General features: G+C 33.1%; 4 protein-coding genes across 4 annotated transcripts in view; 3 read left to right on the forward strand and 1 right to left on the reverse strand.

Annotated features, from left to right (window-relative positions):
• Positions 1-6,751, reverse strand: part of LOC127721336 (uncharacterized) — an 8,957-nt gene extending 2,206 nt beyond the window's left edge. Inside the window, exons 1-2 of the mRNA XM_052228090.1 lie at positions 6,358-6,751; positions 1,135-1,249 (exon numbers count right to left, since the gene is read on the reverse strand). Coding sequence (XP_052084050.1) covers positions 1,135-1,249; positions 6,358-6,654 — 412 coding nt within the window. The 5' untranslated portion in view covers positions 6,655-6,751. The remainder of the gene's footprint in view (positions 1-1,134; positions 1,250-6,357) is intronic.
• Positions 6,752-12,615: 5,864 nt separating this feature from the next.
• LOC127721342 (integumentary mucin C.1-like) lies at positions 12,616-15,597 on the forward strand. Its single transcript, XM_052228097.1, has 2 exons — positions 12,616-12,723; positions 15,095-15,597. Exons 1-2 carry the CDS (start codon positions 12,660-12,662, stop codon positions 15,331-15,333), a joined length of 303 nt encoding a protein of 100 aa, XP_052084057.1. The 5' UTR covers positions 12,616-12,659; the 3' UTR covers positions 15,334-15,597.
• A 2,281-nt stretch (positions 15,598-17,878) lies between these two features.
• On the forward strand, positions 17,879-26,066 carry LOC127722272 (otolin-1-like). Its single transcript, XM_052229165.1, has 4 exons — positions 17,879-17,891; positions 22,548-22,790; positions 24,491-24,535; positions 25,954-26,066. Exons 1-4 carry the CDS (start codon positions 17,879-17,881, stop codon positions 26,064-26,066), a joined length of 414 nt encoding a protein of 137 aa, XP_052085125.1.
• An 11,300-nt stretch (positions 26,067-37,366) lies between these two features.
• On the forward strand, positions 37,367-51,322 carry LOC127721334 (collectin-12-like). Its single transcript, XM_052228087.1, has 5 exons — positions 37,367-37,735; positions 39,242-39,286; positions 47,793-47,887; positions 49,006-49,084; positions 49,548-51,322. The coding sequence occupies exons 1-5, from the start codon at positions 37,372-37,374 to the stop codon at positions 49,772-49,774; spliced, it is 810 nt and encodes a 269-aa protein (XP_052084047.1). The 5' UTR covers positions 37,367-37,371; the 3' UTR covers positions 49,775-51,322.
• Positions 51,323-72,089: the final 20,767 nt, after the last annotated feature.

The following is a 72,089-nucleotide window of genomic DNA, read 5'->3' on the forward strand; positions in this document are numbered from 1 at the left end:
TGGTCTGTTTGTTTATAAATGAAACATTATCTTTCTTACACTTACACATTTGGTCCGTTTGTTTATGCATAACACATTTGTTATCTTACACTTACACATTTGGTTTGTTTGTTTATACATGACACATTTGTTACCTTACACTTACACACATTTGGTTTGTTTGTTTATACATGACACATTTGTTATCTTACACTTACACATTTGGTTTGTTTGTTTATACATGACACAATTGTTATCTTACACTTACACATTTGGTTTGTTTGTTTATACGTAACACATTTGTTATCTTACACTTACACATTTGGTCCGTTTGCTTATACATAACACATTTGTTATCTTACATTCACACATTTGATCTGTTTGTTTATATTACATAACACATTTGTTATCGTACACTTACACATTTGGTCTGTGTGTTTATACATGACACATTTGTTATCTTACACTTACACATTTGGTTTGTTTGTTAATACGTAGCACATTTGTTATCTTACACTTACACATTTGGTCCGTTTGCTTATACATAACACATTTGTTATCTTACATTCACACATTTGATCTGTTTGTTTATATTACATAACACATTTGTTATCTTACACTTACACATTTGGTCTGTCTTTTTATACACAACACATTTGTAATCTTACACTTACACATTAGGTCTGTTTGTTTATACATAAATCATTTGTTACCTAATACTTGAGCATTTGGTTTGTTTGTTTATAATGATGATGATGATGATGATGATGATGAATGGTTGCTAAACGTCCATCGGCAAATTAATATGCATATTCAGAACGAGAACGATTCAACATGTTAATGTAATATAAATATTTACCCTACTTTGTACTAGGCAAGCTGGGTTGGATTTTTAACGTGCTAGTTCACAATTTTATAGTCCGCTGGAAGACATGTCACCTTACCCGGACACATTATTCTGACTCCGATCCGACCAGTCGTTGCTCTTACTGCTTAATGCCTCGTGCTTAGCAGCAAATACAAATTTTAAAGTCTTTGGTTTGACCCGGCCGGGGTTCGAACCCACGACCTCCAGCACTGTTTGTTTATACATAAAACACGTGTTATCTTATTACTGACGCATTTGGTCTGTTTGTTTAAACATCTTATACTTACGCTGTCTGTTTTCATTAAACTGCACAAATAATGGGATGCAAGAGTAAGTCGGTGACTGCGGCATACACACTTCAGTAGACTTACAGCCATGACCTTTACATGGACCAGCTAGTTCCTAAAATTATCAGAACAAACACAATTTTAATATATTACATGGGGGTCTGAATGGTGTGTTCAGAAGAGAATAATGGGCAAAAATTACAGGAAAATTGCCTAAAAATATAAAGGATAGAGAAACATAGGCCAAAATCAACAGAATAGAAAATAATGGTCAAAATAAATAAAGAAGAGAAAAACACAGGGCAGAACCAACAGAATAAAAAATAATGGGCAAAATGATTAAAGAAAGAAAAACATAGGCCAAAATCAACAGAATAGAAAATAATGAGAAAAATAAATAAAAAATAGAAAAAACATAGGCCAAAATAAACAGAATAGAAAATAATGGGCACAATAAATAAAGAATAGAAAAACAGAGGCCAAAATCAACAGAATAGAAAAAATGGGCAAAATAAATAAAAAATAGAAAAACATAGGCCAAAATCAACAGAAGAGAAAATAATGGGCAAAATAAATAAAAAATAGAGAAAAATTGGCCAAAATCAACAGAATAAAAAATAATGGGCAAAATAAATAAAGAATAGAGAAAAATTGGCCAAAATCAACAGAATAGAAAATAATGGGCAAAATAAATAAAGAATAGAAAAGCATAGGCCAAAATCAACAGAATAGAAAATAATGGGCAAAATAAATAAAGAATAGAGAAAAATTGGCCAAAATCAACAGAATAAAAAATAATGGGCAAAATAAATAAAGAAGAGAAAAAAAATGGCCAAAATCAACAGAATAGAAAATAATGGGCAAAATGAATAAAGAATAGAGAAAAATTGCCTAAAATAATTTAAATACAGAAATGAACGACCCCCAATCCAGACCCTATTACATTGTATTTCTGATTCTTTAAATATTGTCAGCGCTGATGATTACTACTGCTAAATATTTTTCGGAGTGACTGCAAACATTATTAAATCTTCAAATGCTTGACATAAGACTTTCTTGGTTTAAAATTAAAAATATTTGAAAAGAAAAGTGGCTTTGAGGTCCACATTTAACCCATAATTTAGTACAAACTTAAAAGTTAAAATACATGTTCATATGTTTACGACGAGGGTGGTTTTTAAGGTTCATCATAACAAATGGACAAATATGGCCGTATTTTCACCTAAAAAACTACTCTGTGTACAGACTTACCTGTGCAGTTTGGAAAGTTTTAAGGCCTGGCATCCACTAGATATATTTGAAAAGAAAAGTGGCTTTGAGGTCCACATTTAACCCATAATTTAGTACAAACTTAAAAGTTAAAATACATGTTCATATGTTTACGACGAGGGTGGTTTTTAAGGTTCATCATAACAAATGGACAAATATGGCCGTATTTTCACCTAAAAAACTACTCTGTGTACAGACTTACCTGTGCAGTTTGGAAAGTTTTAAGGCCTGGCATCCACTAGATATATTTGAAAAGAAAAGTGGCTTTGAGGTCCACATTTAACCCATAATTTAGTACAAACTTAAAAGTTAAAATACATGTTCATATGTTTACGACGAGGGTGGTTTTTAAGGTTCATCATAACAAATGGACAAATATGGCCGTATTTTCACCTAAAAAACTACTCTGTGTACAGACTTACCTGTGCAGTTTGGAAAGTTTTAAGGCCTGGCATCCACTAGATAAATAAAAGTTAAATGTATTTTGCGTTTCACAAAGATAAAATCTTTTTAAGATTTTGATTGGCATTTTTTTTTCCGTTCCTGCAGAAGGTGTAAAAACAACTTTGAGATGCTCCCTCTCGGGTAAGAACTGTTTTGTATTGTATTGATTGTCCTTGATTGGCATGGACAATAGACAGACAATATCTATAGGTGTGAAATGGACCTCTGTGTTACAAGGCAGTGCGTATACCGACTGAGCTAAAGAAGTACTTCTTTAGATCATCCGCTTACGGCTGACTAAGTATCTACTAATGAATGGAAGCAATCCCGTCACACTTCCCCCACCTCACGAGTCATCATACCATTATGACTCTCACAACACATATCCTAGCTAGAATTCCTCTCTAACCACCGTGGGTTTTTTAGTTGGGCGCCAAATGTAACCGTAGAGCATGATTCTAATGAGAAAATCACATTGTCTCCACCGGGACTCGAACCCGGGACCGGGTTCGAGTCCCGGTGGAGTCAAGTAATTTTGTAATGAAATTCATGTTCTCCGGTTACATTATGCGCCCAACTTAATCCCCACATTGGCCACCATAAAATGTAACAGGAGGGTCGGGTGGCTATGCATCACCGTTCCATCGTGTCGATTAAACATCGGACATAGGTTCGTTCCTCTGGGACTGAGCTGTGGCAAATGAGACCAAATACTGATGTTCAGATTCTTTATTAAATATTCCACATAAATTTACATGTGAACAATGAAACCCAAAACATAAATTTAGTTAATTAAAGTAATTAGTAAATCAGTGCGGAAATGTTTCGTCTCCTCTAAGTAAATTCACAATTTAAGAGTGTGGAGCTAATACAGCTAATTGAGCCCCGGAAGTGACATTTCTATAATAAGTCTATTCTTTTTACAAGTTCAGTTATAAGGTATAATTCCTCCATAAGAATGGCAAAGTTTTCTATAATATATATAGTAAGCTGGAAAAAAAGTCTTTAAATCATCATAATATAATTTCATTTATATTTTCACTTTGGTATTCCGTTCTTGCACAGTGATATAGTTCATTTTGAGTCATCCCATATTCTAGCAAAGGGAGATTATTTCACAGCATCTCCGTTAAAGGTGAGTTAAAGGGTGTAACTGATTGGACAGTATCAAAAGCAATTCAGGTGTTTGTTAATTTTTACACCTTCTGCAGGAACGAAAAAAAAAAAATGCCCATCAAAATCCAAAAAAGTTTTATCTTTCTTAAATGCAAAATACATTCAACTTTTATATATCTATAGTGGATGTCAGGCCTTAAAACTTTCCAAACTGCACAGGTAAGTCTGTACACAGAGTAGTTTTTAAGGGGAAAATACGGCCATATTTGTCCATTTTTTATGATGAACCTTAACGACCTTGACTACCCATGAGGGTCTTGCAAGGTCGGAAATCATATGTTTATGTTTTATAGGTAACAGCGCTAGCATTTAAATGAAATTGCATGCGCTGAGCGATCAAACAATGAAAATTCAATGTCTTAACGTGTTTTGTTACAACTTTTGACTATATTTTGAAATAGAAAAGTTTGAGCACACCAAAATGTTAATTTGAAACTTTTTACGGATTTATGAAAGCTCTGATGAAATGAGTGTATTTTTATTTTTCTGTAACCAACGTTTACTCAAATGTAATATAACTTGAAAATGCAGAATATTTACAGGTTTCGTCATCACAATCCCGCTCTCTTTTCCCCGAATGTGACCAACGGAATAAGACTTATCACTGGGTTTGTACTTACATGAACAACACGACGGGTATCACATGTGGAGCAGGATCTGCTTACCCTTCCGGAGCAACTGAGATCACTCCCGGTTTTTTGGTGGGGTTTGTGTTGTTCAGTCTTAAGTTTTCTATGTTGTGTTTTCTGTACTATCGTTTGTTTTTTGATCGTTTTCTTTTTTTCACATGGCGTACGTTGTCAGTTTATTTGGGACTTATGAGTGTGAACGACCCTTTTTTGGTATCTTTCACCTCTCTTTCGTGAAAGTAATATGCTTATGAGCTCTTATACATTATTCACTATAAATTGTTTTTGGTTCTATCGTTAAATAGAAAATCGCTTTGAACGCAGGAAATTTATAAAGTGCTATTTTCGTTTTTTTTATAGTCAAAGTTACACTGTATGAGCTTAGTGGTCTTAACATTTTTATGCACCTGTCCGATGTCAGGAGCCTGTTGATCAGTAGTTGTCGTTTGTTGGTGTGGTCCATAAGTGTTTCTCGTTTCTCGTTTTTTTATATAGATTAGACCGTTGGTTTTCCTGTTTGAATTGTGTTACACTAGTCATTTTTGGGGCCCTTTATAGCTTGCTACATTCGGTGTGAGCCAAGGTTCCGTGTTGAAGGCCGTACTTTGACCTATAATTGTTTACTTTTTATACATTGTGACTTGGATGTAGAGTTGTCTCATTGGCACCCATACCACATCTTCTTATTTATATTAACATAAAGGTTAGGTTATCATATTGACTTGAGATGATGATGTACAAACGATTCAACAACAACAAAACACTGACTGCTTAAAAAAATTGCTATGAAAGTATATCGAACTGTCTTGTTCCTTATTTTAGGGATATGAATAAAAAAGTGCACAAATCGTTTATTGCAGATAATCATCATGCAGTTTTAAAGATGTACTTAGGTCAGGTTTAGGAATTTTTGTCAGATGTTCGGACTCATTGGTTTTTTTCCCACGATACAGGGTCAAATGTTTTGCCCCATAACACCCATTTTTCTTTTCATATAAGACTTCAAAAGCTAAAAAAGATCATTTACCAAAATTTAAGCAGATTCTAGATTTATTTTCTTTCGATTTGAGACCCAAATAATACCAATGCAAATATATGGTAAAAGACCGAGTCAGACTTTTCCCGCCATTTAAAAAAAAATTAAATATCATGAAAAGGAGCTCCATAATCAATTTTAAATTCTATATTTTTTTTATTCCACCAAGTACATCCTTAATACATACCATAATATACATTACCTTAGCTGTATTTGGCAAAACTTTTAGGAATTTTTGGTCCTCAATGCTCTTCAACTTCGTGCTTTATTTGGCCTTTTTAATATTTTTTGATTCGAGCGTCACTGATGAGTCTTTTGTAGACGAAACGGGCGTCTGGCGTAAATATAAAATTTCAATCCTGGTATCTATGATGAGTTTATTTATATACATACCTCAGGGTCGGGGCCTCGGTGGCCGAGTGGTCTAAGTAGTTACTACTGTAATCACTGGCAAGTCAACACTGAGGTTGTGAGTTCGAACACCGCTCATGCGGGTGCACTCGACTCCAATCTTAATTGACTAGGATTGTCAGTTTTCCTATCGAAGATCGGTGGTTTTCTCCGGGCACTCCGGCGTCCTCCACCAATAAAAACTGGCCGCCATGAAATAGCCTAAAAGCGGTGCTTAAAAGTGGCGTTAAAACAACAAAAATCAAAATCAAATCATACCTCAGGGAATGTTGAAGCCGCAACGAAGCTATTTCCTGCACTTTCAATGAGTTCACCACCATTACTTTCGCCAGGTTCAGCATCATTTATCTGACACGTTTTGTTCGATATTATAAAGTTTATAGATTTGCATAATTGTACTCTAGAGCAAAATTGGGCACACAATGACCACATCGGCATCGATAGTTCAAACAGCATATGCCCTGTATATATTTTGTCTTTTTGTTTTTTAATAACGATTATTTCACATAAAGTCCAGGCAAAGAGAAAAACAAGTGAGATTATCAAGCGGTACATTTTTGAACTTTGAAAAAAAAATTATACTGTAGCTCTGTTACAGTTTCAGCACTGTTTCTGATTCTAACATTTGTGTGTATTTCAGATCCGTTCATAAGGGCTTGAATATATTTTCAGTTGTCACGGAGGATTTTGTTTAAATTGAAATACATTAATTTGACACCCTTTCAACACGTCAACACGTCGAATCATGTTACATGTTACCAATGTAGTCTAGAAATTGATATTCCGTGCGCACAACAGATGCTTTTTCAAATTGAAACACATTATTAGGACCATCTACGATTTAAATGCAAAACTACTGTAAAATTTATAAGTAATTTCAAAAAAATCTTTGTTTTCAAAATTAAAATCCTTAACATTACAATAACTAACTTTAAATCCTTCTTTGTAAATGAGCATTACTCACAGAAAAAGAAAATAAAATTCAATATTAAACATTCCTGGATTTTAAATTGACTATTTCCATTTAGAATATTAAGAGTTCCATACTGGCAACTGACTAATAATACCAGGAAATATTATACACTTATTTAACGGCTATGAGGACATTATAGCAATTTATTGTCCCCCGAGGCACCAACTATTTCCCAAGGCGAAGCGGAGGGAAATAGTTGCTGTCGAGGTGCAATGACAATAAAACTTGTTAATGTCCGAATAGCCAGTAAATAAGTGATTTATAATTAATCAGAAAGAAACTAGTATATATTTTGAGACAATATATAGTTATTCTCTTTGTACAGTTACTCTGACAACTGTTCCAAGTGAACTAGTTTGGGTTACCCATCAGTTTTTTTTTAATTTGAAGCGGACGACGTAAAAATTCCGCGAAGCTATATTTTGTATTGACGTCATAATAATTTGAATGCGCAAATAGCACAGTTGCAGTTTAAATAATCATTCGAGAGAAGAGACAATTCAAACGATACAGAAAGTACAGGAAATTTTTTTGAAACTATTAACGGGTTAATAATCTTTTTTTTAGACAATTTCGTAAAAATAGAAAATTTATTCGTATATAATTTCATAAAGAAAATACATACTGAGGTGTAATAAATCAAACTTACACCTGAAAATATGTCTATATAATATTAAAACACATGTCCAAAAAACATATGTAGACTTATCCACTCGGTAGTAGGAAGTATGTATCAAAAACGTGTTCTTTGGTGTCTTCGCGTATCTCGAAGAAGAAATAAACCACAAATACTCTAAAACATCATCTAGGGTGAAAAGTAAATCACCCAATGTACTCTGTGTGAGACATTAAATCACTGAAAACCAGCTATGTAATCACTCAATATATATATATAAAAAAAGAAGATGTGGTATGATTGCCAATGAGACAACCCTCCACAAGAGACAAAATGATACAGAAAATAAAAACTACCTTGTTTCACAGAATCACTATAAACTAGCTAGTAGGTTAATATGTAAATCACTCAATATACCTTGTTTCACAGTGAATCACTCAAAACTAGCTAGGTTAATATGTAATGATCACTCAATATACCTTGTTTCACAGTGAATCACTCAAAAACAGCTAGGTTAATACTAATGAGGTTATATAAGACTCATATAACCTCCTTGGTCAATACGTAAACTGGTAAATCATCGCCAGCAAAACCAGCTAGATTTATAACATGATTAAGTAAATCACCCAGGCACCTTGTGTAACAGTGAATCGCTCAAAACCAGCTAAGTACATTGTAAATCATCGCATACAATGCAGTGGTGGATCCAGGTGGATCCAGGGGGTGTACGGGGGTTGGAACCCCCCTTTTTTACGATCAATGCTTTTGAATGGGGACATATGGTTGGAAAATTATATACGAATAAATTTTCTATTTTTACGAAATTGTCTAAAAAAAGATTATTAACCCGTTAATAGTTTCAAAAAAATTTCCTGTACTTTCTGTATCGTTTGAATTGTCTCTTCTCTCTAATGATTATTTAACCTGCAACTGTGCTATTTGCGCATTCAAATTATTATGACGTCAATACAAAATATAGCTTCGCGGAATTTTTACGTCGTCCGCTTCAAATTAAAAAAAAAACTGATGGGTAACCCAAAATAGTTCATTTTGAACAGTTGTCAGAGTAACTGTACAAAGAGAATAACTATATATTGTCTCAAAATATATACTAGTTTCTTTCTGATTAATTATAAATCACTTATTTACTGGCTATTCGGACATTTACAAGTTTTATTGTCATTGCACCTCGACAGCAACTATTTCCCTCCGCTTCGCCTTGGGAAATAGTTGGTGCCTCGGGGGACAATAAATTGCTATAATGTCCTCATAGCCGTTAAATAAGTGTATAATATTTCCTGGTATTATTAGTCAGTTGCCAGTATGGAACTCTTAATATTCTAAATGGAAATAGTCAATTTAAAATCCAGGAATGTTTAATATTGAATTTTATTTTCTTTTTCTGTGAGTAATGCACATTTACAAAGAAGGATTTAAAGTTAGTTATTGCAATGTTAAGGATTTTAATTTTAAAAACAAAGATTCTTTTGAAATCACTTATAAATTTTACAGTAGTTTTGCATTTAAATCGTAGATGGTCCTAATAATGTGTTTCAATTTGAAAAAAGCATCTGTTGTGCGCACGGAATATCAATTTCTAGACTACATTGGTAACATGTAACATGATTCGACGTGTTGACGTGTTGAAAGGGTGTCAAATTAATGTATTTAAATTTAAACAAAATCGTCCGTGACAACTGAAAATATATTCAAGCCCTTATGAACGGATCTGAAATACACACAAATGTTAGAATCAGAAACAGTGCTGAAACTGTAACAGAGCTACAGTATAATTTTTTTTCAAAGTACAAAAATGTACCGCTTGATAATCTCACTAGTTTTTCTCTTTGCCTGGACTTTATGTGAAATAATCGTTATTAAAAAACAAAAAGACAAAATATATACAGGGCATATGCTGTTTGAACTATCGATGCCGATGTGGTCATTGTGTGCCCAATTTTGCTCTAGAGTACAATTATGCAAATCTATAAACTTTATAATATCGAACAAAACTTGTCAGATAAATGATGCTGAACCTGGCGAAAGTAATGGTGGTGAACTCATTGAAAGTGCAGGAAATAGCTTCGTTGCGGCTTCAACATTCCCTGAGGTATGATTTGATTTTGATTTTTGTTGTTTTAACGCCACTTTTAAGCACCGCTTTTAGGCTATTTCGTGGCGGCCAGTTTTTATTGGTGGAGGACGCCGGACTGGCCGGAGAAAACCACCGATCTTCGATAGGAAAACTGACAATCCTGGTCAATTAAGATTGGAGTCGAGTGCACCCGCATGAGCGGTGTTCGAACTCACAACCTCAGTGTTGACTTGCCAGTGATTACAGTAGTAACTACTTAGACCACTCGGCCACCGAGGCCCCGACCCTGAGGTATGTATATAAATAAACTCATCATAGATACCAGGATTGAAATTTTATATTTACGCCAGACGCGCGTTTCGTCTACAAAAGACTCATCAGTGACGCTCGAATCAAAAAATATTAAAAAGGCCAAATAAAGTACGAAGTTGAAGAGCATTGAGGACCAAAATTCCTTAAAGTTTTGCCAAATACAGCTAAGGTAATGTATATTATGGTATGTATTAAGGATGTACTTGGTGGAATAAAAAAAATATAGAATTTAAAATTGATACTATAAGTCAGAAGAGCATTAGTTTAGGAACAAAATAAGCTAAAAATATTGATATAGGTTATGGAGCTCCTTTTCATGATATTTAATTTTTTTTAAATGGCGGGAAAAGTCTGACTCGGTCTTTTACCATATATTTGCATTGGTATTATTTGGGTCTCAAATCGAAAGAAAAGAAATCTAGAATCTGCTTAAATTTTGGTAAATGATCTTTTTTAGCTATTGAAGTCTTATATGAAAAGAAAAATGGGTGTTATGAGGCAAAACAATTGACCCTGTATCGTGGGAAAAAAACCAATGAGTCCGAACATCTGACAAAAATTCCTAAACCTGACCTAAGTACATCTTTAAAACTGCATGATGATTTTTCTGCAATAAACGATTTGTGCACTTTTTGATTCATATCCCTAAAATAAGGAACAAGACAGTTCGATATACTTTCATAGCAATTTGTTTAAGCAGTCAGTGTTTTGTTGTTGTTGAATCGTTTGTACATCATCATCTCAAGTCAATATGATAACCTAACCTTTATGTTAATATAAATAAGAAGATGTGGTATGGGTGCCAATGAGACAACTCTACATCCAAGTCACAATGTATAGAAAGTAAACAATTATGGGTCAAAGTACGGCCTTCAACACGGAACCTTGGCTCACACCGAATGTAGCAAGCTATAAAGGGCCCCAAAAATGACTAGTGTAACACAATTCAAACAGGAAAAACCAACGGTCTAATCTATATAAAAAAACGAGAAACGAGAAACACTTATGGACCACACCAACAAACGACAACTACTGATCAACAGGCTCCTGACATCGGACAGGTGCATAAAAATGTTAAGACCAATGTGCTAAGCTCATACAGTGTAACTTTGACTATAAAAAAAAAAAAACGAAAATAGCACTTTATAAATTTCCTGCGTTCAAAGCGATTTTCTATTTAACGATAGAACCAAAAACAATTTATAGTCAATAATGTATAAGAGCTCATAAGCATATTATTTTCACGAAAGAGAGGTGAAAGATACCAAAAAGGGTCGTTCACACTCATAAGTCCCAAATAAACTGACAACGCCATGGGAAAAAAAAAAAACGATCAAAAAACAAACGATAGTACAGAAAACACAACATAAAAAAGTTAAGACTGAACAACACAAACCCCACCAAAAAATCGGGAGTGATCTCAGTTGCTCCGGAAGGGTAAGCAGATCCTGCTCCACATGTGATACCCGTCGTGTTGTTCATGTAAGTACAAACCCAGTGATAAGTCTTATTCCGTTGGTCACATTCGGGGAAAAGAGGGCGGGATTGTGATGACGAAACCTGTAAATATTCTGCATTTTCGAGTAATATTACATTTGAGTAAACGTTGGTTACAGAAAAATAAAAATACACTCATTTCATCAGAGCTTTCATAAATCCATAAAAAGTATCAAATTAACATTTTGTTGTGCTCATACTTTTCTATTTCAAAATATAGTCAAAAGTTGTAACAAAACACGTCAAGACATTCATTGTTTGATCGCTCAGCGCAATGCAATTTCATTTAAATGCTGTTACCTAATTCCTAAACATATGAGTTCCGACTGTGCAAGACCCTCTTGGGTAGTCAAGGTCGTTAAAAACCACCCTCGTCGTAAACATATGATCATGTATTTTAACTTTTAAGTTTGTACTAAATAATGGGTTAAATATGGACATCAAAGCCCCTTTTCTTTTCAAATATTTTTAATTCAAAACCAAGATATGTCTTATGTCAAGCATTTGAAGATTTAATAATGTTTGCAGTCAATCCGAAAATTATTTAGCAGTAGTAATCATTAGCGCTGACAATATTGAAAGAATCAGAAATGCAATGTAATAGGGTCTGGATTGGGGGTCGTTCATTTCTGTATTTTAAAAATATTTAAGGCAATTTTTCTCTATTCTTTATTTTTTTTTGCCCATTATTTTCTATTCTGTTGATTTTGGCCTATGTTTTTCTATTCTTTATTTATTTTGCCCATTATTTTCTATTCTGTTGATTTTGGCCTATGCTTTTCTATTCTTTATTTATTTTGCCCATTAATTTCTATTCTGTTGATTTTGGCCTGTGTTTTTCTCTTCTTTATTTATTTTGTCCATTATTTTCTATTCTGTTGATTTTGGCCTATGTTTCTCCATCCTTTATATTTTTAGCCAATTTTCCTGTAATTTTTGCCCATTATTCTCTTCTGAACACACCATTCAGACCCCCATGTAATATATTAAAATTGTGTTTGTTCTGATAATTTTAAGAACTAGCTGGTCCATGTAAAGGTCATGGCTGTAAGTCTACTGAAGTGTGTATGCCGCAGTCACCGACTTACTCTTGCATCCCATTATTTGTGCAGTTTAATGAAAACAGACAGCGTAAGTATAAGATGTATAAACAAACAGACCAAATGCGTCAGTAATAGGATAACACGTGTTTTATGTATAAACAAACAGTGCGGGAGGTCGCGGGTTCGAACCCGGCCGGGTCAAACCAAAGACTTTAAAATTTGTATTTGCTGCTAAGCACGAGGCATTTAGCAGTAAGAGCAAAGACTGGTCGGCTCGGAGTCAGAATAATGTGTCCGGGTAAGGTGACATGTCTTCCAGCGGACTGTAACATTGTGAACTAGCACGTTAAAAAGCCAACCCAGCTTGATTGGTACAAAGTAGGGTTAATATTCATATTATATTAACATGTTGAATCGTTCTCGTTCTGAATATGCATATTAATTTGCCGATGGACGTTTAGCAACCATTCATCATCATCATCATCATCATTATAAACAAACAAACCAAATGCGCAAGTATAAGGTAAAATGATTTATGTATAAACAAACAGACCTAATGTGTAAGTGTAAGATTACAAATGTGTTGTGTATAAAGAGACAGACCAAATGTGTAAGTGTAAGATAACAAATGTGTTATGTAATATAAACAAACAAATCAAATGTGTGAATGTAAGATAACAAATGTTTTATGTATAAACAAACAGACAAATGTGTAAGTGTAAGTTAACAAATGTCTTATGTATAAGCAAACGGACCAAATGTGTAAGTGTAAGATAACAAATGTGACATGTATAAACAAACAAACCAAATGTGTAAGTGTAAGAGCACAAATGTGTCATGTATAAACAAACAAACCAAATGTGTGTAAGTGTAAGGTAACAAATGTGTCATGTATAAACAAACGAACCAAATGTGAAAGTGTAAGATAAAAAATGTGTTATGTTTGAACAAACAGACTAAATGTGTAAGTGTAAGATAACAAATGTGTTATGTATAAACAAACAAACCAAATGTTTAAGTGTAAGATAAAAAATGTGTTATGGTATAAACAAACAAACCAAATGCAAAACCAATGATTTCCAAAGACGACTTCAAAGGAATTCATCATAATTAGGTCCATTCTCATCGTGGATTTTGTCTGTCTCTCCAGCTTATTGAGTTTTTTTTTTAATTTTTGAGATCGTGTTTACATTTTAAACAATACAGTTTTTACACGATGGTTAAATCTAAATAAGTAAAATGTATAACATTGCAATTGAGTACATTTAGAAATGCAATAAATGCTTAAAGTTTTCCATGATTACGGGATCTCCTCGTGTGAAAGTTAAAATTGGCCTCAGCGACAAGGATGAAGGAAAGTTTCATGAGGGTGTTGATGGGGGTTTACAAAATAGAGAATAATGGGCAAAAAATATAAAAAATAGAGAAAAATGGACCAAAAAATAAAAAATGGAGAATAGTGAGGTGCTAAAATATAAAGAATAGAAAATAACGGGCGAAAAGTATAAAGAATAGAGAAAAATGGCTTAAAAAATTAAAGAATACAGAAATGAGGGACACCCCCTCCCCCAACCCATCCAGACCCTCTTTCGTGTGATGTGAAAGTATTTGAGATATGCTGTAAATTCAGAAATTATTGCGTGCATTTATTATTGCGATTTTTGAAAAATTGACAAAAATGCGAGAATAATTATTGCGATTTCAGGAAAATCTGCATACAAATATACAAATATATGTATCTGATATCAGAATTTGAGTTTTTATTATTGCGATAATCACCAAGTCGCATCTTTTCGCATTAATAAAAACCTCGCACTAATTTCTGAATTTACAGTATATGAGAAATGTTAGTTTTAACTGCCGTTCTCATGGAAAAGATTACATAATAAAATACTACAAGCACGATTATAACATTATTATGAATTGCATAGTGTATCATATTTTAATACAAAAAACACTTTGGAAATATTTCAACTTTCGAATTCAGTTCTTATATTCCACAAAGTATTAGATTTGATCAGTTTGATGTTTTTTTCTTCAATAATTGAAAGCAAAGTTAACTAAAGATTGAATTCGTAAAGATTAATATTATACATAGTAACCATGGATGATTTTTTTGAAATTTGGACAATATTAGTCAACTTCTGACCGAAAATGTGCTTGGTTTCGAAAGGAGAAAGTTTTGAGTACACACTCCGAATAACGTTATCGTTTTGAAGGACGGATTCATTTTTATATACTCCAGAAATTTGACTGGATATCAGTTTATCCTGATGCGCAAATGTAAAATATGATAATAACCAGCGTTTTTCTGCAACTGAATACCTTTATAGATTATTCCCAAACAATTTCATCTAAAAGCAGCCAATATACAAAATAAGTACTTTCCACCTAGAAATGCAAAGATGGCGTTCAGCGAACAATGAAAAAAAGCGTTCCTTAACTATGTTCTTATTTAGGTAAAAAGACTACAACAAGTAAACCTGGACAAACTGATATACAAACTACAACAACTAAACCAGGACGAACTGATATGCAGATGTCAATAACTAATCCAGGACACACTGATATTCAGACGACAACAACTAAGCCAGGGCAAACTGATATACAGACTACAACAACTAAACCAGGACATACTGACAAACAAACTACAAGAACTGAGCCAGGACAAACTGATATGCAGACTACAACAACTTAGTCAGGACAAACTGACAAACAGACTACTGGAAGTTTGGTTGTACCTGTAAATAACTTATCTTTAATGGGATAGCACATCCTAATTTTTACGGAGATGTTGTTTAACGAGCCCGGAAATTTAGATACGATCCGGGTAAACTTATCGATCCTTTAAATACACTTATTCTAAAAGGTTGCCAATTAAACACTATACTTAGATCTTTTAATATTGTTTTTATTGGTATTAATATTGATTTTGTTATCAATAAATTAAAATCAACCTAAATATTATTTTTATATACATATGCACATTTATGGGTCTACAATCTGTCGATACCTGTATCTTGGCATTGCACAAGGTTGTGTTTTTCTCTGACTGTTGGTTGTTGGATGTGTACTGATTGATATTTTAGTCTTATTTGCATGATTTTTTTTATTAGTTGTTATTGGCTTTGAACTATCTGTCTGTGACTGCGAGTGCTCTCAGATCTGTATTTAGTGACTTTTTGTTGTTGGGATGTATAAGTTCCCTGCCACGTCCACTCTGTGTTTTTGTTAAATGTGTTTCTGCTTTGTATCGATCTGATTAGTTAAGTCCTTTTCAACTGATTTTTATAGTTTTTTCTTATGTTGTACTGTTACACCACTGTCCCAGGTTAAGAAGAGTGTTGGGGCCCCTTCAAACATGTTTAACCCCATCACATTCTGTATGTGGCTGTCCCAAGTCAGGAGCCTGTAATTCAGTGGTTGTCGTTTGTTGCTGTTTATCATATTTGTTTTTCGTTCATTATTTTGTACATAAATCAGGCCATTAGTTTTAGCGTTTGAATTGTTTTACCTTTGTCATTTCGGGGCCTTTTATAGCGGACTATGCGGTATGGGTTTTACTTCTTGTTGAAGGCCTTACGGTGACCTATAGTTGTTAATTTCTGTGTCATTTGGTCTCTTGTGGAATGTTGTCTTATTGGCAATCATACCACATCTTCTTATTTTTATATATACAACAACTGAACCACCACAAACTGATATAGAGACAACAATAGCATTTCCCTCACTCACTACGTCAGCATTAACTAATATACATAAGATTACAAGCAAATGGATGACAACATATTATATTTAACTTATTCTTATATATTCTGTTTCTCTCATCTATTTGTTGTCTGTTTTATGTTATTATAGATTTGACCTTTAAGATGTAGACGGAATGCATATGATTACTTATATTGATTTAGTACATAAAGAAATGATTATGACTTTTCGTCACCAATTTATTCCTTTAAACGTTCACATCGGGAATAAGTTCCTCTTGGAGTGGTCTTTTCCTTGGTAATCGATCCGTTTGTTCTAGTATAGACTATGGTTTTTAAAGTAACATTTATTGCCATCAAATCAATTTTATCAGTTTTATTCATGGCCATCTAGCATAAACGGCACATACTCTCTTTTTAAACCACTTACAATCCAGCTGTTTACATTGTCAAGGATTATATCGAGTACACTAGTGATCAATAGTTTGTGTTTTAAAAAAAGATGTATTCTATATTTTGGATATCAAAGGAAAAATCATTTATTTAAATTATTAAAATGTAATGCTTGTGTTAATTTCAATCGGAGGGAAGTTATTGATTCTTGTTACATCACAATGGTACCGACCAATGCAAACGGAGGTTTGATGTGTATTGCTTTCAGCATATATATCTGTATATGCAAACCAAACATACATATTTTAGACCTACATCGATTTCATTTGTATAATTACTAACTTGATTACTGAACAATAGAACATACATTTATTTATGAAATCGGGATTTCAAGAAATTCAAAGCATCGTCTGTTTATGTTTCTATGTTTTGACGCCTTTCTTGTTCGTGTGTTTTCCTATACAATGCTAATGTTATTACGTCACAGTTAGAGTCGATTGCTTAATGACGTTCTTTACACCGATTGATTTCGGTTAAAAGACTATTTTCATATAACCGACTTGTGACTCCGGAGTTTATATTTTTTCGACAGGTGACAAACTCTGTGGTAGGACATCCTGATATTTGGTCAAGAAAGAGCAACGTGAAGGAGTAAAAATCAAGCTTTCAATCGGTACAATTTTTAGGGGAAATTAACTGTTTGATGTTTCCTATACACGACAAAATCATCAGAAAACAGTAATCTTTCCCCTAAATTGCACCGATTATATGTTTGATTTTACTTATTTTAGTTTCTCTTAATTGACCGAGTACCAGGATGTCATACCACAGAATAGGTAACCTGTCGAAAAATTAAATATAATCCGGAGTCAAAAGTCGGTTATATGAAAATAGGATGTCGATGGTGCTGGATGGACAGTAAGCTATTAGTTTAACCCATAAATTTTAGGGACTTATCATTTTTTACCTGGGAAGGGGGAGGGGGGCTGGTCAAAATGTAGGGGGGGGGGGGGGGGTTCAAGTTTTTTTCTGTAAGTGGAAAAGGGGGTTCAAATTTTTTTATGAATTCAAAGTGGGGGGATCAATTTTATCTCTAATGAAACATTTGTGAAATTTTTAATTTTCAAGTATAACCTACATATCATGCGTGTCAAAGGTAAGTGTTTTGCATGTTAAAATTTTGGCATGTTTAATAGAGGGGGGATCACATTTTTTTAGAATGTTTTTAAGAGGGGATAAAATAAAAGTAGTGAAATATTATGGGGATCAACAAATTTTTATATGTTTGATTTCAAAATAACCAGCCCCCCTTCCAGGTAAAAAATGATAAGTCCCTAACAATAATTCAATTCTGTGAAAACATTGAAATGCAAGTGGACACATAAAAAATAATACAAGTTACTATAGTTGTAGATATAGCTCCTTACACTTCCACGTAGTTATACGTCCGCACCTTTTAACTATTTGGGTTTGAGCTTTCCTGATGAAGGTAAATCCAGAAAAGCGCAAAATTAATAAAGTGTTATTTTCTTTAACTACCATTTGGTCGATACCACTGCTGATGGACTGTTAGTCCCAGGGAGTATCATCAGCTCAATAGTTAGTGCTTAGTTCGGCTCAGACTTATGACGTCTTTACGCTAATTCCATTGGATGTGTACTGATTATTATTCAGATCTAACTAAACATGATTATTTGTTAGTTATTAGCTTTGATCTATATTGTTCAGTAACAGCTAGTTTCCTAGAACGTTGCGTCGTAACTTCGTTTGCTTTTTTGTTAGTTTCCTTTGTGCTTCGTATCGATCAGATGAGTCAAGCCCTTTCCAACTAACGTGTACAGTGTGTATGTCAAGGATTCAGTATTCTTTGAAGGACTGTAACTTACGTCACCTTTGCAACCTCGACGCGTTTATTACGTAATTGTAGTCATTTGAGCAAGTAGAGTCATTATAAACAGTTAAAACTGTACAAACGCATTTTTATTACAAAGCGAAGTACTACCATTCCCATCCAGGTTAGTGTATATAATCAAGCTGTTACGTCACCATCCCATGTCCTGGGGAAGGTTATGCCTACTGAAAAATGTGAAAAAACCCTGCCACATTCTTCTCTGTCTGTCAGAAGTCAGGATCCTGTAATTCAACGATTTTCTTGATTGCTGCATGTTATATTAGATCAAGTTTGATTTATTGTTTTAGCATTAATCAGTTCTCTAGTCTTGTCGTTTGAATTGATTCCCAATTTGTCATGTTGGGGCCCTAGGGTTTTCTCCTTGTGGAAGGCCGACCGGACTGAATTATCCTGATGACGATTCAAATAATGTCCATAGAAGGTCCCAGTTGTCTGCAACATATCTTCTCGAATAGATCAAATAAAACACCAACATTGTCCGAATTGTTTATCAGATAGACTGTCCGAAATGTCGTTGTGGACGATCCAATTTAACTTTTGTTTAGAGTTGCCTCCAGTCTGAGTTGTCTTGTACTCGGGCATTACTAGAATTTGTTTAAAAGTCTGTTACGAAGTTTTGCTAAGAATGTGAATGTCGAATGATGAACTATTGTTGCTTACATCTACTTCATTTGGACTCTGGTTGATAGTTGTCACCACATCTCCGTATTTCTTATGGTAAAATTATTCCTTTTAGGTCGATTCCGGGCAATTAAGAGGTCGATATATTGTGAGAATACCATTTTTTAGGCTGTATTTCATAAGTAGGCCCCTAAAGGTCCTTTGGTTATTCATGTCGTCAGGTTGCTGTTTTGTTGGTATATACCCGAAGTCTCATTTAATATGAATTGCCTGTCAAAGTTAACGTTTCTATCAGAGAGTCATAATATGCTAACTCGATATTCAAACAAATAAATCAGACAAAATAACAATGCCATTGCAAAAAAAAAAGTATCATCAGCACAGAAAATGAGTGAACAAGTTGAACTTGTAAACATGCCTGACACTGAGGAATGGAATAAATCGGATCTTCACAGCAGAGAGCGTATTAGAACTAACATGTGGAAAGATAAACTTGCTGAAATTCGTAAAGAGAGTAGAAAGGGTATAAATCAATTTGTGCCATGACTGTGGTGCTATTGATTAGTTTTTCACTTGCAGTTGTAGTCGTTGTCATGTATCAGAAAGGTCGATATATTACATACCCTTTAAGGTATTGTGACTGATTGTTGTTCCTCTTACTTCTTGCGTGTGTTTGTGCCGTATTTCTGTCACGTAGTGTTGTTATTTTAGCGAAATTTTTTAACATTGTCATAAAGCGGGAGGTTTGGTTAGCCATTAAACCAGGTTCAACCTACCATGTTTTCTTAAAATGTCCAGTACCAAGTCAGGAATATGGCAGTTGTTATCAAGTAGTTCGTTTCTATGTATGTTGGCGTTTGTTTTTGTTGTGCTTCGGTGTTCCTGTTGTTCCTTTGTTTTCCTCTTATGGTTGATGTGTTTCCCTCGGTTTCAGTTTGTGGCCCTGATTTGTTTTCTCTCAATCGATTGATGACTTTTGAACACCGGTATACTACTGTGCCTTTATTTCTAGTGATGATTATTAACATATTTGATTAAAGTAACTTTTTTCTATTATAATAATAAATTTATTTATTTTAGTGTCACATATTGATTGTCATAAAACATCTTCAATTTTTTTTAATTTACACGTAAAACAAGCATTTGCAAGGCATGAAAATATGACTTATGAGAAACTAATAATATAACACTTGATACATTAATTATCAATGTTAAAACAACTAAACATTACTCATTAAAAGTTTCAAATCAATTTATCTGTTAACTTGTAATAAATTTCTAAATATATAAACATTTCTTGACTATGGCTGAAAGAGACATATAAAAACTTTATAATTATCATATGTGTAGATTTATCAATCCTATTCTGAAGAAACATTTAACTACATGTTATTCTATTAACAAAGGATGATGACACGCTTGTTGGATGTGGGATATAGGGGGTACCAAAAGGAAATTGTGGGATAAAGGGAGTAAAAAGGTGGAATCTGGGAAACAGTAGGGAGAAAAGTGGGAAGTGGGAAACTATTACACAACAGATGGATCTGAGAAATGAGCACCCGAATGTCATTTACATTTTTCTATGTTATTGTTTACATTTTGTTTGTTATTATCAATCGTTTATTAACTTCATTCACTCAATTTATTTGTCTTTTTTGGTTTTGGCAGTGTATACCTAATTATGTTATATTAACTATGAAGCTAAAATACAGACGTCAAATTACTGAAACAAGACACCCACAGTGCACTAAAACGTTTAAAAATAATTAATTGATGCTGTTGTATTCATTTTGATTGTTGAAAATTTGATTTTTAGTTAATATGATATTTTTATTCTGATTAATATTTAATTTGCGTGTTAGCTATTCCCAAGAACACCTGTTATAAAAGTGCGCCAGTTATAAAATCTTATACAAATGTAGATTGGATTACTATTACAACAGAGTATTTGGTTGCAATAGACTATTTTCATATTACCGCATTTGACTCCGGAATATATAATTTTCCGACAAGTTACCTTTTCTGTGGTAGGGCATTATGATATTCGGTTAAGTGAGAGCAAATTTAAAAAGTAAAATGATACCTAAAATCGGTGCAATTTTGGGAAAACATTGATTGTTTTTTGTTTTTGTAACACAACAAAAATTATCGGAAAAAAGTTGAATTTTGCCTCTAAATGGCACCGATTGTAAGCGTGATTCAGATTCTTTAGTTGCTCTAACTTGAATGAATTCCAGAATGTTTTACCACAGAGAAGTTTAACAGTCGAGACATTATAAACTCCGGAGTCAACCGTTGGTAATAAAATATTGGTATATTGTCGTAATTGAAATGGCTATCCGAAATCTATAAATAAAATGCTGAGAACAGTTTATAAACATTGCAAGACAGTCACAATGCCTGGTCAAAACATCACGATATATATAATATCAAAACTACATGTAATTAAACATCAATGCACTTGCTTTGATTATTATTAATGATTATTCGCTTCCTTTAATATATACATTGAATGCTGTGTTAAAGTGATACCTTTTCATTGTATTTCAGCGTACTATATCAATCATATGGAAAAGAGTTCAGAACTAGAAAAACAGGTACAACAATTGGCATTAAATGCTTCCAGTTTAGAAAGACAAATTCAGATTTCGAATCAATTAGGTGAATTACTGATTTTTCGAGTCATTTTGGCAATTAAGACTTTTTATTGTTATCATTGTTTTTATCAAATAAAAATAATTGACAAACCATAATAAATTTAATGAACTAACAACTAAAATAAAAAGGGGAAAATACTATTTATGCATGAACATCATAAGTCAAGGTCAAACAGACAATGCCTTATTTTTAAATAGTATACATGATTCGATCAGACGACAATTCACAGACTACTACATATGAAATATAGACTACGAAACACTAACCCAAGCAAAACCAAAATTTTCTCGCTGTTTTAAAGACCCATTGGTGGCCTTTGGCTGTTTTCTTCTCTTTGATCGGGTTGTTGTCTCTTTGACGCATTCCCCGTTTCCATTCTCATTTTGACTGAGAATTCATCTTGTTTAAAAGTTATTTCTACATCCTACCAAGTAGGCATGAACATCATAAGTCAAGGTCAAACAGTCAACGCCGTATTTTAACGGTGATCCGATCGAACAACAATTCACAAAGTACTACATATAAAATATAGACCGGGAAACACGAACTCAAGCAAAACAAAGGTTGTATTCTGACTGCGAATTCAAGTTGTTTTAAAGTTATTTCTACATCCTATAAAAGGTTCAAATGGAGCCAAATGTGCTGTTGGTGAAAGAGGTTCAAAGGGTGACAGGGGCATAACTGGTCTAGTCGGTTTTACCGGAAGCAGAGGATTAGCTGGAGATAAAGGACCAACAGGTGATAAAGGTCAAAATGGAGAAAATGGCCTTCATGGCTCAAATGGGGAACATGGTGAAAAGGGTATCAAAGGTGAAAAGGGCTCAATGGGAAGTAAGGGCCCTGTTGGCGACAAAGGTCAAACAGGTGAGACTTTCAAAATAAGTTCAAGTTGAATATTTAAAGTATATGATCTGTTTGATTGCTATGAACTTATTTATAATAATAGACGACTTTCAAATTAGTGCATTTTCCCGTATGTTTCCAATGATTTTGTTATGACGTCACAATAGGAACCGATTGTTTATGAACGTTGTTTTCGACGATTGATCTCGGGTCAACCGATGTAACTCATTCATAATCAACAACTCAAAATTGTCGTATTATAGTTGTATTGTTTAATAGGTTATATTACAGACGACAGCTGTAGATCAAATTATATCAAATGAAAAACGATGAAATATGTTCTATGAGTTGAATGTCACATATCTGACAAACAATAAATTTGCTTTTATATATATATAAATATAGATTCTACCACTGCATCAAGTGTGATACGATATTTATCCATTCGAGACAGTTAAATTTTCAAATTTAAAACCCGCGAGGCTCGCCAAGCGTTTTAAATATTTAAGATTTAACTGCCGAGTGTGGATATATATCGTATTGCATGAGATTTGGTGGTGGAATCTGTTTCACTAATGATTTATAGACGATATACAGACAATTTTAATCCTACTTTTCGAATGATCTGCAAAGCAAAAAAGTTTGACGTCATAATCAAATTTTGGTCAATGACGAACTGAGATCAAACAAACCACACCATGCACACGTTGATTAAAAATAAAAATCAATAGGTCAGGAAAAGGATAACTCAGGTAAGTGTAAGAGAAAACATATTATGATTACCTGTTTTCACTATGATGAATATTGTAATTTATTTTTATCTAATTCTAAAAAGGGAAGTTCGGACTAGCGACAAAAATCACCCTTTACTAGAGTATCTACTTCTTCAACGCCCATATTAAATTTTGTCGGTCTGATACTTACTTCAAGTGTACGAATTAAACATCCTTAAAACATACTGTATATCCATTTCGGAACCCTTGTTGGTCATACAGACACATAATGAGATAGAATGATCCAAATACAGACAGCAATATTATGAACTTTGCTCTCACACAGAATATTATGTGAACTGTTTGTTGAAAGGTTTAAGTACAATTTAAATAGATATGTGAATTCATAAATGTCTACAAAAGTCATATGTGAACATATGAGCTGCGTCGGATAGAAATCGACCTTATGCAAGTGAACGTATACATGTACATGTAAAAGACTTTGATTGATTTTGAAACATTCAAATACGACATAAAAGATGGATTCTTGTCTGTTTTATAGGGTTCTTATTACAACTGAAATTTCAAACAGTTACAGACTTTGCATAGCGATTATTTCAACCAGAAATAAGTTAACCGATGTATCGATATTCATTTGCATAAAGTCGATTTCGGTCCGACGCAGCTCATATATTAAGGAATGTCTTTCTTTTTCATTACATAGTTAGTATACATAAAATGTGAAGGGAATATAAAATAATCTTAAATCATTATTGAAGACCAAACTAAAACATTGATTACAAATTATATACTTTTAAATATACATTATGTACATACATTATGTTGTAAGTGAATACGTCTCTTTTGAGAAATGATTATGTATCACAAAAATCTACAAGAGAAAACCTAGCTATTGACAAATCCATCTAAAGTCAACTTTGCCTTGTTGAGTTGAAACTTCAATTTCTAAATAATTTATAAATGTGCTACTCTAAATATTATTTGCAGGAGAACGTGGACAAATGGGCGAAAAGGGAAGCCCTGGAGAATCAGGTAACTAAATACGTTATCATGTCAACAAATATAGAACTGTTAAATTCTTGATTAAAATCAATTAGAAACGGTAACAACCAAAGTTTTTCATCATATGAATGAGTGTGGGATAAACATCAATGTGCAATCCCAACCACTCAAATGTTCATCAATGAGTGTGGGATAAACATCAATGTGCAATCCCAACCACTCAGATGTTCATCAATGAGTGTGGAATAAAAGTCAGTGTGACAATAACACTACAACTCAGATTGCAATCAATGAGTGTGGGCAAAACGTCAGTGTGACAGTATCCCAACAACTCAGAATTATATCCCTAAGTATGGGATAAACGTCATTGTGACATTAACTAACAACTCAGAATGATTATATGAAGGGGCATTTGTTCCCCCAAATTCTTTATCGTTTATCCAAATTGCAATAGAACTGTGAACTCGTTATAAGATCTCAGCACTTCTTAAGTATTCAAGACTAGACAGCATCTAATTTTAAAAGCATCGACATGACCTCCGACGACTGCCGATTGTAATATGACCCGATTAAACATAAATATGAGTATAAATAAAAAGACAAGCATGTTCAAACATGTAATGACCGATCGGACTGCTAATAGCGAAATAGTATCTCTATATTTCGATTTTGTTAAATCCTTCAAACAAATAAATTCATAATTTTATTTTTTTGTCTGAATGATAGGTAATATTCTTTTCAGAATCGAGTGAACATTAATTCGTTTAACACTTTGATGTAGAATTTGATGCGACTGTCGTACAAGTGAGAGGTTTAGCGCTATAAAACCAGGTTCAATCCACCATTTTCTACATAAGAAAATGCCTGTACCAAGTCAGGAATATGACAGTTGTTGTCCACTCGTTTGATGTGTTTGTGCTTTTGATTTTGCCACCTGATTAGGGACTTTCCGTTTTTAATTTTCCTTGGAGTTCAGAAATTTTGTGATTTAACTTTTGACCCTGTAAAATATAATCTGAAAGATCCCTTTTTAAAGAAATCGAATATCTATCTTATTCAAGACTTTGTGTCGTCTGTCGTACACATGTATCATACTTTGTGTAGTCTAGTGTACACATGTATCATAGGTTCAATGGTCAATCATCATATTTTTGCTCTGTTGGTTTGTGACCTTTATAACAGATACGAACCTTCATATCAAAATGGTTAGCGATATCAATTTACTTAAATAACAAATTTTAATGGTATTAATTTAAATTATTTTGAGCTGGCAGTCATATTTTACACTCTTGTCTGCTCAACTCAGGTTTCAGATGTCAACGTTTTTGTATTATAAACTGATTTCCTTCTAAAGATTGATAAATTATTTAATAACCAAAGCCATAGTATTGTCATTTACATAAAAAAAACAAATGTTATGCGTGAATAAAAATATTGGTGTTTTTTAGTTATTACAATTAGCTGTGGTTCTGGATGGGAACAGTTAATGAATAGTTGTTACTACTTTCATTTCCAATCAACGAAGACATGGAATGATCCAAAGGTACAAATAGTAACGTAAGATATTAGCAAAGGAACTGATATAATAACGAAGATAAGACTAGAAGGCCAATCACGTGATATTAATACATGTTCATGATGTTAATCTAAAAATGGATCAATTTCGACACTCCCTTACGCTACTCCTACATTTCCATTCAAAATAAGCGTATGTTCCATGTTGCTTAGCAAATTCTCCATTTTGTTTACTTTTTTTCGATATAAGTTTTTGTTTTTCATCCATTCACGTTGTTATGGCCATCATCATCAATTCGACAGTGGAATGAACGGTACGTCGTATATACATTTGAACAAGGATCGCAACATTTTGCACGCGTAAAAAGTGTATATTCTTACTCCAGAGAAAAATTCACTGCCGTCGGAACGACATGATACAATGTACTCGAAAATATTATGCAATGGCATCTTTCAACAATGCATCGATCTTTTCAAATGCTGATTAAAAATTAATGCCATTTTTTTATACCAACTTCAATAGCTCGAATATCACTTCGACAAAGAGGACTCGCTTATTATTCTTGCTGATCAAGTCAGTATCGAAAGCAAAATGTATATAATATATATTTTAGCATTTTCTAATAATATACAAGAATAAAGCCAAATTTAAATATAATTGTAGTATATTTGTTGCGCTTTTTCAAACGTTGAATTGCTAATTTAGTCCGATACCTTTTTGTGCAATTAGCATTATAAATATTGTACTTCTCTGCCATATTTACTATTTTGACACAAATTTAAATATGTATTTTGTAGATTGATTGTCATAACATGGAAGGACTTCTTGTAAAAATTGACAATAACTTTGAAAATTGGTTATTGAAATCCTTTATAAAAACCGGTAAGTAAATTTGTTTATTATACACTGTTTATGATTTTCGTATCGTTGATTTATAATTTATTAATATAAGATTAATAAACGGACCACTGGCGCTGAAAAACCAACAATACAAATTGTAGAAAGAATACAAAATTTTTATTACTAATAATACAACAAGTATATGTACAAAAATATGTATGTGTGGATATTTGATAGGCCGCAGATAAAATGTTTAACCAGTTCCAGGGAGACAAACAACCCGATAGCCAAAGGATAGAAAAGAGCATATCGGGGACCCTATGATAACGTAAGTGTCAAAATATCCCTCCTACGTGCAAGAGTGGACTGGACGGAGAACCCCCCTCTGTTTACACAAATCTCTGCAAAACAACAGTATCTCCGATTTTTTATATGCAAACAACCTGAATTACGTGTACTGCGGAGATGAAACCTCCCTTCTGATACCAGAAGTGGAGGGGATTCCTCTCGATGACAAGAGTGAACCCTAGGAAATTATTTAATACCCTCCATTATAGAGCCGGTAGGGTAGAGATATGTGCCAGAGGGGGACAGTTCTAAGTCCGTGTACCGTCTCTCTGAACCGCCAAATGAATGGGGTCTCATTATTCCCCATTTATTTGGTGGGAAAACCTTAGCAACACCGATTACGAATGTTTCAATAACTGCCTGAATGTTATTCAAGAAGATACCAATACCAACTTGTGACAAGTGTGTGCCGTCATGTCTGAATAAAATAGAATCAGAGGCTTTGATAGCTGGATACCTTAAAATGTATTGACCTTCTTTCTTCATAAACGATCTTACAGCACAGTTTACTCTTTTTCTGGCTATTTCAATTAACTTTGGCCTTAATGGTCCATGCCAATAGTGCCTTAGTAAAATATCTGACCATATGATTTTAATGTCAGGTGCGAAAACTTATATTCTTAAAAATGAGCATTTGATGTTCTCGATTAATTCATTAGCACTAAATCATTTGCACCCAGATGTAAAAAAATATAATTAGGGGCTCGCAACTTTTTTATTTTACTTTCAAAAAAATGAATCCAGAGCTTTCTATTTCATTCCTGATTTTGTTATCCATTGCTATTGTGTATCTGATAAAAATATGTTACGAGCTTCTTATAACAGGTTTCGTTGAAGTGTCAGGAAAATTCAGAAAAGGCATAGTATTCTAAAATAAAAAATATTAAAACAAGACTTATTTTCAATTTAGTATTGCTATTTTGTTAAAACGCGATTTAGGTAGTTTTCTGAGTAACATGCAATAATTTCGATGAGGTAAATTAAAAAAATATAATGCCTGAGATTTATAAGCATGATGAATATCAGGAAACAAAATATATTTGTAAAAGTAAGACTGATAATTTAGTAGAAACATATGAATAAACTAATTAAAGATACAGGCTTAAAGTTATGTACGTCAGACGCGCATTTCGTTTCGAAAAAAAAATGTTAAATAGACCAAAACAGTACTAAGTTGAATGAACTGTATTCTGTTATCTTTTTGATTTTCCTGAAATGTTTAAAACAATTGTTCTGATAAGCAGTGTGTTTGTTTTAAGATAAGAACCCAGGTGACGTTTGGATCGGAGCACATGATTTTGTACGAGAAGGACTTTTTGTATGGGAAATTGACAATACACCACTTACCTACACTGACTGGTATCCTGGCGAACCAAACGATTTTGATAACAGGGAGGACTGTGCATGTTTGTATCATAGTGAAAGATACAGATGGATTGATATTTCATGTTCAAATACATTTTATTATATTTGTGAGAATCATTAAGATACACGTACTGTAGTACAATTGTGTAGCTTATTTAGTGACATCTACATGTTAATAATGCAGCAGTAGCTTATCAGATGTTAAATATGCTCTCTTATAAAAACATTTCTATATCTTTTTTTTTTGGACTGTCTTAGATCATTGAGTTATAATTTTACCTTAAAAAAAGTTAATGGTTACAAATTGGTTTTTTGAAAGAGATATATGTCGATGGACATGTTGATAAATTAATAGATATTTTAATTTGTGGTCTCATACAGAAATTTAGCGTTTGTGCCATTGAGACAGCAAGACACAAGACTACAAAAACGTATGCACCAGCTAAAAATAATAAGTATGCCGTCCATTGTTTAATTTCAAATAACCTGGAGTTAGATTAGCGACGACTTTATGCTAGAAGGACTACCAAAAGTTGTGCCATAAACAGATCCTTAAGTGACACTAAATGAAGGTCTATATCTTAAATGTTAAATGCTTGGAACAAAGGACTAAAACAATCCTAGGACAGTATCACGCGACTGCATTTACATGATTACTAGGAACAAACTTATTCCCCTGAGCACTTCTCTTTAACATATTCGCGATACAGGATAAAGGATAAAATAAGTCTGTTTGGTATAAGTGGTGTTTATCACACAACTATATTCCAGAAAAAAATTCTGATGATGACTGACTTCCAATACGGTGCATAGCTGTAGTCGTTATTTTGCCTTATTTGTCTTATCTAAACTTATAAGTAAATAAAAATAACACTTTATAAATTTAGATTTCTAGATTATCTTTCATTATAGGAATCCACGGAAGAGCTTTATAACTAAAAAGGACATAAATGAATAAACCAATCCATTTAAGGTCAAATATGACTGAAGGAGTGAGAACCATATTTTGTTTTAAATAATTGATAACTTCATCAACGCAGAATATAATAACAAACCATTGATTTAAATCATGTCCATTCAAGTTTATAATTTGATATGCCTTCTTGATGAAATCACTAACATGTTATTTCTGATGTAGTGAGTTCAAATTTTGTTTCTGCACGGTTTGTTCGACTCCGATCTTCATCAACTGACTCCTAGTTGTGCTTCCAATCGTCCACCTTCCTTCACCAATAGCAACTTATCGCTATGACATAGTAAAATATAATACATATTTGGCATATTTATCTTACATTTTCTCTAAATTAAATTATTACATTACATGTATGTTTCATTATAATACGTTATTTTGATTGGCCAACAGCAATCTCTCGTCATTCTGAAATTAACCTTCATTTCAAAATGAAATGTAACCTTCATGATGACACGAGCTTCTACAATAAAGTGCACAGGTTAGTAAAAGAAAAACTTGATAGAAATCGTGTGTTCATGATCCTAGAAAAAAAATGTAATTATAAGTATTGAATGCTTGTCGACACCTACATCAACAGCAAACAGTGAAGTCTAACAGATGTTTAAGAATTAAATGCTTCTTTTTGTAATTTTATGGTGTTGTAAAAGCGTTGACCGTGCGCACTTTTTTAATTGTGCGTACCTTGACACAGTGGAAAGACCAAAGTGGTCATAATTTTATTTCGAATAGTCATTGAGAGAGGCGAAAGATACCAAAGGGATTTTCGAAAGAAAAAGAGGTGAGAATTACCAAACGGACATTCAAACTAATGATTAGCAAAACAAACCGACAATGGGGAAAAAAACAAAAACAAAAACGAAGAAAAGACTAACAACGGTACACACATTACAACATAGAAAACTGAGCAACACGAACCACACCAAAGAACCATGGTGATCTCAGGTGCTCCGGAAGGGTAAGCAGATCCTACTCCACTTGTACATAAAGCGATGATTCCCTGTAGACAACCGTATCGATAAATACATCAAAAAACAAGTATGTTCTGACAAAAAGTCAAGACACTCAAGGTGTATTACATCATTTGAGAAAAAGTTAATTTTGTTTCTATATGGTGCATGAAATACAAAAGAATGTTTCTAAATAATATTACTAATTGTTTCAGATAATACAAAATGGTTGAATATATGTTATATAAAAAAACAAAAGTTATACTTACTAACACTGATTTGGGTAACAATATATTAAAACATTACTTAAGTATACAAAAAGGAGAACTCATTTGCCTATATCATTTCGGTACTTAAATGTTGCCATTGGACAAGATCAACTTTTAGTTTATTTTTGGCTGAAGCAGTATAAGACAATTTCACTCTCAATGGATGGGTATTGATTGGCATTTAAGTCGCAGAAACATATATCTTTATTAATTGTAGAAAGCTTTGACCTTTAGTGTTTAGTTATTGCTAGTCTCTAAAATCGTTGTGTTGTGTGTCTTCTTTTGTCTTTCTGTTAGTGTTTTTGTGCTTTGTGTTGATCAGATGATTCAAGACCTTTCCAACTAAATTTAAAGATGTGTATACAATGTAGCTGTTACATCACCGTCCAAGGTCTTTTTTTTTTCATTGTGGAAGTCCGAACGGACTTAATGTCCCATGTAGACGGTTTAAGTCGTGTTCATAGAAAATTCCAGTGTAATTCAATACATATCTCTTCAAATCGAATTAATAATACACCAACACTGTTCAAGTTGTCCATCTGATAGACGGCCCGACATGTCACTATTAACGATCCAATTTGTCTTTTTGTAGAATTGTTTTCGGACCGAGTTGTCTTCGTTTAACAGTTTGCGAAGAGTTCCTTAAGTTTTGCTTACGACTAAAGGCCGTTCTGAGACTTATAATTGCCAACATTCACGTCATTTGGTTGATAGTTGTCCCATTTTGGCAATTATTATTCTTATTTTTTATAGTAAAATTATTCCTTTTTTGTTTAACTTCGACCGATTAAGAGTTCAATATATTGTGAGGATACCGTTTTTTTTTTTGCTGTTTATCATACGTGGACCTCTTGAATTCTTAGATTAGTTGTGTCGTTGGATTGCTGTGTCTGTGACATTTCTTGTTATGCGGACTCTTATCTTCATTGCATCTCAACGTTTACCTTTATATAATAGAGAAGCGGAAGATACCAATGGAATATGCAAACGCATAAGTCGGCAACAAACTGATAGCGACATTGCCAAAAAAAAAAAAAAAAGAAAACGACCTAAGGACAAGCAACAGCGAGCATAACACAGCATCGAAAACTAAAAACTGAGAAACACGAACCCCACCAAAAACCGAAGGTTTGTAATCTTTTATAGCTTGTAATCAATTACTGATGTATAATGATCCTCACTGATATGAAGATGGCAATTGAGGGTACTCGGAAATCTTATCAGAAGTACATATCTCTTCACAAATTGAAATAATCAAATACGTTTGACAGACCTTCATTCCGTTCACACTTTTCATAACCTTGAGGGAATATTCTTTTCTATAATTATCCTAAGAACTTCAATATATTTTCAAACTCACTAAACAACAAATACTGTTTCATGTTATTAAAAGAGAACAGACTGAAGAAGTTTCATCGCCACTGAAAATGAGCGAAGAAGTTGAACTGTTTAAAATTCTACAAACTGAAGACAGGAATGAATCGGAATTTCAAACCAGAGAAATTATTGGAACTAATGTGGATGATGATAAACTTGCTGAAATTCGTAAAGCGAGTAGGAAAAAAGATAAATTAATTTGTGCTTTGACTGTGGTGCTATTGGTTGGTTTTTCACTTGCAGTAACAGCCGTTGTCGTGAGTCTGAAAGGTAGGTATATTTCTTACCCTTCAAAACATTGTGACTACTTGTTTTTCCTCTTATTTCTGGTGCTGATTATTAACATATCTTATTACAGTAACTTTTTCTATTGTCATAAAAATTTATGTATTAAAGTGTCACATATTGATTGTTATAAAACCTCTACAAAATCTCTAATATTAAAACAGAAAACAATATATATACAGCCATAAAAATATAACAGTATGACACTTTATACATTGATCATCAAAGTTTAAACAACTTCACAAAACTCATTAAAAGTTTAAAATCCATACATCTGTAAACTTGTATAAATATCTAAGGATAAACCAATATCATGACTATGGTATGTGAGTAAATATCTCTACTGATCAAGATATTTGTATTTATAAATCCCCATTCTGTCAAAACATTTATCTTCATGTTACGCTATTTACATAGAGGGATGACACACGCTTTCACTAGTCAACTAAGTTTGATCCGAAACGATCATTTTGATCTAAACAGCTCATAAAAATATTCCCCTTTTTTTTTATATGAACAATAAATCAACAAGTAATTTTTAGTCTCTCAGTCAATTTTAAAGTTTAGCCACTGCAGTAAATCCAGTACTGTTCAGATTATTCGCTTGTAGCCAACTAAGTCTGAAACATTAGTGAACGACAAAAAATTACTGAGTAATTTATTGTTAAGATTTTTCAAATGATGTTCTGACCTAAATGACCGCTTAAAGCTTAAATACTTTTACTACTGTTTGGAATATAAGGGGTAAAACAAGTGGGGATGTGGAATACAGGGGTACAACAAGTGAGGCTGTGGGATATAGGGGTTGAAAGAAGTGGGGATGTGGGATATAGGGGTTCAAAGAAGTGGGGATGTGGGATATAGGGGTAAAACAAGTGGGGATGTGGGATAGAGGGAGTTAATGATATTGCTGAAAATTGTATATCTTTAGGTTGATTATTTGCCGATGACACATCTCTCAGCTACTCTAGTCGTGACACGTCACAAATAAAATCAGTGATCAGTCACGACCTGAGTGAGCTGAGCGATTGGTATAAGAAATGGCTGATGTCCTTTAACCCAGAAAAAAAATAGAAATTATGTTGTTTTCGTACATTGAAACTCCGGAAATGAATTTCAATGGTAAGAATATTAAAGTTACAGATTTTCATAAAAACTTGGGTGTTACATTTAGTAGAGATGCTAAATGGAACACTCATGTGGAAAGTATCATAAAAAAAGTATCGAAACATTTGAAAGTACTTAGAAAACCAATGTACAGATTAAGTAGGAATAACGTAGAAAAGCTATACTTGACTTTTATAAGACCGTTACTCGAATACGCCTGTGAAGTTTGGGATAGTATGGGTGTGGGTTATTGTAACAAATTAGAGCAGCTGCAGCTTGAGGCAGCCAGAATTGTAACAGGTCTTCCTATTTATACTAGTAGTAGAATTATTTATGATGAGATTGGTTGGGAAACTTTAGCTGAACGAAGAGAAAGGAGGAAGTTACAATTATTTTATAATATCCAACATAATAATGCACCAGCCTATCTTTACAATTTAGTTCCACCAACAATCCAAAGTACAGCTGTTTACCCCTTACGTAATGGGAATGATATAATATACCCTTTTTGTAGACTTTCATTGACCCAAGAATCCTTCATACCTTCAACTATACGACTGTGGAATAACCTTAATGTGGTGACCCGCAACATTGACTCTTTAGGTAAATTTAAAACTGAATTCAAAAATCTTAAACTGAATTCAAAAGCCCAAGTACCTAAATATTATAAATTTGGCAATCGTAAACTCAACATCATTTTGACTCAACTAAGATTCTCAGCCTCTTTTTTGAATTATGATCTTAACAGAGTCAATATAGTTTCAGATCCGTCTTGTAGCTGTGGTGCTAAGCGTGAAGATTCATTTCACTTCTTTTTTGAATGTCCTAATTATACGAATATAAGAATCAAACTATCTAATAATCTGAACTGGTTACCAGAGAACTCTCTACTAAATTTGAACATCTAAACCTCCGGTGATTCGTCATTAACTAATGATGAAAATGAAAGAATTGTAAAGAATGTATATGAATTTATTAAATAGTCAAAGAGGTTTCTAATTGTGTAATACAGCACACTAAAGTGCATATTCATGTATAATGTGTACAACCACTCACATCATCACACATCATCTTTTTACATATCCAATATATATAATGTATTGTTTGCATGCATGCTTTGTAAAAAATTCTATTGTTATAAATTGTTCATGGGATAAGACTTTATAAGTTTGATTAACTTGTGTCTCATCCCTTTTGCATATTTAAGCAAATAAAATATGTTTCAACTCAAAAAAGGAGTAAAACAAGTGGGGATGTGAGAAATAAGGGGTAAAACAAGTGGGGATGTGGGATATAAGGGGTAAAACAAGTAAGGATGTGGGATATAAGGGTAAAACAAGTGAGGATTTGGGACACAGAGGGTAAAACAAGAGAGGATGTGGGATATAGAGGATAAAACAAGTGATGATGTGAGATATAAGGGTAAAACAAGTGGGGATGTGGAATACAGAGGGTAAAACAAGTAGGGATGTGGGATATAAGGGTAAACAAGTGAAGATGTGGGATATAAGGGGTAAACAAGTGTTTCAACTCAAAAAGGGAGTAAAACAAGTGAGGATGTGGGATATAAGGGTAAAACAAGTGGGGATGTGGGATATAAGGGTAAAAAAAGTGAGGATGTGGGATATAAGGGTAAAACAAGTGAGGATGTGGGATACAGAGGGTAAAACAAGTGGGGATGTGGGATATAGGGGTAAAACAAGGAGGATGTGGGATACAAGGGTAAAACAAGTGGAGATGTGGGATACAGAGGGTAAAACAACTGGAGATGTGGGGTATGGGGAGTAAAACAAGTGAGGATGTGGGATGTAGGGGATAAAACAAGTGGAGATGTGGGATATAGGGGGTAAAACAAGGGGAATGTGGGATATAGGGGTAAAACAAGTGGGGATGTGGGATATAGGGGGTAAAACAAGTGGGGATGTGGGGTATAGGGATGAAACAAGTATGGATGTGGGATATAGGGAGTAAAACAAGTGGGGATGTGGGATATAGGGGGTAAAACAAGGCGGATGTGGGATATAGGGGATAAAACAAAGGGGGATGTAGGATATAAGGGGTAAAATAAGCGGGGATGTGGGATATAAGGGGTAAACAAGTGAGGATGTAGGATATAAATGTAAAACAAGTGGAGATGTGGGATACAGAGGGTAAAACAAGTTGGGATGTGGGATATAAGGGGTAAAACAAATAGGGATGTGGGATATAGGTGTAAAACAAGTTAAGATGTGGGATATAGGGAGTAAAACAAGTGGGGATGTGGGATATAAGGGGTAAAACAAGTGGGGATGTGGGATATAGGGAGTAAAACAAGTAGGGATGTGGGATATAGGGGGTAAAACAAGTGGGCATGTGGGATATAGGGGTGAAACAAGGGGGGATGTGGGATATAGGGGTAAAACAAGTGGGGATGTGGGATATCGGGGTAAAACAAGTATGGCTGTGGGATATAGAGGGTAAAACAAGTGGGGATGTGGGATATAAGGGGAAAAAGTTAAATCTATTAAAAGGAAGAGGAAAAAAGTGGGAAGTGGGAAACAATTTAGATAGATCTGGGAAAAGCACGAAAAGAGCACACCCTTGATATTTGCCTTTGTAGATATGTGTTTACATTTGGTTGTCATATTTTCTATCGGCTTAAAACTTTGTATAATCAATGTATTGTCTAGATTCCTTAAGTTCTTTTGTTGTTTTGCTCTTTTTTAGCTAATTATGCTACACTAACTTTAAAAAGCGAAAAAACAGACGACAGATTATTGTTCTAGGAAACCTGCAGTTGCCTAAAACGTTTTGTCATTGTATTTTATTGTATTGTTGATACTGTTATATTCATATAAATTGTTGATAATTTGAGTTTTAATCTTATATAAGTTTTTGAATGTAATTGAAGTTTTATTTTAGGGTAAAATATTCTTAACAACCGATGTTATAACAATGCCCCCGTTATAAAATCTTATAAAAATATGGACAACAGAAGATATATATACTTATTCGCAATTAATTTACCATTCAGGCACTTGATTCGATTATAATTAATGCATATTTCTTTCCTTAAATAGATAAATTGCATTGATCATGTTGATGTTAGATAGATACTTTTACATTGTATTTCAGCGTACTATATGGAAAAGAGTTCAGGACTAGATAAGCAGATACAACAATTGGCATTAAATACTTCCGGTTTAGAAAGACAAGTTCAGAGGTTTTTCAAATCAATTGGGTAAAATACACTACCATTTAAATGATATTTCGAGTCATGTTGGCTTTATAGACCTTTTATTTTTTAATCAAATTTATTCTATTAATATACAATAGATTCTACTAAATTTGCAGACACCATTATAATGCCTTATTCTAAAGGGAAGCAGCTTTCACTCTGAATTCAAGTCGCTTAACATATATTTTAAAGTTATTTCTACATTCTGGCTTTGCACTAGCTTTCAGTAACTGCGAGTACTTTATATTGTTGCTTTGTGTCAATTGTTTTTTAGTTCTTTTTGTGTCACGAACCGATCTTTTGACTTAAGCCAATTGCAACTGATTTTTACATGTTTAACACTGTCACATTCTATATGTGCCTACCTCAAGTCAGAATCCTGTAATTCAGAGGTTATCGTAAGTAATTTTGTTATAAGTTAGGTTGCTAGTTTTCTCGTTTGAATTGTTTCACATTTTTTTTATAGCCGACTATACAGTATTGGTTTTTCTCACTGTTGAAATCCGTACGATGCCCTATAATTGCTTATATCTATTTCATTTGAACTCTAATGTATATTTGTCTCATACAATGGCAATCATACCACATCTCTTTATTTGATATTAAAGGTGAAAAAGGACCAATGGGAGAAAAAGATGGAAATGGTACAAAAGGCTCAGCTGGTGAGATAGGTAAAAACAGAGATGTAGGAAAAAGTGGTCGGAAAGGCATAATTGGAGACAAAGGTGCAGTTGGCACAAAAGGTCCAAATGGAGACAAAGGTGCGGTTGGTGAAAAGGGTCACAAGGGCGAAAGAGGCCTAACTGGTCTACTTGGTCCTACCGGAAGCAGAGGATTAGCTGGAGAAAAAGGACAAACAGGTGATAAAGGTCAAAATGGGGAAAATGGACTTCCTGGCTCAAATGGTGAACATGGTGAAAGGGGTATCAGAGGTGACAAAGGCTCAATAGGAATTATCGGTCCTATTGGCAACAAAGGCCAAAGAGGTAAGACTATAAAAATAAGTTCAAGTTGAATGTTTAAAGTACATGATCTGTTTGATTAACTATGTAGATATAAGAAGATGTGGTATGAGTGCCAATGAGACAACTCTCCATTCAAGTCAAAATTTATAAAAGTAAACCATTATAGGTCAAAGTACGGTCTTCAACACGGAGCCTTGGCTCACACCGAACAGCAAGCTATAAAGGGCCCCAAAATTTACTAGTGTAAAACCATTCAAACGGGAAAATCAACGGTCTAACCTATATAAAAAACGAGAAACGAGAAACACTTATGAACCACATCAACAGACGACAACTTCTAAACATCAGATTTCTGACTTAGGACAGGTGCAAACAATTGCAGTGGGTTTAAACGTTTTAATAGTACCAATCCTTAAATATCATAATAGACGAGTTTCAAACGCGTGCATTTTCCCTTACGTTTCCCATGTAACAGTAATTATATTATGAAGTATGAAACGATTTTTTATTGACGTTATTTACGCCGATTGACCTTGAGTCAACCGATGTTACTCATTAATCATATAACACAACTCGAGATTGGTCTATTAAAAATATAGTTTGATAGGTTATATACCAGAAGACAGTTGTTGATCAATTTAAATAAAAAAATCATGAAATATGTTCTATGAGTTGAATGTCACATATCTGAAAAATAATTCATTTGCCTTTATATATATACACATATTTTAATAACCCGTTTTTCATTATGATGAATATTGTAATTCATTTTTATTTAATTCTGAAAAGGGAAGTCCGGACTAGCGACAAAATCATACGTTACTAAAGTATCTATTTGTCTAATTGCCCTTCTCAAATTCATTGTCGGTCTGATAATTACTTTAAGTATACAAATTTTACATGTTTAAAACATACTTTATATAAAAATAAGAAAATGTGGTATGATTGCCAATGAGACAACTCTCCAAAAGAGACCAAATGACACAGAAAATAACGACTATGGCCTTTATATCCATTTTAGAAATACTTCTAGGAACAAGTAAAACAGAAACTTGATGATATAGAATGATCTGAATAAATGTAGCAATATTATAATCTTTATTAATACACACGTTATTTTATGAACAATTACATTGAAAGTTTTAAGTACAGTTTAAATCCATATTACGATGTGAATTCATAAATGTTTACAAAAGTTATATGTGAACATATATTGGGGAATGTCTTTTTTTCATTACATAGTTTGTATACATAAAATGTGAAAGTGAACATACAATGATGTTGACTAATTATTGTAGACCAAACAAAATATTGATTACAAATTATATACTTTTTATTAAACATTATGAACATATGTTATGTTGCACGTGAGTACGACTCTTTTGGGATGCTAATTATGTTTCACAGAAATCTACGAGAGGAAACCCAGATATAGAAAAAGCCATCTAAATTAAACTTTGCCTGGTTGAGTTGAAACCTTAATTTCTAAATAATGTATAAATGGGTTACTCTTACTATCAATTGCAGGAGAACGAGGACAAAAGGGTGAAAAAGGAAGTCCTGGAGAATCAGGTATCTAAATACACTATCATGTCAATAAATATAGAAATGTTAAATTCTTGATTGTAATCAATTAGAAACGGTAACATCCAAAGCTTTTCATGATGAAACTAGAATGTTCCTATATATTAATGAGTGTTGAATAAAAGTCAGTGTGACAGTAACCGACCAACTCGGATTTCTATCAATAATTGTATGCAAAAGGCAATATGACAGTTATCAAACAACTCAAAATTCTATCAAGGAGTGCTGAACACGTCAGTATGAAAGTAACTGTACAATTCAGATTGAAAACAATAAGTTTGAGAAAAACATCCGTGTGACAGTAATCCAACAACTCAGAATTATATCAATGAGTGTTGGATAAACGTCTGTGTGACAGTAACCAACAAATCAGAATTATATCAATGATTGTTGGACAAACGTCATAACTTGATTAAATGTGTATTCCAATTGCATAGAGTTCAATAGAAAAATGAACTCGTAATAACAACACTGCGCTTCATGTGTATTCTAGACTAGACGTCATCTAACTAACCATCAACATAACCTCCGATTGTAATATGACCTGATTAATACATGCATATAACTAATAAATAAACCAACTGATAAAAAAAAAAAAAAACACGTTCAAAGGTATATTGATGTTTTTTAGATCTGTCTGAATACATGTAATAAGTTTTAAAAAATATGTATATCATCATTCTTTCTTTATAAGAACTATTTTTTTGTAGGCTAGTTCAGTCAACGAAATAAAGTTTTCTAGTGGCTCTCTTGTTTCCTTTTCAATGTTGACATCCTTTTGATGCTACTAACTAAACAAACTAAACACATGCGCAAGCCACCTCGAGTTAAGGTTCAAACAAATTGCAGAATACATAGTATTTAAATGAATTTGAATAATTGACTTCCAAGCCAATAATACATCCATAACGTTTCACACTGGTTCTCCGTTAAAGCGCCCATTTTATGACGTTAATTTGTCCCACCGTAAGAAAGCAAAACTAACGACTTCGAGTTATATATATCCGTAGCTTGTTATACTTATATCTGAGATTTTTATATTTCTTTATTATCTATATTTTTAATTTTCATAAAGTTTAGTACATGTTGCACAACGATAGTGATCGGTACACCGGCCGTCAAAATATTTTTTTCGTAAACCTGTAATTTCCGTTAACGGAAAAAAGACCAAGCAGGACAAAATATTAAGCACAACATTGAGTGTGATTTGAGTTAAATTTGACTATAAGATTACCATAAATAATTTTGCCTATAACAATGGTCATTTATTCCAAATCATATCAGTCTGAAAAACTAAACAAAGTTGAAAACTGCAGAGATTTGTTAAGCATGTGATCTCCGTGGAATGGTCTATTCTAAACAAACACCTATTTTAAAAATAAATTTTACATCCAACAGATCGATATCGTTGTCAACATTTAATTTTAGGGACTCATCATTTTTTATCTGGGAGGGGGGGGGGGGGGTCAAAATGCAGGGGGGATCAAGTTTTTTTTCTGTATGTGGACAAGGGGGTTCAATTTTTTTTATAAATTCAAAGTCGGGGGATCAATATTTTTTGCATTTGGAAATAAGTAGTTCACATACTTCAAGAGACAAAATGTCAAGAAGAACATTACAGCAGTCTAATTGAAAGATATTTTTAACACCATTCATATACAATTAAGTAAGACACCACAAGACTTTGGTGATGTAGGAAGCTGCCATTTTGTGTCATTTTGTCCTATATAAAATGCATAGGTGCTTCATAATCCGAATAATTTAGTTGTTATATTTTACTCACGTCGATCACTAAATTAACAAGCATTATTGCCAATGTATCTTTTTGTTTTCATTACAAGAGCCCTTTGGGTCCATTTATACCTCTCACTCCCTCAAAATTTGTACTTTTTAGGCTAATAAATCAAAAATTTGAGGTTACTATCACACATTTATGAATGAACTGTGACAATAAATGAGTAATTGAATTGTTCAAGCTGAAAGCAGGAACTATCCATATAAAAGTTTAGCGACTCAATGGAGGTTTCAATAAGGCCATACGTAAAACTTAAGTTTAAGCAGCGTTCAAGAGAGGGACATATAAATAATGTGTTGTTACTGTTTCAAAAAGTTTACTTTTTAATGTATATTTTTACAGAGTTACTCAGAATCAAGTTTTCTTTAATAGCCCAATATAGGAAATTAGAAAAAAAAATCAGAAAAAGCTACTCAAAGCACTGGCTTGCTCTACCTACTAATATTCATGGAAGAGGCCTCATGATGGGAGAGCCCTATTTCAAGGCAATTTTCCCTCAAATAAGTTTTGGGATTCAATCCACTGAGAATATTTCATTTTCAATATTTCCTTGAAATAACATGATAAGTGATTTGCATGTTAAAATTTTGGCATGTTTAATAGAGGCGGGGTCACATTTTTTAAATGTTTTTACAGGGGGGATCAAATAAAAATAGTGAAATATTATGGGGGGGATCAAGAAATTTTGTATTTATGATTTCAAAATGACCAGCCCCCCCTCCCAGGTAAAAAATGATAAGTCCCTTAGTACAAATTCTATCTTCAGATGTACACGTATTAATCTTCGAAATGTAACATCCGTGGAATGTAATCTCCGTTGACGTTTTGGTAAAGAGTGCTTTCTATCACGTCCGCACTTCTATCGAGTATGGCATGCCAAATAAACATATTAGATAATTATTACGGATGGCGAATATATAGCTTACAGATCAATAACATACATTGTAATTATAGATATAAGAAGACACCATGTGACAATTTTTATTAATCAATTGTTTAAGTGTAACACAGTCGCTTTTTTCTCAGACCTAGGAAAAAAAACGAACCGGATGATTTTATAGAGAATAATACATGGCAAAATCCGTATCACATGCCGTATCATCCCGAGATACCAATATCAGCCAGAGGGATGATACGGCATGTGATACGGATTTTGCCATGTATACGCTTTATCACAGATTTAAACAGGAGAGTATGTAGGAACTGCTTACTGATCTAAAGCACCTGGGTTACCTTCAGATTTATTCATTTTTGCCATGTTTTAAAAGTTTTATCATATATAGGAACTGCTTATTGGGTTACCTTTCAATTTAGGTCCTGTTGTCCATAGAAATATTTTGCTTATTGTATTTTTTGTTTGTTTGTGTTTTGTATGGTAGTTCATTCAGTTCTTTTTATCCTCCTTTAGTAATGTTGTACTATATAAAACACATTCTGAATAAAACATGTTAATAAAAAAATAGCAACAATAAACCAACAATTTATTAACAAGTTTACTGTAATAAACAAGAGACTACTTTGAGACTGGTGAGTAAAATGTGCGGATTTGAAATATAAAAATCTAGTTTAACAAACATCGGACTTCGTGTAAATTTAGTCAGAATCACTACTGTCATAAATGAGAAATCCAAATAGGGGTGCGATAAAGGGTAGTCATGTGATAAAGGGGTGTGATAATGGGTGCGCATCAAAGTTGAGCGATACGGATTAAACAGCAGGCTATTTATCAAATATTCAAAACTTCTGTATTTACTACTAAATATAAATTATGATAAATATCAATATTAATGCAAGTACATAATTTTAACCTGTTTTCAATATTCAAGATATGTAACGTTTATTATTAATATAAATTTGATACCGAATTTAATACGATTTAACAATTATGCAAGTAGCCATTAAAATTGCTCTGCTTAATGAGTTTTATATCATGTTGCACAGGGAAACAAGCTTTTAAATACTTTCTTTCATTTAAATGAAATTACGACGTCGGCTGAGAGGGTATGGTATATATTGTCCGTTACAGTTATTAACAACACCTTGTACAAATATTCTTTTCGAAAATTAAAACAGTTAAATAATAAATAAACGATATAATGGAATTTGATGCGACTGTCATACAAGTGAGAGGTTTAGTGCTTTAAAACCAGGTTCAATCCACCATTTTCTACATTTGAAAATGCCTGTTCCAAGTCAGGAATATGACAGTTGTTGTCCATTCGTTTGATGTGTTTTATCATTTGATTTTGCCATTTGATAAGGGACTTTCCTTTTGAATTTTCCTCGGAGTTCAGTATTTTTGTGATTTTACTTTTTAAATAGATCAACAAAACTATCCGTCACAATATAATATATATGACGGTCTGGATTAGGGGAGGGGGGTCTACATTTCTGTATTCTGTAATTCTGTAGGCCATTTTTCTCTATTCAGTAAGAAATATGATTATTCTGTAAAATTCTTGTGTTCAGATCCTGCATATGAAAATTTCCTGTTGTATCATAATATTGACATGATAAATCTTCTTGTCTGTATCAACGACATACGTATGACGACACTACCCCGCACCCCAACCCCATTTTTTTAAAATCTGTCACTGTACTGCACAAATGATACCATTTATCAATTTTGATTAATATCTGAATATCTGATTAAACCAAACGGGGGAGAAATTTCTTCGTGATAATTTGGATATCTGGGATAATAAACAGAAGTTAAGATGACATGATGTATATTTGATCATATTTTGTTTGTCATATGAGGTACTAGTACTGAGAAGCTGCATTCAGTTTTATAACAGAGACAGTACCGGTAGTTAACCGACATTAAGAGAAATCTGAAATCCGATAGAGACTAAAAATTCAATCACCAGAACTAGATTTTATCCTTGATTGCCCTACTGTCCAATAAAATATTAAAGCATTGCCTATTAATCAATTGTTTTGGAGAATATTAAAATATATTTAACATTTATTGGTACAAAAAATACCCCCAAAAAATCTAAGACAATGTCATCCGTTCTCAAGCATCAGTCTTCCAACCCTTACCATTAAATTGTTTGTTTTTTGTTTAATTATAATGAGTTATGGATCTTACAAATATGAAACTGAAGATGCAGGAATTATGTCGACGAAAGAGCCGTTTTATTTCTGCAATTCCTTTCAATTCCCTTTAATTATCCATTGATAAATTTTGAAATTATAAAGAAACTAAGGTTTCAACTCCATCGGGCAAAGTTAATCTTCGAATGATTTGGCTATTTTTTTTTTATGTCCTTTTTGGTCATATGGCTCATCAACTCTTTCTGTTCTTTTACATCCTTGGCTCTCAAATATTCGGCGCTGGGCGTAAATGATGAAGATAAATCCAAAATAGAGCTTTGGAACGAAATGATACGTTAACTCGTGCAAGATCGTGATTTTGGAGAAAAATACCGATGCTTATGAATGTATATAATTTGCATCGCTTATTTCAATAAACCATTTCCGATTACGACCAGTTCAACATTTCATTCCAAATGATCTACTTGTCTATTGTCAATTATCAATAATAAATTTGATATGCAAAAAAAGCAAAGTTTCATTATTCTGTAAATTATTTATTACTGAAATCAGTATTTTCTTTACCTTATTCTTATAATGTTTATACAATTATTTTAATTACACCCCATTATTTTCTATTCTTTATTTGATTGCCTATTTTTCTTCATTCTTTATTTTTTAAGGGGGGGGGGGGGGGGCATTATTTTCTATTCTATAAACCACCTCATATATCTTGGGTTATTTCAAATAAATATCAGATATTCAAGCGGAATAGGATACATAATACTACTGGGCCTCGGTGGCCGAGTGGTCTAAGTAGTTACTACTGTAATCACTAGCGAGTCAACACTGAGGTTGTGAGTTCGAACCTCGCTCGTGCGGGTGCACTCGACTCCAATCTTAATTTACTAGGATTGTCAGTTTTCCTATCGAAGGTCGGTGGTTTTCTCCGGGCACTCCGGCTTCCTCTACAAATAAAAACTGGCCGCCACGAAACAGCCCAAAGGCGGCGCTTAAAAGTGGCGTTAAAACACCAAAACAAATCAAATCATTATACTACTAGTATAAGAGTATCTACAAGGAGAAGCTGTTTAGTTGGTCGTTTTTAGTTTTCTTTTTTAAAATTAAAGTCGGTGAGATTAATTTGCTGCAACCAACCAACAAAGAGGGTTGCCTACTATGAATAAAAAATCTATGGAAAATATTTTTATATTTTATTTTTCGCTGTTTGTTGTTGTTTTTGTCGTCTCACTCTCGTCATGGTTTTGTTTATTTTTATAAGTGTTAACTTTGGGTTTTTTTAAATTCTTTTTTAACGACAACGCATGGAATATCTTATTTATTGTTTGAAAATTCTTCTCTCGGTCATAATTCTGCATGAAATATCTGCCACTGTACTTTCAGAAAACAACAATCAATCAATCATTATTCCTCTAAAATTGCAGTATTGTAATAACTTTAAACATTATCAATAAAAGTGATTCGTTTAATCCTTTGATCTGATATAAACACGTCTCATCACTCTCCTATATTAACATTTCTAATTTCCGATACCAAGGAAAAAAGTATTATTGAATATCAAAGGAAGTAACCTATCAAAGATTCAGGGGTTGTGTTTCGTCTACAAAAGAATATTCTTAGTTATTCAAACTATTCAAAGCAAGGGATGAATGCATTATACGCCATTCTTGTGCATTTTGAAAATATTTATAAATATGACCACATCAATGATAATTCATGGTAACACAGATTGGCACACTAGATGATGATGATGATGATGGTGAGGTGAAGGAGGAGGAGGGGGAGGGGAGGAGGCGGCAAATTATATGCATATTCGGGTCGAAAGCATGTTAATACGATATTAATATTTATTCTGCTTTGTTCAAGACCAACACGCTGAGTCGATTTTTTTTGGTGTACTAGTTCACAAGCAAACAGTCCACAGGAAGATTATCACCTTAATTTGTGTTAATTTCAACTCACAAGAAAAACGCACATAAAAGTTTTTGAGAATTAATAAAGATAAAAAAAACACCGTAAAAATAATGATTTCAAAGTTTTTAGCATTTTCGGTATTGAAAATCACGCTATCAGATAACGACGTCAAAGGAAATAAAATGACGTTAAATGTATTTTTTTGACATTTTTTCATCTAAACTGTCTCGATCATTACAAATTGACGGTAAAAAATTACATGCTGAAATTGATATGTTGGAAAGAATATACTATGAGGATGTTCCATGTTCTTTATTTACAAGTTTTGCTGCAATTTATATTTTATCATTGTTTTACTCGGACGTTGGGTGCTTTACCGGAGAACCAGTGTCCAGCGCTTATTTTGTTAAAATTGAACCGAACTGACTGCCAATAGGACAATATTTATATTCCGGTTTCCTATAAATGCTAGAAACAAATAAATCCATATTTTATTTTTTTCATCTGAATTACCCCTTAAGAATCGTCTTTTAGTTAATTCGTTTAACATTTCGACCCAGCAACATATAATCTGAGAGATCCCTTTCAAACGAATTCGCAGATCTATCGTATTCAAGACTTTGTGTCGTCTATTGTACACATGTATCATACCTTCAAAGGTCAACCATCATATATCTGCTCTATTGGTTTGTGTAGTCTGTCGTAGACATGTATCATATCTTCAAAGGTCAACCATCATATATCTGCTCTATTGGTTTGTGTAGTCTGTCGTACACATGTATCATACCTTCAAAGGTCAACCATCATATATCTGTAGTCTGTCGTAGACATGTATCATACCTTCAAAGGTCAACCATCATATATCTGCTCTATTGGTTTGTGTAGTCTGTCGTAGACATGTATCATATCTTCAAAGGTCAACCATCATATATCTGCTCTATTGGTTTGTGTAGTCTGTCGTAGACATGTATCATATCTTCAAAGGTCAACCATCATATATCTGCTCTATTGGTTTGTGTAGTCTGTCGTACACATGTATCATATCTTCAAAGGTCAACCATCATATATCTGCTCTATTGGTTTGTGTAGTCTGTCGTAGACATGTATCATATCTTCAAAGGTCAACCATCATATATCTGCTCTATTGGTTTGTGTAGTCTGTCGTACACATGTATCATACCTTCAAAGGTCAACCATCATATATCTGTAGTCTGTCGTAGACATGTATCATACCTTCAAAGGTCAACCATCATATATCTGCTCTATTGGTTTGTCTAGTCTGTCGTAGACATGTATCATATCTTCAAAGGTCAACCATCATATATCTGCTCTATTGGTTTGTGTAGTCTGTCGTAGACATGTATCATATCTTCAAAGGTCAACCATCATATATCTGCTCTATTGGTTTGTGTAGTCTGTCGTACACATGTATCATACCTTCAAAGGTCAACCATCATATATCTGTAGTCTGTCGTAGACATGTATCATACCTTCAAAGGTCAACCATCATATATCTGCTCTATTGGTTTGTGTAGTCTAGTTTACACATGTATCATACATTCAAAGGTCAACCATCATATATCTGCTCTATTGGTTTGTGTAGTCTGATCAACTCAGGTTTCAGATCTTGACTCTTTTGTATTGTATACATGTTTCCCTTTAAAGATGGACAGAACCATAATATTCTCATTTGATGCGTAAATAGAAATATGTGTGCTTTTTTAGCTATTACAGTTATGTGTGGATCTGGATGGGAACAGTTAATGAATAGTTGTTACTACTTTCAATTACAATCAAAGAAGACATGGAATGATGCAAAGGTATGCATATTTATATCAAATATTAGCAAACGAACTGATATTTTATAAAGATAAGACGAGAACGCCAAGCACGTGATACTAAAACATTTGCATGATGTTAATGAAAAAAATGTACGAATTTCAGATTGTCGACACTCCCTTCCGCTACTTATACATTTCTATTCAAAAAAAGCGTATGTTCCATGTTGCTTATCACATTTGTCCATTTTGTTCTTCGATATATGTATTTTCACCCATTCACGTTTTTCATGGCAATCAGCGTCGAATTGACAATGAAATGAACAGTACGTTGTACAATAAAACCGAACAAGTATCGCAACGTAGTGCATGTAAATAAGTGTATATCAATATTCTAGCCAAAGACGAATTTCCAGTCGTTGACATGATGCAATAAAATGTACTCGAAAATATATGACAATGGCAACTCTTTACAATGCAGCAATATTAACTTTGCAAATGAATTGCGTATTAAAAAGTAATGCCATTTATTTTTTTAATACGAATTTGATTAGCTCGAATATTACCTCGCCAAAACGGACTTGCTTATTATTGTTGCTGAACACAATTCATCTAGTCGATATCGAGAGCAAAGTATAACTTTTCTATAAAAGTTAACTGCACTTTTAAGTTGAAATTATTTTTAACACTTTGTATAAATATGCAAGAAATAAAACCAAATTATAATCATGGTAGTATATTTCCTTGTTTTTTTCAAAAACAAAGTTGGCTGGTTATATTAGTCCGATACATGTTGGTGCAATGAAGATAATTAATACTTCTTAATTAGCACTTCGCTGTTGACATGAATATCAATTATATGGTCATTTGTATAAATTTCCTGTTACAAAACTTAGAATTTTTCAAAAAACTAAGGATTTTCTTATCCCAGGAATAGATAACCTTAGCCGTTTTTGGCACAACTTTTTGGAATTTTGGGTCCTCAATGCTCTTCAACTTTGTACTTGTTTGGCTTTATAACTATTTTGATCTGAGCGTCACTGATGAGTCTTATGTAGACGAAACGCGCGTCTGGCGTATTAAATTATAATCCTGATACCTTTGATAACAATTAACTATTTTTAGCACTTAAACTGGATTTAAATGCACTTATTTTGTAGATTGATTGTCGTAACAGGGGAGGATTTCTTGTCAAAATTGACAATGCCTTTGAAAACTGGTTCTTGAAATTCTTTATAAGTAAGCATTTTTTTTATTATAGTAGTAAATACTTTTATACACTGTTCATAATTTTCCATATTGTTGGTCTAAATTTTGTATCTGATAAAATAAGATGTTACCCCTTTTAATAAAAGGTACTGATGAATTGACAGGAAAAGTCTGAAAATACATAGCTATTTAAAGTAATAGAATATTTTAAAACAAGACTTATCGCATTCTCGGTCAATTATCGATAATTTGTTAAAACACGATTTATGTTGTTTTTATTCAAAATATTATGATTTAGCTGCGATAAGGCTAAAATCAGATTGCTTGAAATCCATTATTATGAAGAATATAAGCAAACAGTGAATATTTTTAAAAGTAAGACCGATAATTTTGTAGCAACATATGAACTGAATTATTTTTATCATCTCGATTTACTTACTTCGTTCTCAAATTTCTATGACAATAGTTCTGACATCATTATGTTTATTTTAAGATAAGAGCCAAGGTGACTTTTGGATTGGAGCACACGATTCTGTACGAGAAGGACGCTTTGTATGGGAAGCTGACAATACACCACTTACTTATACTAATTGGAATCCTGGCGAACCAAACAATGCTGGCAACAAAGAAGACTGTGCATATTTCTTTTCTGGGGATATAAGCAAATGGAATGATGCCCCATGTTCATATACAACTTTTTACATTTGTGAGAAACATTAAGCTAAACGTACTATCATATAATTGTGTAGAATATTTAGGGACTACACCCTGTTAATAATGCAACAATAGCTTAGCAGTTGTTTAATTCGCTCTCTTATAAAAAAAAGAGTGTGTCTATTTTTGGAAATTTTGATAGCGCTCGATAGTCAAAACAATAGGAACACACAAATCAAATTAGAAAAAGTAGAGCACTTAAACAAATAAAAGTTCGTAAAAGTAGCGCCATTTTATATCTGTTAAGACCATTTTCAAAGTTTTTTAAATGGTGATTTTACAAAACATTAGCTTGTCATTTATATTTAATGTCAACAGGATAACTTATCAGCTAACCTGTGATATCCTTGATTAAACGTAGGCAGTTGTATCACCCCGATCGTTATAAATACAGATCTACGATAAGTGTTGATAGTTTTCTAAGACACAAAGAAATCCTATAAATAAATCTCAGAAATACATCAAAATATTATCTGAATTTTATTATTTGTTTGGAGAAAAAGAAAATGAATGTATAATAACATTTATAAGAACATGAACAAAGAGTAAGATATATTTACAAGATGTTTAATACCAAAGAAGAAGTGTTACTAGATTATTATACAAGTGACTCTTATAAAAGATGTCGCATTTAACCAATGTTCAAGACGACTTTATGTAACTGAATAACACTTGAAATGAGATTGAACTCTGACCTTGTTTTTAGTGAAATAAGAAACTCTCCCTATAACATTGAATATAGACGAACAAAAGATTTGTCTAATTTAAGGTTTCGAAAAACATTACATCATTGTTTACAATATGCATATTATCTTAACGTTTTAAGACACATTATTCTTACTTTGAGACATCTAGGCAATTTTAAATTCGTGATTTGTCCGATTGAAAATCAAATTCACCCAATTCATAAACAGTAAAATGCAAACATAACGACACTATTCCCATAAACAAGCTTATTGTCCTGATTTCAATATGTTTGCAAAACAAAATACATGATAAACAAGTTGCTGCAAATTATTCTATAACATTAAGACTGACATGTAGTTTATACAGGGAATGTTTATCACATAACACATACTTGTTTTGACCTCACTGGATAACTGTTATTTAAGAGCAAGTGCCAGAAACATAAAAAATGGCATTTTATATATAATTAAAAGATATTGATGATTACTGTTCAAAAGGGTATATTGTGACTAACAATAGTCGGTGAAAGATGTTTTGCATGTGCTTACTATGGATTCATTATTATTTATGGGGTACCAATTTTCGATGATTTCGTGAGTACAGGGAAACCTCAAATATTAATTTCAACGAAATATAAGTTTACTTCACACTCTTCGTTAAGCACAAAATCAAATATCCACGAAATGCACGAAAATTGGTTCCCACGAAAATGAATTTATTCACAAATTTTAGCTTCGTTATTAATAAAACATTAACACTGTATAACTGTGTTATGACCGCATATTTTTCAGTTCCCTTCAGTAGGAAAGTTCTAACTTAAATATTGAAAGCCACAGATGTTTAACTGCCTAAACTAGTGAAAAGTTTTATGACCGCAAGGGATATAAAATAAACAACAAGTCCACGTAAAGTCAAAATTAGAACTATATATAGATTTTTTTAAACAATATCTGAATTATAAACGTAGAATATAATTACACAAAATTATTATAAATTATGTGAGTAATTTGCACCAGATTTAATCCTATTCACACAGACTTTGATATTTCCTATCCATGTGCAAATTGTTAAGTATGTACTTTATCGAATTAAACACAAGATACTAGAAGACGTCAATGAAAGAAGTTGAAGTAAACTCATTATAGATACAAGGATTGATTTTTTGTACGCAAGACGCGCGTTTCGTGTTAAAAAGACTCATCAGTGACGCTCGAATCAAAAAAGTTAATAAGGCCAAATGAAATACGAAGTTGTAGAGCATTGAGGACCCGAAATTCCTAAAAGTTTTGCCAAATACAGCTAAGGTAATCTATTCCTTGGGTAGAAAATCTTTATGTGAATTTTCAAAGTATATAAAGTTTATTTTCAAAGTATACCTACAATAACGTATCTCATTTGGTATGAGGTAGTTTCATGTTTGTATCGATAAATCAGAACTCCAATTAACTGAGTATAATATATGGATATGTTCTTCAAAGTTTGACGTATCGTTAGTGAGTCAACATTAGGTTTTTGTTTTATAAATCAATACAAAACCTTTTGATTACATTAAGCTCACGCTAGATCAAATAATTATATTCAGATTTTACCCCTTGCATAATAGATAATATCATTGTACCGACTATACGGTATGGGTTTTTCTCAGTGTTGAAGGCCGTATGGTTGCCTATAATTGCTTACATCAACTTTATTTGAACTTTGGTGAATAGTTGTTTCATTGGCAATCATACTTCATCTCCTTATTTTCTATATCAATCTGAAACTGAATAAAGTTTAAGCTGTCGGCTATGAAGTTTATCGAGTATATTTTGGCAGGATTTTCACCAATGTACATCCCTTTTTGTTGGTACTCAACAACTGCGATATTAGCAAGTCCCTTCCGCCGTTTTTCTTTTGCTTCATCTTACTCTCCATAAATAACATTGTGGCACAGGAAACAGTTACCTTGTACAGATATATACGAGTACTACACCCTGTACATTTTGGAGGCTATGAAACAAATCCTTGTTTTTAAACATCAAAACTACCGTATTACATATGAGTTAAAGTCTTTAATTTATATATAAAAATCGTCGGTTGACGTGAGAAACCATAAGGGTTCTGGTTACAACATATGAGAAATAATTATATTGTTAATTAAATTCGAATTATTTTCATTTTGAAGGAAAAGTCACATATTTTGTTTTTAAAATATTAGAAACAGAAACGGACAGCGCAATTTAGGTCGTTTGAAACCATGAGTCAAGTCACTAAAATCTAATAATAGATTTATTAGATTAAAGAGACCTGGTCTGTTCGATAGATTATATGTTGTGGTACAATATAAAAATAAGGAGATGAGGTTTGATTGCCAATAAGACATCTATCCACCAAAGTTCAAATAAAGTAGATGTATTCAATTACAAGAAAGCATACGGCCTTCAATAATGAGGAAAACACACATACCGTATAGACCGCTATCAAAGACCCCGACATGAAAAATATGAAGCATTTCTATTGAGAAAACTAACTTATTTATTACAAAAATAATTTACGAAAAACAAATATGATAGACATGAACCAAAGACAACCACTAAAAGGCTCCTGACTTGGGACCAGCACATGAGGATTGTGGCGTTGTTTAAAAAATTTTGCTGGCGCTCAACCCTAACCATAACTTGGGACACAGGTGAAACAGTACAACATAAGAACAAACTATAAATATCACTTTGCAATTTCCTCGGAGAAATGCATTTTGATTTATATTTAATACTTAATCGGTTGTTTTTCTGTTTGTACACTGTTTGACGCTGAATCCAATGGAAATAGTGTCAAATGATAGGTGTTTTTCGTTTGTAACCCTATAACTATTCTCTACCAGTGTTAGTATTCAGTATAATTACTTTTCTGAATTTGTCTTCCTTACATGACTTGTCTTCCTAAGATATGAAAAATCATATTTTTTGAACGACGAGGATGATGATAATGATGTTGAAGAGGAGGAGGAGGAAGAGGATATCCTATGCATTTTTTTGGAAATATCAGCATTTTCATTTGAAAAAAAAACCCTCTTAATTCAAATATTACTGATCAATGATTAATGTTTCGTTTTGCAAAAAAAAGAAAGTACAGATGTATCATGAACTTTATAGATAATTAACAACTTTCAATACATTCAACTAATTTCTCTTTATAGCATCAGACAATTTTTTAATTTAATGTTTTTCACAAATGTATCCCAATTTCACCGAACATGGAGCGTCATTCCATTTGCAAGACCCGCTTTGAAAATGAACACAGTCTTCACCATTTCTCAAATTATCCGGCTGGCTAGGACTCCAGTCAGTAAATGTAACTGATGTATTGTCAGACACCCAAATAAAACGAGATTATCGCATTGAATCATGTGCTCCAATTCAAACATTTGAGCCTAAAATGCCAAAAAAACTAAGTTGAAATACCATGCACTAATGTTCGATGACGGGATATAACTGATAAAAACTGATTTTTTTTCTTGGAATTTGTAATCGACTGATTGGTTATTAGTTGCGTTACATTAATCAACAATCATACTTTTATATTCGATATTGTATGCCTTATTTCTTTCCTTTCATAATTTTACTTAAAGTCGACTATGTACAAACTGTTCAATTCTTTCTATTTCGTATTGTCAGTAGTGTATCCAACAATGACAAGTTCTTGTTTTTAGAGTTACGTTCAAAGAAAGACGTGACCTCGCCAAGTTTTCAATATAGCTTTAAGAAGCGATGTAAAAGGAGTATTGCCACCAAAAGCCTTAAATTGGCCACTAAAAATCTTTGGTATAACAGATCTAAAAAATAGAAAACAACACGTTTAATAATTTCATGCGTCCGAAGCGCTTTTTTGGATTTACCTTCATCAGGAACGCTCAAAGCCAAACATTTGAAATCCGAAGGATGTATAAGTACCGAAACAGTTGAAGATAAAATATGAAAATGTAGATAAACAAACACTTTTGTTGTCTGCTGTTCGTTCAAACCAAGTATGATATTTAACAAGTATTTTAGCCACATAGTCTGTTTTATATGCATTTGTATGGACTACTTCCTTTCGAAAATCATTGGCCACACCCTTTGACCAACATAAAATTGTTATAAAAAGATGTATATGGGTTAGATACAAATTCTAACAAACATTATAGTGGTCCTTGTATGGCGTTTGTCGATTAAAGCAAATATTAAAATAGAGGCAAAAAAATTGTCAAAATTGCTTTACATCATAAATGTTCTAGTGCGATAGAGCTTGTTCAATTTGTATTTGTTAGATATTTTTACATATTTTGTGGTCATTCTTTATTCATTTTACTAAAGATAATTTTTACGGAATTTTTGGGCCAACATGGTCCCCCAGTTAACATGTTAAGCTACTCCTTTGCTGATACGGTTTTTAAAAATCTTTCCATGAAATTTATAATAGAAATACTTATTTTTAAGTTTGATAGAGGATTGCTGCTCACAAGGAAGCTATTAAACCAAGAGTTCCAAATGGTGAAGTTGAAGTCATCCCTTCGTAAATTTTACGGACGCCATCACGAGTTGGTTGACCGTTATGGAATAACCGTTTCACAGATGATATCGGATATGTTCCTTATCTCGTAACTACAATACCCTTCCCTTTTCACGAATGTGACTTACCGAATTAGACTATTTACCGGATTTGTAATAACATAAGCAACTCGACGGGTACCACATGTGGAGCAGGATCTGCTTACCCTTCCGGAGCACCTGAGATCACCCCCAGTTTTTGGTGGGGTTCGTGTTGCTTAGTCTTTAGTTTTCTATGTTGTGTCATCTGTACTATTATTTGTCTGTTTGTCTTTTTATTTTTGGCCATGACGTTGTCAGTTTGTTTTCGATCTATGAGTTTGACTGTCCCTCTGGTATCTTTCGTCCCTCTTTTAATTATTCCATGGTATGCGAATTTTCAATACTTAAGATATTATTTGGAAGTTTTTTTTATTAATGTTACAGAAACAATAACAGTGTTATAGAAATACAAAATTACTAATTTCGTGGAGGTGGATGTTTCCATAAGGGACAGATAGTCCACATGTAGTGGTACTAACACAGTGCTGTTAACATAGTGATACAAACAACTATGTCTTCCTTGCGAGTGACACGTTTACGAGATAATCTTCATCAGGTACGTTCGTGGTCATGGTTCACGTGGTCGTGGAAGCATAGATATTAAACATTTGAATGTACTGTACAAACACGACTAGAAAATAAGACTGTCAAAACAATAAAATGTCAACTATAGCGAGAGGGGTTATCAATATCACAAATACGTTTACGCATTCATTCGCGTGAAATTTACATTATGTGCACAAACAAAATTAATATGAAAAGACAAATAGAAGTTATTACATGTATTATAACAAACATAACATGAAACTGTTTGTAAGTATGATAATGATGATTTATGATAAACCTACCACTGACAAAAGATTTCAAAAACCAATTCTCAACAGCATCCTCAATTTTTACAAGAAATCCTCCTTTCAGTTGACAGTCTATCTAATATAAAGTGGATGAGGCATAAATACATTATATTTTTACATTATTTAACACAAAATAACATCTTTTCGGCTGCCTTGTAGCAGCAACTTTTTACCCTTCAGGGGCACATCAGTTTAACCTAAGTGATTGGTGGATTCGACATGTTCGTTTTCAATCTTTGAATTTCTCCGTAATTGTTCGTATTTTATTCAATTCTATTTTAAACATGGTGTTGTCTGTTTTGTTAGATTTATAAAAATGAGCCTGAAGATACAAAACAGACCTTCAAACTCAAAAGTTGAAGTGAAACTGACAATCCCATGGGAAAAATTGAAAAACGACGACAAACATTGTCATTTCGGGGCCTTTCATAACCTACTGTGCGGGATTAGTTTTGCTCATTGTTGAAAGCCGCATGGTAACCTATAGTTTTTAACCTCACAACAGTATCTGTGATATCCTTTATATCATATTTGATTGGATAGATGCATTCAATGAATTATTTAGTGAGATAACATCACCTTTATATACTAGGTTCTTTTTAAGTTTCTGTGTGAAGCCTGCTTCATTTGAATAAAGGAACAAGTCGGCTAATAGAGGAGCAGAGTTGGTTCCTAAAACAAAATGCCGATTGTTTGTGAAAAAAATATCCCAAATGTAACAAATATGTAGAAAAAAAATCCAATCATTTCGATAATGTCAGTTAACATCTCATATATCCTAGTGAACTTTATATCACGTATAGCTTTTAGAATAGAGGGTCTGCATCATATATCGATATTTGCATCGATATTGACACCGATAGATTTCAAAATAATATGATTTCAACTGTTCATTTGTCAACTTCTGATTTCTCAGCGGTAACTTAACTTCTCATTCATCGTATAGTGTTTACATATCTCAGTTAATACATTAAGCTCGTGCATGTTCAAACTTTATAAATTTCATAACCAGGGGGAAAAACACCTTCAACAGAATTATGAAGAATAACGACTGAAATCGACCCTTCGTAGGTTTTTCTATCACCATAAAACATATTTGATCGTTACTAGCGACATATTTACGCGGTCTCCGGTTTTTAGATGCAATTACTGTCGTTTTGGTCGATTATTATATCGTTTATGTCTTATATCCGATTTTGACATTTTTAAAAGGGGGGTTCCAACCAAGGATAATGAGGGGGCTCCAAATTATTGCACGAGGATAAAAGCTTATGTGAAGGGTTACTGCCAGTCATCCAACGTCAAAACCGTTGCACTACGAAAAGAGTATACGCAAGTTAATGTAGTCCCAACAAAAAAGATAGATCTAAATATCTAAAAGGAAACACAATTGAGCATGTATGTGTAGACCCATGATAGACTATGGTACAGATCTGTGGTGATGTGACATGAAGGCACATATGCTAGGCAATGGTACATATAAAATATTGTATGGCCTGTAAGCACCTATGAAAGGCTATGGTGCAGATCTGTGGTGGTTTGACCTGTAGACACCCATGATAGACTATGTTACAGATCTATGGTAGTGTGACCTGTAGGCACTTAAGAAAGACTATAGAACAGATAGATATCAATGTGAACTGCAGGCATCTATGATAGTCTACGGTACACATAAAACGTTGTATGACCTGCATTCACCTATAGACTATGGTACAGATAAAACGCTGTGGGACCTGAAGGCACCTATGATATGATTTGGTGCAGATATATGGTAATGTGACCAGCAGGCACCTATAATAGGCTCTGATACAAATAAATAGCAGTGTGACCTACAGGCACCTATGATAGGCTATGTTGCAAATAAAAAGATGTATGACCTACAGGCACCCATGATAGCCTATAGTGCAGATCTGTAGTGAAGTGACCAACAGGCACCTATGATAGACTATGGTGCAGATCTATGGTGATGTAACCTGCAGGCACCTATAATAGAATAAGATACAGATAAATAGCAGTGTGACCTGCAGGCACCCATAATAGGCTATAGTGCAGATCTATGGTGGTGTGACCTGCAGGCACCTATTATAGTCTATGGTACAGATAAATAAGCAATGTGACCTGCAGGCACCCATGATAGACTATAGTGCAGATCTATAGTGATGTGACCTGCAGACATCTACGATGGGCTATGGTACAGATAAAAAGCTGTGAGAACTGCAGGCACCCATGATAGGCTTTGATCTATGGTGATGTGACCTGCATGCATTTATGATAGGCTATGGTACTGATAAATAGCAGTGTGACCTGCAGGCTCTTATGATAGGCTTTGGTGTAGATCATAAGTGAAAGAACCTACAAGCACCTATACTAACTGCGAGTACTCTCAGATCTGTACTTAGTGGGTTTTTTTATTATTCGCATGTACAAGTACCCATCCACGTCCACTTTGTGTTTTATTAGTCTAGATGTATTTCTATTTGTATCCATTTGAGTTAAGCCTTTTTCAACTGATTTTTATATTTTGTTCTTATGTTCTACTGTTACACCACGGTCCCAGGTTAGGGGAGGGTTGGCGCCTTCAAACTAGTTTAACCCCGCCACATTCTGTATGTGCCTGTCCCAAGTCAGGAACCGGTAATTCAGTGGTTGTCATTTGTTGCTGTGTTACGCTGACTATGCGGTATGGGCTTTGTTCATTGTTAAAGGCCGTAAGGGGACATATAGTTAATTTCTGTGTCATTGGGTCTATTGTGGAGAGTTGTCTCATTGGCAATCATATCACATCTTCCTTTTATATGTATGGTGCAAATCTACAACGATGTGTCCTGCAGGCACCTACCATACAGATATATAAATGAAAGTATGACCTGCAGGCACCCTTAATAGCATTTGGTGCAGATCTATGGAGATGTGACCTGCAGGCACATATTATAGGCTATATTACAGATAATTAGCAGTGTTACCTGCAAACTCAAATGATAGGCTTTTTAACAGATCTTAAGTGATGTGATCTGCAGGCACCCATGGTACAGATAAATTTTGGTCAGACTGTGTGACCTGCAGGCACATTTGATACAGATAAATTATGGTGTGACCTGCAGGCACCTATAATATTGTATATGATAATACGCGTAGGTATATGCAGCACTACTTTTTTATAAGTGGTGACTGGCAGTAACCGTTCACATAAGCTTTTATCCTCGTGTCAAATTATTGTGCGTGAAAAACGGGAAACGAAGTCGGTCGGGACACGTGAAATTACAACCGTTATTATTACGATGATAAGCAGGATACGGGAAATTGATAAAACAATCAGCGGGATTCGGGATCAGACCCCCCCCCCCCTTTTTTTCCATAAGACTCCCATTATTGTTTTAGGTTCATGCACCGTATCTGTCACAAATGAGTTGTGTCCGAAAACTTGTGAGAGAAAAAAAAACAAATTCCATACATATGGTTTACTAGTCAAAATAATGACAGAGGAACTCTTTGACTAACTATTAATTATTTACTGAACTATAACTGATGAGAAGCAATCGTTTTGGTCAAAAGAACAATAGCTTAATTCTTTGTGATCCAGAATGTGATGACAGGAAGGTCCAACTTCAGGTGACATTCCTTTATATTTCTTTTGATATTAAAGCTCATATAGATCTCCTATTGCCCCATCTCCTTAATTCAATCAGTGATGCACATATTATCATGATCAATATCTAGAACTAAACTTTTAAACATTTCTTGGAAAAAGATTGGTTTAATAATGTGTATTTATCGGGATTTAAAAGCAAGGAACGTCCCCTGAAAGAAAAAAAGAAAGAAAGAAAGAAAAAAAGAAAGAAAGAAAGAAAGAAGAGAGAGAGAGAGAGAGAGAGAGAGAGAGAGAGAGAGAGAGAGAGAGAGAGAGAGAGAGAGAGAGAGAGAGAGAAAGAAAGAAAGAAAGAAAGAACATCGGATAACTAAAAAGAAAGCATGTAAAATATAGAATGATGGCGTGTTCATCTGTCAAGTATATTGAAAAATAATTGTCATAGTAAATATAACTCAAATCGATCGTATGATAGGTATGGGGATGTGTGTGTGTAAATATGGGTCGCCTGACACCTTATCTCTAGGTCGTATAAGAAAATTATTCAAGTTAAGACACATTAAAAATGTCATACTTAATTTGACTCTTAGATAACATCTTGAACCATTGAAATATATTCTCAACCATGAGTTTTGCGATTAATCATTTAAGGAAACAACTATAAATATTATCAGTGTTTTCATTGGTTTCATTATATGGAAAGTGGTATATAATATTAAGAAAACCTTCGCGGAAAACCTGCAAAACTAAAGACATCAAACCAGTATCCCCTATCATCGTCATTAATTCCTCGTGTCCAACAGACAAACAGAAGATGGTCATGACTCACATGAATAAAACATTGAAGTCTATTCTTTAAAAAATAAATAAGTTGTCATTTTTCTATCGTTCAGTGCATTGGTAAAGACATGAGGGGGTGAAACGGGGGTCCTCGGTTCCCACTTCCCTATCTGTAACTCCCACTTCCTTTCCCCTTACTTCCAATTCCCTCCCTCAACTCTCACTACCCTCTCCCTTACTTCCAGACTAAAATCGGTTCACTGCAAGTTTAAGACGGCCCCTAGCAAAATGATTTGGATATACTACCAAAAATCTGGCCCGGTTAAAAAAGAACATACTGGAAAGCAGTACATATTCAAAACTAAATAGTTCCTACGCAAAGGTGTAAATATCAAACTATGTAGAATTTATATTTAGTAGTTAAGATATCAAATGAAAGGTTAAGACTTTTAGACCTTTTCAATAATTGTCTACACCTACAGTTGACAACGACTACGACAGGTAAGATGTAAGTGGTCGTCTCAAAGTAGTAATGGTTGTATATAATGGTTACCCGTAACTGAATTGAAAGGATTTTTTTGTTGCCTATATGTATTTACTACAACGATATTTTTGTTGTTGTTGTAAACCATTTACTGATTTAAATTCTTTAATTATATTTTTGAATTGAGTATGAATGAGGGTCTTGATGGGGTTTACAGAATAGACATAAATGGACCAATACTACAGAATCATGGGGCAAAAAAAGAAAGAATAGAGAAAAATAGGGAAAAAAATAAAGAAAAGAGAACAATGGGCAAAATAATAGAAATAGAAAATGGTTTAAAAAGTAAGAGAATACAGAATAGGGACCCCATCCAGACCCCCACGAATGAATGAAAGGGAAATCTTTAATATTCTATGCAATATTTTTAGAAGATGAGATTAAAGCTACTTTAAACTAGGAAAATAAAAGTAGTAAATATTTAAACAGACAATTGTTTTATGTCTATTGACATGGGCGGCACATTTCTATACAAAGTCCGTTATTTTTGGCCTCAAGATTCCTTCGTACTTAGCAGTTTTTTTTTTAATTCACTCATACTATGTTCAATTTAAATCTGTATTTAGTGACAAGTTGTACAGAACATTTAGATAAAGCGAATGTCTTATTTCATATTTTGGTTATATTTTGTTTTTAATTCCAAAAGCACATAACAGACCTTGACAATAATGGGAAAAGGCAGACACGGGTTATGGACACGGCACGAATAAAGCATAAAATCACACAATGCACAATGCAACACATAAAACAGACATTAAGAGTTACCGCGTGACCTTCAATACTGTCTGGTAATCATTACCAAGCAGCGAGATCTGATCGGCCCCGTCAAAAAAAAAGAGATCAAATCCAATGCCGCAGCATAATATTGTAAAATAAAAATTCTTCCGAGAAAAGAATATACCATTGACCAACATATTCCGGGCTTGGAACCGTTGCATAACATATTCGGCGGGGGTTTTACTTAATTGGATCCAACAGCTCCCCCTATGTTTGGTCAGAGGTGAAATGAAAAAGTCAATTTGGAAGCATAGTGAAACTAGATAAGAGTAGAAAACCGAAGCATAGATCAACAAAAGGGACAATCAAGAAACAAAAACAAATCCGTGGACAAGAGAAAAGGGCAATTTTCTCATAGAAAACCAAAGTTATATGAGTAAAAACTGACACCCTTAAACGCAAGTGCTACGACAGGCTATGCAGTACTAGCTTCTGACAAGACACTAGACGTGTTTCTCGTAAATGTTATGCCCGGTAACGGAGAAAATGTATCAATAACAAAGGGACAACTTATAACAGTCAATTATATTCAATATGTACAGGAGTATAGTGAAGATCTGTTGAGAAACGCAACCTCTACGATGTCCACAAGTGTGTTTTGGACGCGTAACGGACAGACAGAAAGTCCCGTTACAATGTCCTCTCCGTAACTTAATTACTATGGGGATGATAAAATGTAGAGTCAAAAAGAATAACATTCCAAAAACGAGTTAACGGCTATTGGCAAGCGGTGCGGTCTTCCATGGAAAACTCGTACAACTAAATATTAATAATGATATTACCGAAGAAGCAATGGATTCGGATGTGAATAGATTGCCGATTATTTTTTTTATTTTTTTTATTCGATTTATAGAATTGAAAGAGAAATGATTTATAAATAAATGCTTAGATATAATAAGTTTTATATGAAAGAAAGGAAAAAAAAACACAGAAAATCCACAATAGCTATATTTGCTTAATATCCGTCCTTTTTCAAAATCATACCGTTCAAATCGAATGTGTACGTATATGTTACATGCATGTTATACCTGAATGATTTTTATCTTTGATAGGACCCCTCTATTTCTCCTGTAAACTGTAGGTGTCAATAGTCGGTGTCGAGAGTTGTTGAAAAGGTCTAGTAATCCTTCTAGAGACATATTGACTGGTAATTTTGAATACTACAATAATGTATGAGTGAATTCAAAAATTGAGGGCATATATATTGCCGGTTTCCCAGATATTTAAACCATTGTGGTGACTTCAGCCTATTCATTTACCGTGGATTCTTTTTCTAAAATCAACGCTTCCTAGATCTGTCGCTGAAATGGACTCACCAAATTATATTCAATTGTTTCCTTTGTGTGTCTTATTTCATTAAGTTTGAATTGGCTAATTTACTGATTTCTGTTCACTTATGGAATTAATTTAAAAACTTACCTTTAATTTTTGTAATTTGTATATGCCTTCACTGGGAATCGAACCCTTCCTTGGAATCTGTTATAAATGACTGACATCAACACATCGACAAAACCTCTCGGCTTCCAATGAGTTACAACTTAGATGTCTATTTTATATATATAAATGAACATCGGACACACATGGGTTGTACCTTTATATATACACAATGGGCAGTCGTATAGTATAAGTTGGTAGCCGCGAGGTTAGCATGCTTAAAATCAACGAGTTAAAAGATAGGGATTTGTCGGTTTAGGTTCGAATCCCTGTTTTATCTCTGTTGTCCCAATTCTGTTTTTTTTTCTAATTTTGCATGTTATAGTGGATATTTTTGTAATAATAGCGAGTTTTACCGTTTATTTTCTGGATTATTATTGGCTATTTAACATGTTTGAAACAAAAATGATTACTTTCTATTTGTCAATTTCTGTTGTATAAATATAGTATGATTTCATCTGTTTTACTACATAATTTTACAAATGTTTGTTCGCAAATACCTATGAGAGAAAATCTTGATGTGCCTAGAGTGCTAGAAATTTCGGTAACATTATCATTATATATACTTTATATATGCTCTTTGGTCGGGTTGTTGTCTCTTTGACACATTCCCCATTTCCATTCTCAATTTTATTAGAAATAAGTTCGAATATGTCTTATTTTGTATAAACAGATAATATTCATATGCCTGGTAATATAAAGATCTTTAAAGGTAGAAGTGTTATATTTGTATTTTGTTAACCAATTAATTGTGATCTGAGATTTATCAATGCATCGTTGGACACGATAACATGGTTATTTAAACTCACTTACAATATCTTCTAATTAAGAAAAGGCTTTAATTTTGAAAAGAAATTAACACAATAGTTTAAGTTATAGATACAATGGATAAGCGTAGATTCATGAAAAACAAACCATTCGCCCTCCGGGCTCATGGTTTCTTTTTCAAGAATCCACGCTTATCCATTGTATCTATATAACACCTGGCCTGGTTAGATAGAGTTTTGATATGTTTTAGATTGAATTGTTTCCCTTTGTACAGTTAATGAAAATAAGTTTGGAAATTATTTTTACTCTTAAAAATTACTATTTAGTGATTTTTGATATTCAAAGAATATATATAAAAGAGAAGATAAACCAAAAGATTAAACATATTTTGATTTTATTGTAAAATGTGATTTTTGACACGTTCGTAGGTTGCGCAGATAACAGCGTGGGTAGTTTAAAGAGAGGTTGACAGTAAATTTTGTGACTGACACGTTTTTTGGTTACACAAAGTAACGTGTGAAATGTAATGTTGGAAATTGTGAGAATTCAAATATTGTGCCATAAGATTATTGTGATCAACTATGATTGTCAGAAAGATTGATAAAGATTTGTGATTATTCGTAATGAGATATGTACTATCATCCAGAGCAATGGCGGATGCTTTTGAATGGGGACATATGGTACGAATCCCCCCTTATCCGGTGGTACCCCATTTTAAAAATGGCTGCATCCGCCCCTGCCGAGACTTACTTAGAACGTTGCCTAATATTTATATGAACTAAAGAGAAGAAATAGCAAGAAATATAATTTTTATTTAGATATCTAATGTGAAATTTGTATAACAGAAGAAAATTATTGATGAATTATCTATGATAAATTATGATAACTTACACATCTTATTTTATAACGCATGTGCAACGGTTACAGGTGTATTTAAAGTTCCGGAAAGACCATGTTCTCTTACCCTGGTCACCTCCTCATTAGTCTGTATAAATTTAAGACAACTCTGGTCAGGTCAACCTTTATATAAACCAGAGACATACATAATTGATCATAATTATATGACTCATATATATACTTCTCTGGTTTTATTATTTAACCTTAATATAATAAAAACATTAACTGTCTCTTTTATTTCAATGAAATAAATCATAAAATCATGATAAACTGAAGATTACATTATGAAATAAAACAGTGGTAAAATATAATTGCATTTTTTCTATCAGCCGTGGCTTCTACTTCTCTTAGTAGATTCCTCCATTATCGGTATTAAAAGCCCTTAATTTTACTAGATAAAGAATTAAAATTCTATAACAAAAAGGTTATTTACATTCTTTCTTAAAATATTAATGTCCTAAAAAATATACAGAGATGTAAAAACCATAATTGAATTATATTTACACCTATTAGTGTGTGTGAATTATTAACATAATGCATATATATATACATATATAGAATCTCAGTTTAATCCCTGTATTCCCTATGGGATAGAGGTTTAAAAACTTATAAAACTATCTATTTCCTTGAATCATTGCCTGATACTTGATGGAGGTATAGGTTTATCATTATAAACATTTATTATAGTCTTTATAGTTCTAAAATATATATTTCGTCATTTCATGTTTCAGTTTATGATTTAAACATGTTAAAAGTTTTAAAAAAACATGGAATAGTTAAAACTTTTATAAAATCTAAAATATCTTATTTATTTTAGATTTTGTATCCTTTAGGGGATATATTTGTCATCACATGTTTCAGTCTGTTTAACCATGTTAAATGTAAAATGAATAGTTAAAACTTTTTAAAATCGGAAATAATGTATTTGTCCTTTAATGGGACTTTTATAAATACAATAGAAAATCAATCAAAAAAAAAATCAAAAAAATCAATCTACTATAATGAACTCAAAATTGTTAACTTTTTATTTTCAGACTTTTTTATTTCATGTACAAGAATTTTTGACACTTTTGAGGGAGAAAAAACTCAAATTAAGAAATAATTCTTTTGAACTGGGTTTCTAAATCGTTTCTGGAAAACAAAAACACAAAGTTAGATGGAATAAAGTAGACAAATCTAGATATGAAGAGTCTATTAATAGTGATATTGGAGATTATATAGAAATGCTAAACTCTGATATAGGATTAATATAGAACTGATCACCCTTCAAGCAATGGACCTCTTATCTGACAGTGCAAAACAGCTTGACCAGAAGAAAACGTATGGCAAAAATAAATTAAAACTCAATGTATGGAACAAAGAAATCTCGAAATCATTAGAAGCAAACAAATTGGCGTATAAAAACTGGAAATCAGCTGGTAGACCTTCAAACATAGATAATTTACTTTTAACGGAAAAGAAACTCACTCGAAAAATTTTCAGGACAGCCATTAGAAATGAAGAAATTAGAAGAAAGCATAATGAAAGAAATGACATTATCAACTACAATCAGAATGATAAACAGAAATTTTTTAAATAAATACGCAAACAAATGCACAACGGGAACACTTTCATAAATGACCTACATGTTGAAAATGAAATATTTGAGAAATATGATTCTTAATAAATGGCCGGAACCAACACTTCAGCAAACTGGCAATTCCTTCAGAACATCCTGACTTTAACCACCAACACCTAGCACTATGCGACATGGATTATATCTCTATAAAAAGGACAAGTGAACATTATGCTACCAAACATGTAGATTTAGACACTATCGAGAAAGCTATAAAATCAATCAATAAAGGAAAAGCTGAATATATATTTGGAATATCTATTGAAAATATATTATATGCCGGTCAACAATTTAAAATATTTTTACATAAACTGATTAATCGAATGTTCCAAGAAAGGTTGCTTCCAGACATCATAAAAACAGGTTTATTGTCACCAGTATTTAAGAACAAGGGGGACAAAAACGATGCCAAATATTATCGTGGAATTACAGTTCTTCCCATACTTCTGAAGATCATCGAATTTATTTTACGAATAGACTTACGATCCGGTTCTCTAAAACTACAATCTATACTTCAAAAAGGCTTTACAGCAAATACTTCACCATTGAATGCTGCCATTATTTTAGAGGAAGTGTATAGGGAATATATGGACAAAAAATTACCGTTTTATATAGCACTTTTGGATGCAAAATCAGCATTTGATGTTGTTGTTCTAAAAATGTTGTTAAGAAAAGTATATATATCAGGCACTGATCCATCATCTTGGCTCCTGATTGATGAAATTCATAAGAACACTGAATCTCGTATAAAATGGTCAACCGAAATCTCTGAAAAATTTCCAGTTCTACAAGGTGTTAAACAAGGCGGTCTATTGAGTGCTGATCTATATGAGGTATATATCGAAGATCTTCTTAATACATTTGAAAATACTACATCTGGATGTGAGATAGGTGAAACGCTGATTAATGCAGAAGCATATGCCGACGACGTAGCAATCGTTAGTGAAAATCAACATGATCTACAATACCTTGTGAATATTGCTGCACAATACAGTGAAGACCATCACTACCTCTTACAACCTCTGAAAAGCGTAGTTTTACAAGTACCACCCTCAAACCGGAAAAAACCGGACGTTCCAGTATGCATATCCATAAATAACAATACAATGCCAGTTACAGAAAAATCTCCACACTTGGGCATTATAAGATCAACAACCAGTCAAAAAACACAAGATGCTACTATTGAACAGAATATCACAAAATCAAGACGAGCTGCCTACAGCTTAATGTCAGCCGGTATGCATGGAGAAAATGGACTTGACCCTAGTACTGCTATCCAACTATTTAGAACCTTCGTACAACCTATCCTAACATATGGTCTCGAAGTCATACTACCAACTTCTCAAAACCTGCTTAAATTGGAAAAGTTTCAGAAGAAAATATTAAAACAAATTTTATCCTTACCAATGTCGGCTCCTGATCCTAGTATATACATCCTGTCTGGCATTCTACCCATAGAAGCTCAAATTGATCAAAAATCATTAAACCTATTTAACAACATTTGTAATCAAAATGAAGAAAATTTGGAAAAGAAAATAGCAAGAAGGCAATTAATCACAAAAAATGAAGAAAGTAATAGCTGGTTCATAGCGATCAAGAGAGTACTATTCAGATATGATTTACATTCACCAATCATACTTCTGAATGATCCACCAACAAAATACTCTTGGAAGAAATCCGTCCGTTCAGCGATCGACCGCTACTGGAAAAATGTATTAATACAAAAGAGTTGTACTTATAAATCTTTGAAATATCTTGGAACATTGAATACTTCACCAAGAAAATGCCATAATTTATTATTCATTGGAAATACAAGTGATCCAACCAGAGAGGCTGTCCGGTTATCTGTGAAATTGAAGGTTATTACTGATACGTACATTCTACAATCCCATAGATCAAGATATAACCTGAACGAAACACCTATCTGTAAATTATGTGATATAGATACCGAAGATCGTTCTCATTTTTTACTTAAATGTAAAATTCTTCAATGCATTAAAGAAAGATATCTCAACCAAACTGACGAAATTATTACTGATTTTTTTAACTTTAGAATGAGGGACATACCAACTGATGACCAAATACAAATTATCTTGGATTGCACCGTGTTACTTTCCCGGTATACAAGTGATAACAAATTATACCAAAGAATAGAAGATATTTCAAGACAGTTGATTTATGCTCTTCACGTAGCTAGATATAGAACGTTAGACATTAAGAAAAGATAAATGTAATCTATCTAATAGAGAAATAAATATATTGCTAGTGTGCCGTGAACTTTTAGTGCTAATTTCACCCTGATGACTATAGTGTATATATGGTGTATATACAAATTGGTGATGGGTTTTACTATGGTGACGGATTACTGTACATAAAGATGACAGAATTGTACATAAAGATGACAGAATAATACTCATTTGAGGTTGTCCCAACGTGGACGGAAGAAGATTACCAGGAGAAGAATCTCCTTGACTCATCTGGTGTCCAGTTCGCAAGATAAGACAACTCTCGATATGTGTCGCGATGGTCTATATATGATCATATATGTGCTAATTGATTGTAATCAGTGGGAATCCTTTAACATGTTAACTATCAGCAAGGATTTGTATAGTTTTAAATCCTTGCTATCAGCAAGACACTTGGTTTTAAAGAGAAAGAAAAATTATATTTAAATATGCAATTACTTTGGCTGTAGTAGAAAGAATTCACGACTAACTATGTCAAAAAAGTTCATAGTTTAATTTTCATTTGGCATAATTACAAATTTTTCTTTCAAAAGAATCTTCTTTGTCCTTCTTGATTATGTTAAAAAAAAATCTGAAAAAAGGTATTTACTATCTGTTTTATACGCCTCTGAAACCGTAAACGATTGACTTTACAATGGTAATTATGAGGTCATAAGTAAAGGTAATTTTTCAGTCCTGTGTTGCAAGTAAATGGCACACAGTCCCACGCCTGACCGTCACATAATTGATAGGACAAAAATTCACAATTAAATAATAAGACTGTTTACTATCGTTTGAATATATTAGAGAAACTTAAATTATTGAAGTACTTTCTTTTTATCACATAAATTCATTATACAGCTTGGGATAGTGTTCGTTAGAATTGATATTTTATTCATGCAAAGGATATATTTCTTGGTACCATAAAGCCAGTCAAGTAATAACAAATTTTCGCAGCCTATTTTCTAAATAATCACCAGAGCATTATGAATTCTTTTACCGTGAATTAATTTTGTTTACAAAGTTGTATATACTTATAATTATTAATGTTCAAGACAACACAAACTATTACTATGAAATAAGTTTTTCACATTGTAAATCAGAGACAAACTATCTCTAACCTGACTTTTTTTCTGGTACCATCTTCGTGTCCGGGGCTTTTATGTCCAACATTTGAAATGTACCATCTTAATTCAACAAATGGATATATTGGCTTATAAATAAAAAGTTGTGGTATGATGAAAACTTTCCGTCAATTGAAAGAACAAAATAAGAGGATGTTATCAACAGTTACTATAGGACACTGTACGTCATTCAACAATGAGTAAACCCAGTTATACATGTTATAAAAAGTTATGATATAAAATGCCCCGGTATGAAAAAATGAGAACCCATTTAAAAGAGAAAAACAATGGCCTGATTTATGTTCTAACATAGTTAAAAAAAAAAACTAAAATCGCAACAAGTTAAAATAGCGGTGGTTTTTTTCTAATCTTAAAAAATCCATTTTTCGATTTTGAGACGCTTTTCAGAAGATTTGGGTAAAAAAGTATAAACCTGTGAATTTTAGAAAGTCGATTTGATAAGTTTTGACAATTTTAAGGCTACAATAATTTTAAAGAGGTAAATTAAAAGGCAATCTCACGTTTTTTCTTCTTTTTTGCTAGTGTGAAATACATACAGGTTGGTATAATTCCTATTTTTCGAAATATTTGCCTACTTCGTGTCAATTTTCGCTGTATCTGTATAACCGTTAGATAATGATGTTTATTCTTAACATAAACCCATATTGAAAAGAAAAGATGGGAGTAATATGCAAAAACCAGACACAATACAATTTCATATGAAACTCAGTCATAAATTTCGAAAACATATGCGGTGTGAATATAAATTTTTCAATAAACTATAGAGCTTCATCTTCACATGTGTATCCGGGATCGTTTTCCGTCTTCCTCAGGCAAGTTTAAAAAGCAATTCATATTGATGAAGATAACAAATGTTTTCATATATATTTACCTGCAAAATCACTAAATAAGTTCATGAAAAAGCATTATAGGTCTGCTATATACAACTTTTTATACAACCATTGTATGTGGGTTCTTTGAATTTTAGACGGCCCTTTATAGCTTACTGTTCGGTGTGAGCCAAGGCTCCGTGTTGAAGACCGTACTGTGACCTATAATGGTTTACTTTTATAAATTTGTACTTGGATGGAAATTTGTCTCATTGGCACTCATACCACATCTTCTTATATCTATAAACAAAACATGTCTATCCAAAATAATTTTGTAATCACATAACCCAGTAAGCAGAAAGGCAAAATAGATTTTCAAAAATATTTAATATGCACTCATGTGGGACGATCATTTTTATATAGACACCAATAGGAGGCGAATTGGAACTTAGACGATTAACTGTGAAAAAGGCATAGGATAGCAAATTTACGTACCAAAAATAAGATGTGTGGCATAAACTTAAACAAACCAGAGTTAAGTTCTTTTCTAGAACTTGTCTGTTTTGTATTTTCTTTTATGCACGTTCTGTTAATCTATACTGAGTTCAAAAGGGGGAGGGTTGAGACCTACAAAAGTAAGTTTAACTCGAACACATTTCCATATACATGTACTAGTACCTGTCAAAATTTGGGGACCTCGTAAGTAGTTGTCGTATGTCATATCTTATTTGTTTTCGTTATTTGGAGAATGTTTGTGTTTATAACAGACCTTAAGAAAAATAAGAAGATGTGGTATTATTGTCAATATTAGAAAACAATCCACCAGAGACTGAAAAACGAGGATGTAAGCAAACACCACATAGTTTTTTTTTTAAATTCACATTGAACGTATAGACTCTGGGCGATTTAGATCCTGACATTTTTATAAAGGCATGTCTATTGTTGAGTATTTAAGTTGCCCTGTAAGAGCCTTGTCTTTTGGAGAAGGCTATATTTTGCTCTCTAGATGTCTAAGTTATATATGTGCATGGTTGGGTTACTATCTCATTTACCAGAAGTTCATGACTTCTGCATTTACTTATACCCTACATCTACCTTCATTCATAGAAAAAGTATGGTCTGATAGAAATGATTACACTGATATTGAAAGGCAAAGTAATATTATTTTTTAAATATCAGAAAACCTGTTGCACATATCAAATGATATGTCAAAGAGAGTGCCCAACTGTTTTTGGATTTATTATTATAATTTAACTGTTGAATAAGTATTTTTTTTTATATCATCGGACATTTGAATGTTCTAGATGCACAATTAACATATTGGATAGAAAATAAAAGGATATGGAGTAAATGTACATGGGACAAAATCGCACACAATACATAGAAAACATAGAAAATTATCAATGAACAGGGCTTTTATTCCTGTTCTACATCTTGACAGTTGATGTAGGGTCTTCAACAATGAACGAATCATTCAAATATTTCAACATTCAAAATTTTAGTTAAATCTCCCGTGCACACTAGACATGCTAGACGGGGCTATATATGTTCATGTATAAACATCCCTGAGTACAGAAGTTGACGGAGTTATAC

This window comes from Mytilus californianus, unplaced genomic scaffold, assembly GCF_021869535.1.
Source record: "Mytilus californianus isolate M0D057914Y unplaced genomic scaffold, xbMytCali1.0.p SCAF_12, whole genome shotgun sequence".
Classification (NCBI taxonomy): Eukaryota; Metazoa; Mollusca; class Bivalvia; order Mytilida; family Mytilidae; genus Mytilus; species Mytilus californianus.

Excerpts from the sequence above, each read along its gene's own strand:
- LOC127721342 (XM_052228097.1), top strand. The coding sequence starts at position 12,660 with ATGCCGCAGTCACCGACTTACTCTTGCATCCCATTATTTGTGCAGTTT. Across the intron at positions 12,724-15,094 it reads GTTTAATGAAAACAGACAGC|GTAAAAAGACTACAACAAGT; the intron begins GTAAGTATAAGA and ends GTTCTTATTTAG.
- LOC127722272 (XM_052229165.1), top strand. Across the intron at positions 22,791-24,490 it reads TGGCGACAAAGGTCAAACAG|GAGAACGTGGACAAATGGGC; the intron begins GTGAGACTTTCA and ends TATTATTTGCAG. Across the intron at positions 24,536-25,953 it reads GGGAAGCCCTGGAGAATCAG|TTATTACAATTAGCTGTGGT; the intron begins GTAACTAAATAC and ends GGTGTTTTTTAG.
- LOC127721334 (XM_052228087.1), top strand. The coding sequence starts at position 37,372 with ATGGGAGAAAAAGATGGAAATGGTACAAAAGGCTCAGCTGGTGAGATA. Across the intron at positions 37,736-39,241 it reads TGGCAACAAAGGCCAAAGAG|GAGAACGAGGACAAAAGGGT; the intron begins GTAAGACTATAA and ends TATCAATTGCAG. Across the intron at positions 39,287-47,792 it reads AGGAAGTCCTGGAGAATCAG|CTATTACAGTTATGTGTGGA; the intron begins GTATCTAAATAC and ends GTGCTTTTTTAG.